Below are 65075 nucleotides of genomic sequence, written 5' to 3' on the forward strand. Positions count from 1 at the left end.
GGAAGAGATGGCACTGGGATCCACCATGCGAAAAAGGCAAGCCAGCAGAGGCAGTAGTATGATCTGGGCAATGTTCTGCAGGGAAATCAGTGCATTGATATTCATATGGACATTACTTGGACATGTACCACTTACATAAAAATCGCACAGACCGAGTACACACTTTGTGGTCGCCGCATTCCCTAATAGCAGTGATCTCTTTCAACTGGGTAATGTGCCCTACCACATTGCAAAGGTTCTTCAGTTATAAAGTGTTCAAGGTAATGACTTGGCCTTAGTTTAGGCTCAACTTGTGAGGCGAATCCACTAAGCCCCAGGTCCAGGTGGAACACGGACCACCGACATTGGTGCAGATTGCAGGAAGGCATGTGGGGAGTGAGGACTTGGCACTTGCAGGAACCTCAGAACCTGTAGTATAGTTGAATTGGAACAAAGCCAAGATGATTGCATGATCAGAACTTTGGAGCACAAAGGGTAGAGCACACTAAACACAGGACACTAGAGTCTTTATCCTTTGGCACAGGTGTGTGTTCAAATGGGCCAGAAGTAGGATTAGAGAGGACATCACTGAGCCACGCCGCACAACCTGCAAAACCTAACATGGAGCCCAACAGAGGACAGTGGACCAAGATAAAGGCCCAGTCAAAGTCCAGACCTAAATCCCATTGAGATGCTGTGGCAAGACTTGAAAATTGCTGTTCACAGACACCTCAATCCAATCTCACTGAGCTAGAGTGAGTGTGCAAAGGAGAATGGGTAAAAATTTCAGCCTCTAGATGTGCAAAGCTGGTAGAGACAGACTCCAAAAGACTTGCAGGAGTAATTACAGTGGTAGGTAGTCCTACAAAGTCTTGAATAGGGGGGTCTGAATACAAATGCACGTCACAATTTCCATATTTATATTTTTAAAATTACTATATAACCATTGTGGTAGAGCGGCTCACTCGGTTGCACACGGAGGTAGACACAGGTACACTGTGTCTTTAAGAACTTTCTTTGGCTTATTGTAGTCAGCAAAAACCAAAATGTGGTAAGGAAAATACAACCCTCTGGGCAAAACAGGAAAACAAAACAAAATGGTGGCAAAACAAATGCAGCGTCCTGGTCGTTGTAGTAATGTTGCTCTGCCACCAGGGGGAGTGATATTACATCTGATGGTACTAAAGGAGTTCACCTGATCAGGTATCACAAGTCACACACTACACTTCACACTCCAGTCCACCAGGGGGAGCCTTGCTTATATCTATTAGGGCAGTCCTCACACACGGGTAAAACTGGTGGGTTGGATAGGAAGTTAGGGAGAAGCTACCTGGGTTCGACCCAGAGAGGACCTGTCAGGCAGACAGGGGGAGAAGGAGGAACATCTGAGCTGCAGACAGAAGGTCCCTGTCAGGGGTGGGATCCTGACAGAGGCCAAGCACGAGATAGAACGTTACGGAGCTGCGCCTGCACCCATTGCGGCAGCATCCTAAGAAAGGACATGAAGCGAAGTATATTGTGGAGAGTGAGAAACGAAGTCACGGCACAAGAAGATAACACCGGGAGGAGTCCTGCCCCAAGATCGGCAGCCTCCTTCTGAGGCGCGTAGCCGGTGGCCGGAACACCGAGGGAGTAATTGACTCTACGTATTACTTCAGAAATCGGCAGGACAGTCAATTCCAAGTTGGCTGCCCAATCTTAATACCTAAGAAGACACGGAGGCTAATTGTGGGAGAGGGGCGACGCTAGGGTCCCTATAAAATAGCTCCAGGCCTACTCCGTCATACGGGTTGTCCTATCCATACCATCTGGGGGACAGAGAGAGAGAAAAGATCAGAAACATCCACGAAAGTTGTGAGGACTATCCCGTGGTGCCCAGCAAGGAGGTACTACAACACAGAGGCGCTAGTAGGAAGGCTACTGATTTCCACCTGAGTAATGGAACTCTGGATGCGCATTCGGACCGGCCGGATTCCGCCTGCCCTGTGAACGGTACTCAGGGCTGTGGACGCCGAAGTCTTCAGTAAAAGGTAAAGAGACTGAAACCTTTGTGTCCTCGTTATTCACTGTGTTGTGAATTCCGCTCTTGGGCTCCCTCCGGTGGTTTTAAGTGGTACTGCTGCTCCTTGGATTTAGTAGTCAGCAGCTGCTTCCACTGATTGTCTTTCTGGCTCGGCTATTTAGCCTGGTTCTATCCTTCAGCCTGTGCCAGTTGTCAATGGTTCCTGGTTGGATTCACATCTCTGCTTGGATTTCCCTGATATTCTGACCAGTTCAGCAAAGATAAGTCCTTGCTTTGTTCTTTTGCAGTCCACTTGTTGTGGACTTAATCTTTCTGCACTTTCTATGTTTTTTCTAGTCCAGCTTGTCAGTATGGATTTATTCAGTTAAGCTGGAAGCTCTGGGAAGCAGATTTACCCTCCACACCTTTAGTCAGGTGTGGAGATTTTTGTAAACTCTGTGGTGGATTTTTCTAGTTTTTAATACTGACCGCACAGTATTCTGTCCTGTTCTATCTATCTAGCTAGACTGGCCTCCTTTGCTACATCCTGGTTTCATTCTGCGTATGTTATTTCCCTCTCCACTCACAGTCAATATTTGTGGGGGGCTGTCCTATCCTTTGGGGATTTTCTCTGAGGCAAGATAGCTTTCCTGTTTCTATCTTTAGGGGTAGTTAGTCCTCCGGCTGTGACGATGTGTCTAGGAGTGACAGGAACATCCCACGGCTACTTCTAGTGTTGTGTTAAGCTCAGGAACTGCGGTCAGTACAGGTACCACCTCCTCCAGAGCACGTCCCATGTTGCTCCTAAACCACCAGTTCATAACATCACTGTGCCTTACATCATCCACCATCACCACCTACACATCTGGGAAGCCCTGGGGCCCTACTTCGTCTGTGGGAAGGTACACCATCTAGCTGCCATTCCATCACCCCAGCGGACCCCTAAGAAGCGTCGGTCACCCTGACCGAGTACCACAGGTGGCATCACGAACACCAGACAAACTACACCTTTAATTGGGCGCCCCTCAAAGGGCCACGGACCGGGTCGGGCCACCGTGACATCCCCAGAATCGAGAGAGAGATTGACCCGGTACCGAGTACCCCATTGCCCTTGACTTGGGGACGCTCCACAAACATAGTCCTTCTGTGAGCAGGGTTCTTCCCGCTCATGGCTGGCAGAACGCACACTGTTCAGCTTCAGCTTCTTCTCTAGGCGCACCCACTGAACACTGAAAGTTCTTTCCTTCAGCCATTTAAGCCCAGACCATGTGACTCCTCAACCACGTGACTGATCACATGACTGTAACATCACCAAAGTCCTGTCAGCACACAGTGGTGCTCGCTCTGTAGATGGAGGTATGGGGGGACACTCTCCCACCCGCTATATGAGTGTCTCCCTAAAAACCAGCCCATAACAAACGTTAACTTAACCCTTGCAACACTTACAGTGCTGGAAGAAATAAAACTCTGGATTTTATATCACATAAAATACATCTCTCCCCTCTAATCCTCATAGATTGTAAGCTTGCGAGCAGGGCCCTCATTCCTCTTGGTATCTGTTTTGATCTATGTGCTTATTGTTATGCTGTAATGTCTATTGTGTGTACAAGTCCCCTCTAAAATGTAAAGTGCTGCGAAATACGCTGGCGCTATATAAATAAAATTATTCTTATTATTACATTACTAGTGACTCTGTCACACCATATATCATTTCCTTTATACTTGACAAATACTTGGTACTTTGTGTTGGTATATCACGTAAAATCCCAATAAAATGAATGTAACTTTATGGGTGAAATGTGAAAAAATGTGGAAATTAATATTTTGTATGTGGTATGAATATTTCTTGAAGGCACTGTATGTACCCCAAAATAGAAGCATTGAAAAAGCCAGTCTTGCTGCACAAGTCAAGTCCCCATTTTGCACTGTTGACGTACAACTAGTAAAAAAGTCATAGTTCTCAATAAGTGCGGCTCAAAAAAGAAAAAAAAAATCACTTCATCCTAAAGGCAGAGGTGCTCCAGGACATGGAACATTTTGTAATATGAAATGAAGAACGGCAGCTGTGAGTAACTGAGATAACCTATTATCTGTGCTACTGATGACACGCAATGAACCTGACCCCCTGACCGCTCCCCGGCTGATATCTCTACAACTGCAGTCCAGAGAAAATACTGGCATACTATTTGAGAAGTGGAAATTTTCAGGATTTTTTTTAATCTGCTGCACTTTGCACAGTACAGTAACTTTATCACCTTAGTTCTTTTACTAACCGTACCGTTAATGTGTCTAGGGCAGTAAAGCCCTAAACACATCAACGTCATTATTCATGTTTATGGAGAGTGGTGTTCAAAGCAGTGACCTTAGATAAGGTGAGGGTAGCTGTATAGTATGCTGAGCCGTCTACAGTATGTTGGGCATGTGGAGATGATGGCGGGAGCTGGTAAGATTGTGACAATATCCACAGTGAAACGAGTACTGTATCAATATGGGCTGAAAGGCCACTCTGCCAGGAAGAGCCATTACTCCAAAAGAAACATAAAAAAGCCAGATCAATGTTTGCAAATGTGCACAGGAACAAATACCTTAATTTTTGTAGATGTGTTGTGGTCTGATTAAACTAAAATTGAACTTTTTGAGCATAATGACCATCGTTACGTTTGGAGGAAAAAGGGAGAAGCTTGGAAGCCTAAGAACACCATCCTAACTGTCAAACATGGTGGTGGCAGCATCATGTTGTGGGGTTGTTTTGCTGCAGGAGTGACTGATGCACTTCACAAAATAGATGGCATCATGAGAAAAGAAGATTATGTGGCAATACTGAAGCAACATCTCAAGATATCAGCCAGGAAGTTAAAGCTGGGGTGAAAATGAGTCTTCCAAATGGACAATGACCCAAAGCATACTGCCAAAATGGTAACAAAGGGGCTTATAGATAATAGAGTCAGTGTTTTGGAGAGGCCATCACAAAGTCCTGATCTCAATCCTATTGAAAATTTATGGGTATAGCTGAAAAGGCTGGTGCGAGCAAGGCGACCTACAAACCTTCATCAATTACACCAGTTTCGTCAGGAGGAATGGGCCCAAATTCAGACAAACTATTGGAAGAAGTTTGTGGAAGGATATTCCAAACGTTTCACTAAAGTCATTCAGTTTAACCCCTTAGTGACAGAGCCAATTTTTATAATTCTGACCACTGTCACTTTATGAAGTTATAGCTCTGGAACGCTTCAACGTATCCCACTGATTCTGAGACTGTTTTTTCGTGACATATTGTACTTCATGCTAGTGGTAAAATTTCTTCAATATAACTTGTGTTCATTTTTTTTAAAAATGGAAATTTGGCAAAAATTTTGAAAATTTAGCAATTTTCAAACTTTTAATTTTTGCGCCCTTAAATCAGAGAGCGGTGTCACACAAATAGTTAATAAATAACATTCCCTACATATCAACTTTACATCAGCACAATTTTGGAAACATTTTTTTTCTTTTTTGTTAGGACGTTATAAGGGTTAAAAGTTGACCAGTGATTTCTAATTTTTCCAACAAAATTTACAAAACCATTTTTTTAGGGACCACCTCACATTTGAAGTTAGTTTGGGGGGTCAATACAACAGAAAATACCCAAAAGTGACACCATTCTAAAAACTGCACCCCTCAAGGTGCGCAAAACCACATCCAAGAAGTTTATTAACCCTTCAGGTGCTTCACGAGAACTAAAGCAATGTGGTAGGACAAAATTAACATTTTACTTTTTTCACAAAAATTTACTTTGGAACCAATTTTTTTTATTTTGATAAGTGTATCAGGAGAAAATGGACAACAAAATTTGTTGTGCAATTTCTCCTGAGTATACTGATACCCCGTATGTGGGGGAATGCCACTGTTTGGGTGCATGGCAGGGCTAAGAACGGAGGGAACACAGTTTGACTTTTTGAACACAAAATTGGCTGGAATGAATGGTGGGCGCCATGTCGCGTTTGGAGAGCCCCTGATGTACCTAAACAGTAGAACCCCCCAATTCTAACTCTAACCCTAACCCTATCACACCCCTAACCCTAATCCCAACCCTAACCATAATCCCACCCATAACCACAACCCTAACCAACCCTAACCCCCAACACAAACCTTGCCCTAACCTTAACCCTAGCCCCAATACTAATCGTAGCCCTAGCCCAACCCTAACCCTTATGGAAATAAATACATTTTTTTATTTTATTATTTTTACCTAAGGGGGTGATAAAGGGGGGTTTGTTTTACTACTTTTTTATTTTGATCCCAGTCATAAGGTCTATCACAGTGATCAAAATGAACCAATAAGAAACATTTCCTATTGTTGCCGGGTGTCGGCTGGCAGATCACAGCGGGAGCACTCTCTTTCCGGAAGATGCCCGCGGCCGGGGGACAGGACCGGGGGATGCAGGAGGGTCCAGGGACACCAGAGGTATCGGGGGGCTCGGGGGACCCCATTTTTCTTTTCTCTGATGTGCTGGATCATATCAGAGGAGAGAGAAATTAAATGGGAAATCTGACTTTTTTTTTGCAGTGGCCGTTATTACGTGAATAACGGTGATAGTAACACTGGGGTTGGTAGAAACCGACTCGAATCATGATCTCTTTGGTCTCAGCTACCCCCCGTAGCTGAGACCCTGGAGAATTTCCAACGATGGGGGGCGCTATAACCTTATTTCTCAGCGCTGTTAAAAAGCGTCGCCACGGAATAAGTAGCCTTAACTGCCGCGTGTTGGCGGTCGTTAAGGGGTTAAATGTATATAATCAAGTGCAGTAGTAGCACAGGCATACACAGGAGAATGTTAGAGAAAGTGTAAATTGTAAAGTGCAGAGTGCATTAGTAAATCTGGGGATTTATATAATAAAAATCGTTCTAGTCTTATGATGTAAGTAGTGCTGCATTCATGCATGTGACCGAGAAAAACAACATGAGCCCTGTAGGTATTAGTAATTAAGGAATCCTGGTGTCTTTCCCATGTTCCTAAGTGTGCTTCAGCATACCACAATGCACGTTTTGCAAGGGCTTCTTCGGCGGGTAAACACACTTTATTTCTTTGTCCCAGAAATGGAAATGGGACAGCTGATGCCAATTATTATTATTTTTTTAAAGTACTAGAAAACACACACCGGTTCATAAAAATAATTTCTTTGGCATACAAATGCCAATGAGACAGCTGATGCCAATTATTTATTTCCCAGACTACTAGAAAACACACACCAGTCCAGAATTTTTTTTTCTTTGACCTACTAATGGCAATGAGATGGCTGATGGCAATTATCTACTAGACTAGAAAAAACACACCGGTTTTGAAAAATTATTTATTTGGCCTAGAAATGGCAATGAGACAGCTGCTGCCAATTATTTATTGCCCAAACTACTAGAAAGCACACAGTGGCTTAAAGGCACAGTACACCCACGGGGGGGAGCAGAGTACAGACAGCTGCTTTTTTGCAGTCAGAATGTGTCCTTCACTCCAGCTGCATTCTACCCCTACCCTAATAAGAGCAAAATGGCGGTGGCACTCATGATCCGGCTTTTATGCATGCCGGGTCATGTGGTGTGCTGGCCAAAGACAGCCATGTCAATACTTGGTATGACTGTGATGGCTCCAGAAGTGCCCATAGTCTAAAAGCTTGTTGATTAGCTGAGCTGCAGCCTTTCAACAAGCTTTGACTGGTGAACCCAAACAAGAAACCGGACGTACATTAAAAGGTCAAATGAAGGCCATATTTGTGCAGATATCTCTGAACAGTAGAACAACGTACTAGAACTCCAAAGTGTGCTAAATCTTTCTGAAGGTCTTTTGAAGTCAAGCGGTGGTTCTGATTGGTCTCTATAGCAATCCTACGAGGAGCGCTCATTGAAATTTTGCTTGGTTTTCCAGACCTTATCTTGACCTCCACTGTTCCTGTTAACTGCCTTTTCTCAATTACATTTTGAACTGAGGAAACTGCAACCTGAAAACGCTTTGCTATCTTCTAATGGTCTTCTGCTTTGTGGGCCTCCACCATTTCCATTTTCAGATTGCTAGGCAGCTGCCTAGAAGAACCCATGGCTGCTGTTTCTATGGCACAAGGATAGAGGCTGGGTTTTTATAAAGCTGGGAGATTTGTATAACCTAGTCTTTTCCAACGATGATAGTGAACAAGCCAAAACCCTAAGGCTGCCGTCACACTAGCAGTATTTGGTCAGTATTTTACATCAGTATTTGTAAGCCAAAACCAGGAGTGGAACAATTAGAGGAAAAGTATAATAGAAACATATGCACCACTTCTGCATTTCTCCCCCACTCCTGGTTTTGGCTTACAAATACTGATGTAAAATACTGACCAAATACTGCTAGTGTGACTGCAGCCTAACAGTCTAAGGTCTGGAACCTTGGTCAAAGTTATCGAAGTGGAGAAATTTCCAAGGGTTCCAAAACTTTTGCATCAGCTCATTTTCCTTTTTGTATTTTTTAAAATGTAAAAAATGACAACATGTATTTTTTTTTCTCTAAAATACAAAGGAAATGTGTCATCTTTAAGCTTAGGACTTTTAGAGATTATTTCACCTTCAACTTGCTTAACTGTTCACAATAACAGTAATTTTGACCAAGGGTGCCCAAACTTTTATATGTCACTGTATTCAGAAGCACAACAAAATGGGGGACATTATACAGCAGTACTGAACAGTGCTGTGGCTGTGAATCCAGCTCAGAACAGATATCAGTCTTGCTGTCTGTTTCACTCTGACGCTTCACTTCTCTCCAAAAACTTCAATAGGCATCTGAAATCTGACACCTCAATGGCCTTGGAATAATTATTGTCTTGAACAATATGCAAATTGCCTCTTCTGAGAAAAAGAGGACTTAAACTCTATAGCGCCACCTGTTGGAAGTAGCGATCCTACAAGTCACAATCAACCCTTTAACGAGTCATACAATATGACTTAGGATAAAAGCCAAATCAGTATCTCAATTCGCAGACACGGTGTTTTGGGCTGTTGGCCCTCGTCAGTGCGAAGCATGAGAACTGATTTGGCTAGGTTAGAGGCTCTGGACTGGGGTCTAAGGGGTATCGTTTCTCCTTATGGAGAGTGACATCCAAGCTGGCTTGTCAAGGTAAGGAGGCTTATTCGCCGTGCAATGCTCCTCTGGGAAATATGATATGCAAATTGGCTCTTCTGAGAAAAAGAAGACTTAAACTCTATAGCGCCACCTGTTGGAAGTAGCGATCCTACAAGTCACAATCAACCCTTTAACGAGTCATTCAATCTGACTTAGTTAGGATAAAAGCCAAATCAGTATCTCAATTCGCAGACACGGTGTCTTGAACAAGACAGATTTAAGCAAGTTTTCAGAGTGAATTGTGAGTTCAGGAAGCAAAGAGAGAGAAAGTGGCTAATTAGTGGAGAAAAAAAAAAGAATTTGCTGATGAATATACACTGCTCAAAAAAATAAAAGGAACAGAATATAACTCCAAGTAAATCAAACTTCTGTGAAATCAAACTGTCCACTTAGGAAGCAACACTGATTGGCAATCAATTTCACATGCTGTTGTGCAAATGGAAGACAACAGATGGAAATTATTGGCAAGACACCCTCAATAAAGAAGTGGTTCTGCAGGTGGGGACCACAGACCATATCTCAGAACCAATGCTTTCTGGCTGATGTTTTGGTCACTTTTGAATGTTGGCTGTGCTTTTACACTCGTGGTAGCATGAGATGGACTCTACAACCCACACAAGTGGCTCAGGTAGTGCAGCTCATCCAGGATGGCACATCAATGCGAGCTGTGGCACGGTTTGCTGTGTCTGTCAGCGTAGTGTCCAGAGGCTGGAGGCGCTACCAGGAGACAGGCCAGTACACCAGGAGACGTGGGGGGGGCCCAGGAGGGCAACAACCCAGCAGCAGGACCGCTACTTTCGCCTTTGTGCAAGGAGGAACAGGAGGAGCACTGCCAGAGCCCTGCAAAATGACCTCAAGCAGACCACAAATGTGCATGTGTCTGCACAAACGGTTAGAAACCTACTCCATGAGGATGGTCTGAGTGCCCGACAACCACAGATGGGGTTGTGCTCACAGCCAAACATCGTGCAGGACGCTTGGCATTTGCAACAGAACACCAGGATTAGCAAATTCGCCACTGGCGCCCTGTGCTCTTCACAGATGAAAGCAGGTTCACACTGAGCACATGTGACAGACGTGACAGAGTCTGGAGACGCCGTGGAGAGCGATCTGCTGCCTGCAACATCCTTCAGCATGACCGGTTTGGCAGTAGGTCAGTAATGGTGTGGGGTGGCATTTCTTTGGAGGGCCGCACAGCCCTCCATGTGCTCGCCAGAGGTAGCCTGACTGTCATTAGGTTCCGAGATGAGATCCTCAGACCCCTTGTGAGGCCATATGCTGGTGCGGTTGGCCCTGGGTTCCTCCTAATGCAGGACAAAGACAGACCTCGTGTGGCTGGAGTGTGTCAGCAGTTCCTTCAAGATGAAGGCATTGAAGCTATGGACTGGCCCGCCCATTCCCCAGACCTGAATCCGATTGAACACATCTGGGACATCATGTCTCGCTCCATCCACCAATGTCACGTTGCACCACAGACTGTCCAGGAGTTGGTGGATGCTTTAGTCCAGGTCTGGGAGGAAATCCCTCAGGAGACCATCCGCCGCCTCATCAGGAGCATGCCCAGGCGCTGTACAGTAGGGAGGTCATACAGGCACGTGGAGGCCACACACAATACTGAGAATCTTTTCCTTATCATGAGGCATTTCCACTGAAGTTGGATCAGTCTGTAATTTGATTTTCCACTTTGATTTTGAGTATCATTCCAAATCCAGACCTCCATGGGATATTCATTTTGATTTACATTGATAATTGTTATGTTTTATTGTTCTGAACACATTCCACTATGCAATGAATAAAGATTTACAACTGGAATATTTAATTCCGAGATATCTAGGATGTGGTACTTCAGTGTTCCTTTTTTTTTTTGAGCAGTGTATATTACAAAGTTTCTTATATTCGCTTGTTCTATTCCTTTATGGTAGATTGGTTGAAACAACATTGACCATTTATTGTGTCTTTAGGGAATTCTAACCACATTGCTACAAGGTATAAAGATGAGGCACTGTCATCTGAACCCTGATGTGTGAGGAGACCCAAAGGCCATCTACCACAAAAGAGGGTACCAGTATTATAAATGGTATTTTATGTAAAAGATACAATTTTTTTATTTATAGTCTTCATGTACATGGTCAATACATGTGCAAGAAGATGTATAGCTGCACCGAACCTCTCCTGCGGCTCCATACTACTAAGCTCAAGGCCTCACAATGCCACTGCATGAAGTTCATTTGGCAGAAAAGCTTGTTGAACATGGCTTTGTACCAAATCCACTGAAGACAGTATACATTGGGACAGTAATATCTGATATAATTCTTTGCTGTGAAATGACTATGTTCTCACTGCTTTGGCACATAGACACGAGAACCATTCATGGTTCCAGTCTCTAGGACATTCATAAGACCTTACAGCAGATATGGAAAGGGCTTGTCCAGATGGCTCAACTTCTGTAGGGCAAAATATTGACCCGATCTTGAGTCATATGAAGCCAAGTGCACTATCTGATGACTGGGATGCAAATCTCTTTGAAGCCATTTAGTTTTCAGCCCAGGACAGAACTACGGACATTACCTTCACACCAATGTGGGAGACCCAGTATGAGTATACTGTTGGCCACAATGATGACTTTATGCAGCTTTCTCACTTGTCCCTTTTACTTCCCCACTCTATAACATGGCCACTGTAATTCTCATTTTTATTGTATACGTAAGATTTAGCACCCCACTTTTTCACCATGCAAAGATATTTAATATATTTTGAAATGTTTCAGTGTTTGCTACATCGGGATAACTAATACGGAATAACACTGTGTAATACTTTTATAACTATGTATGGCCATTTTTCTAAAATGCCCCAGGAGAATGACGTCATGCTGCATATCGCTTGTTCTTCTGAGAGCAGCCTGCATGGGTGAAACATGCTACCATGGACTGCAGAGTCTCCGGACTTGTCTCCCTTTGAGCAAATCTGATTTTATTGGTCGACAATTGCACAAGGGGGCTGCCAGCAGTGGTTTTGCATAAATGGAGTGCCCAAGTGCATTCTGCGAGGCAGAACATTCCTCAGAAAACCATTAATGATGTCATTGATAGTAGACATGGTAAGTTCTCTGCATGTGGCACTGACTTGATACTGAATAAATCAAGATGTCTTGAATATTGTTTCCATTTTTTCATCATTTCCATGTTTAACATGTCTATCCATGCTGTGATTTTCATAATATGGTGCTGCAAGTTCAATGTTGAGGGGCGTATGAACCAAGGTGGACCAAGCCCTTAAGCATTTAGTGTAATCTTCACAAAGTTTAATCCCCATCACTGTGTAATCTTCCTGAAGTTGTATCCCCATCATCTTTGCCATCTTTGTGCTGTTTAATTCTCTAGGCTAAAGGTTAAGATCATGCAATGTTTTCTTTAGGAACATTTTCAAGATGTGTATGCCAACTTTTGGTCTTTTTATTGCAGTTATTGAAGTTACATCAAATAAGATGGTGAAAACAGATTAGATAAAGGGCATTTATCACTTTATTACCAAACCTGACCACAGATAACTTCTAAATGATGATGTTACAAGCTCCGTTTATATCTGCATTGAAGCCTCAGAGGTAGAAGTTATCGTCTTTACCGTAAGAAATAGCGCAGCGTGTGACGTGAGGGACAGCATGACAAAAATCTGATAAACACCATTGTAACAGAATCGAAAACCACAAATCTTAAACATAGATGTCAAGCAAGTATCCATACAATGTTAACTAGACTATTAACCTTACTATTATGCAAGAGGACAGACCCTAACCAATGTTTTCCTCTTTAAGAACTCAGGGTAGTTTTCGATTCACCGATTACTGAGACACATCGTGCATAAAAGTTGCCAATGCTCTACTGACTCAGTAACTTCAGGGTTTGAAAGCTTCTGGGATCAACATCAGCACAAAACTTGATCGAAAGAGTTTACATGGCCGAGCAGCTGCATGTACATCACCAAACACAATGCCAAGTGTTGGATGGAATGGCGTAAAGCAACAGCCACTGGACTCTGGAGTAGTGGAAATATGTTCTGTGGAGTGATGGATCACACATGAGGTCTGCCTAAATGCATTGTGCCAACTGTATAGTTTGGTGGAGGAGGAATAATGCAATACAATTGTTTATTTTTTTCGGCCTAGATCCGAGACCTATTGAATAATTTTATACTTCCATCTTTGAGGGAACAGTTTGAGGAAGGTCCTTTTTTGTTCTCCATTATACTGTCCCATTGCACAAAGCAACGTTCATAGAGTCATGGTTGGTGGTGGTTTGTTGTGTAAGAACATGACCGGCCGCACAGAGGCGCAACATCAACCACATCCAACACCTATGGGATGAACAAGAACAAAGATTGTGAGCCTTGTCATCACCTCCAACATCAGTGTCTGACGTCACAAATGCTCTTTCAGACGAATGGGCAAAAATTACCACAGACAGCTTCAAAATTTAACAGAAAGCCTTGTTAGAAGAGGGGAGGCTAAGAAGGTGGAACAGACTCCTCATTAATAATCTACAATGTCCTACAGATGTGAAGTGTAGGTGTCACAATACATTTGCGCATCAATGAGCATTAGACTTACAGTACAGGCCAAAAGTTTGGACACACCTTCTCATTTAAAGATTTTTCTGTATTTTCATGCCTACGAAAAATGTACATTCACACTGAAGGCATCAAAACTATGAATTAACACATGTGGAATTATATACTTAACAAAAAAGAGTGAAACTGAAAATGTCATATTCTAGGTTCTTCAAAGTAGCCACCTTTTGCTTTGATAACTGCTTTGCACACTCTTGGCATTCTCTTGATGAGCTTCAAGAGGTAGTCACTGGGAATGATCTTCCAACAATCTTGACGGAGTGCCCAGAGATGCTTAGCACTTGTTGGCCCTTTTGCCTTCACTCTGCGGTCCAGCTCATCCCAAACCATCTCGATTGGGTTCAGGTCTGGTTACTGTGGAGGCCAGGTCATCTGGCGTAGCACCCCATCACTCTCCTTCTTGGTCAAATAGCCTTTACACAGCCTGGAGGTGTGTTTGGGGTCGTTGTCCTGTTGAAAAATAAATGATGGTCCAACTAAACGCAAACCGGATGGAATAGCATGCCGCTGCAAGATGCTGTGGTAGCCATGCTGGTTCAGTATGCCTTCAATTTTGAATAAATCCCCAACAGTGTCACCAGCAAAGCACCCCCACACCATCACACCTCCTCCTCCATGCTTCACGGTGGGAACCAGGCATGTAGAGTCCATCCGTTCACCTTTCTGCGTAGCACAAAGACACAGTGGTTGGAACCAAAGATCTCAAATTTGGACCTATCAGACCAAAGCACAGATTTCCACTGGTCTAATGTCCATTCCTTGTGTTCTTTAGCCCAAACAAGTCTCTTCTGCTTGTTGCCTGTCTGTAGTAGTGGTTTCCTAGCAGCTATTTTCCCATGAAGGCCTGCTGCACAAAGTCTCCTCTTAAAGGGAACCTGTCACCCCCAAAATCGAAGGTGAGCTAAGCCCACCAGCATCAGGGGCTTATCTACAGCATTCTGTAATGCTGTAGATAAGCCCCCGATGTATCCTCAAAGATGAGAAAAGAAAAAGAGGTTAGTTTATACTCACCCAGGGGTGGTCCGGTCCGGGGCCTCCCCATCTTCTTACGATGACGTCCTGTTCACGCTGTGGCTCCGGCGAACTTTATCTGCCCTGTTGAGGGCAGAGCAAAGTACTGCAGTGCGCAGGTGCCGGGAAAGGTCAGAGAGGCCCGGCGCTTGCGCACTGCAGTACTTTGCTCTGCCCTCAACAGGGCAGACAAAGTAGGCCGGAGCCACAGTGTGAATACAAGAAGAGGACGTCATCGTAAGAAGATGGGAGGCCCCGGAAAGGACCGCGACGCCCATCGTACCGGGACCGCCCCTGGGTGAGTATAATCTAACCTCTTTTTCTCATCTTTCAGGATACATCTTGGGCTTATCTACAGCATTCCATAATGCTGTAGATAAGCCCCTGATGCTGGTGGGCTTAGCTCACCTTTGATTTTGTGGGTGACAGGTTCCCTTTAACAGTTGTTGTAGAGATGTGTCTGCTGCTAGAACTCTGTGTGGCATTGACCTGGTCTCTAATATGAGCTGCTGTTTACCTGCGATTTCTGAGGCTGGTGACTCGGACACTTTCAAAGTTTTCCCAATTTTTCGGACTGACTGACCTTCATTTCTTAAAGTAATGATGGCCACTCGTTTTTCTTTACTTAGAATTTGTATTATGGCAAGAAAAAAGCAACTAACAGTCTATTCAGTAGGACTATCAGCTGTGTATCCACCAGACTTCTGCACAACACAACTGATGGTCCCAACCCCATTTATAAGGCAAGAAATCCCACTTATTAAACCTGACAGGGCACAACTGTGAAGTGAAAACCAATTCCGGTGACTACCTCTTGAAGCTCATCAAGAGAATGCCAAGAGTGTGCAAAGCAGTCATCAAAGCAAAAGTTGGCTACTTTGAAGAACCTAGAATATAAGACATATTTTCAGTTGTTTCACACTTTTTTGTTAAGTATATAATTCCACATGTTAATTCATAGTTTTGATGCCTTCAGTGTGAATGTACAATTTTCGTAGTCATGAAAATACAGAAAAATCTTTAAATGAGAAGGTGTGTCCAAACTTTTGGTCTGTACTGTACATGACCGGGTTACCCGTTCATCAGTTGTCCCTCCTCGGCAGGTACAACCAATACATAACAGGAACATCACACAAGATCTGATGCTATGGAGGATTTCTGACCCAGTCATTTAGGCTTCTTTTACACATACCGTTGTTTTGCGGCCCCCAATAGATTTCTATGAGGCCCCAAAAACAAACCTAAATTTCACAGTGCGCCGTATGGCCGTGAAAAAAGATCGAACTTTTTCACGGCTTATGGACACGGCCCCCATTGAAAATCAATGGGGCCGCAAAAACAACAGAAGTTTGTTTTTTGCGGTGCACCGTGATCTCCGGTTTTGCGGAACACCGTTTTTTTTTCCCAATACTATTTCCATAGTATTGGAAACCTAAAAAACAGCGATCTGCAAGTTTTTTGCGGTCCGGTATTGCGGCGGGCTATGAAAATTGCGGTGATACGGCCCGCAAAAAACACGGCAAGTGTAAAAGTAGCCTTAGTTGTCACAATTTAGTCTTTGTCAAAGTTGCTCATATCCTAAGGCACACAGATTATTCCTGCTTCTAATGACTGTTCCCTCGCAGAGTACTATCTGGCATTTCTTCACATGAACCAGTCATGGTCCGTAGAGCTTCTTCTCACATGTTGGCAGAATAGGACCACACTCAGCTGAATATGTGACTTCACTACTTGTCATTAAGCAGTACCCTGTCAGAGCTGTGCTAAACCCATGTGCATAAAGTCATACACGTTTCACGTTCTGAGTCACAGGACAGAAGAGCGGGGAGAGGGTTTATTAGTTACAAAATCAGAAGTAAAAATGTGCAAACACAAAAGGAACAAAAGGAACAGAAAGTCCTAAATAAGGACAGACTGGGACTGATGTTAAGTAAGAGAACATATTGCACTCAGGACGCAGGTTTCTTCTTCTTCTTCTTTTGTCTCTTTTTATTCTTCCAGCTTGCAGGAGTTTGTGACGCTTTCTTTCCTTTTATTTTTAGATTTCTTTTGCTCTGATTTTGCTGTCTGATAGAAAATGACAGAATTTTATTAGAATTTTTGTATATCCAACACTGTGAGGACACACACAATGCTCTCTACTGAGCAGCCATAACATTAAGGGCACAGTCAGACGGCCGTATAACACAGACGACGATCACCCCGCAGTGCTCAGACTGGCCGGCGGCTCTCCTGACACGAGAGTGACAGCATGTACAAGTGCTTCTCACTAAATTAGAATATCGTCAAAAAGTTAATTTATTTCAGTTCTTCAATACAAAAAGTGAAAACTCATTATAGAGAGTCATTACAAACAGAGTGATCTATTTCAAGTGTTTATTTCTGTTAATGTTGATGATTATGGCTTACAGCCAATGAAAAGCCATGTCATTATCTCCGTAAATTAGATTAACAAAGAACACCTGCAAAGGCTTCCTAAATATTTAAAATGGTCCCTTAAGGCCCCGTCTCACATAGCGAGATCGCTAGCGAGATCGCTGCTGAGTCACAAGTTTTGTGACGCAACAGCGACCTCAGTAGCGATCTCGCTATGTGTGACACGTACCAGCGATCAGGCCCCTGCTGCGAGATCGCTGGTCGTGTCGGAATGGCCTGGACCTTTTTTTGGTCGTTGAGGCCCCGCTGACATCGCTGAATCGGTGTGTGTGACACCGATCCAGCGATGTCTTCACTGGTAACCAGGGTAAACATCGGGTTACTAAGCGCAGGGCCGCGCTTAGTAACCCGATGTTTACCCTGGTTACCAGCGTAAATGTAAAAAAAAAAAAAACAGTACATACTCACCATCTGATGTCCGTCAGGTCCCTTGCCGTCTGCTTCCTGCTCTGACTGCCGCCGTAAAGTGAGAGCACAGCAGTGACGTCACCGCTGCACTCTGCTCTCACTGTACGGCGGCTCAGTCAGAGCAGGAAGCAGACGGCAAGGGACCTGATGGACATCAGATGGTGAGTATGTACTGTTTTTTTTTTTTTACATTTACGCTGGTAACCAGGGTAAACATCGGGTTACTAAGCGCGGCCCTGCGCTTAGTAACCCGATGTTTACCCTGGTTACCCGGGTGCTGCAGGGGGACTTCGGCATCGTTGAAGACAGTTTAAACGATGCCGAAGTCGTTCCCCTGATCGTTGGTCGCTGGAGAGAGCTGTCTGTGTGACAGCTCCCCAGCGACCACACAGCGACTTACCAACGATCACGGCCAGGTCGTATCGCTGGTCGTGATCGTTGGTAAATCGCTATGTGAGACGGGGCCTTTAGTCTGTTTCAGTAGGCTCCACAATAATAGGGAAGACTGCTGACCGTTCACAAATTTGGGGGAGATTCACAAGGAGTGGACTGCTGCTGGAGTCATTGCCGCAAGAGCCACTACACACACACAGACGTATCCAGGACATGGGCTACAAGTGTCACACTCCTTGTGTGAAGCCACTCATGACCAACAGACAACGCCAGAAGCGTCTTACTTGGGCCAAGGAGAAAAAGAACTGGACTGTTGCTCAGTGGTCCAAGGTGTTATCAGATGAAAGTAAATTTTGCGTTTTATTTGGAAATCAAGGTCCCAGAGTCTGGAGGAAGAGTGGAGAGGTCACAATCCAAACTCTAGTGTGAAGGTCTAGTGTGAAGTCTCCACAATCAGTGATGGTTTGGGGAGCCATGTCATCTGCTGGTGCAGGTCCACTGTGTTTGATCAAGACCAAAGTCAGCACAGCCGTCTACCAGGAAATTTTAGAGCACTTCATGCTTCCCTCTGCCGACAAGCTTTTTGGAGATGGAAATTTCATTCCCCAGCAGGACATGTCACCTGTCCACACTGCCAAAAGTACCAATACCTGGTTTATAAACAACAGTATCACTGTGCTTGATTGGCCAGCAAACTGGCCTGACCTTAACCCCATAGAGAATCTATAAAGTATTGTCAAGAGGAAGATGAGAGACACCTGACCAAACAGTGCAGACGAGCTGGAAACTGCTATCAAAGCAACCTGGGCTTCCATAACACCTCAGCAGTGCCACAGGCTGATCACCTCCATGCCACGCCGCATTGATGCAGTAATTGATGCAAAAGGAGTCCCGACCAAGTATTGAGTGCATTTACGGAACATACATATCAGTAGGCCAACATTTCAGATTTTAAAATTATTTTTCAAGCTGGTGTTATAAAGTATTCTAATTTACTGAGATAATGACTTTTGGCTTTTCATTGGCTGTAAGCCATAATCATCAACATTAACAGAAATAAACACTTGAAATAGATCACTCTGTTTGTAATGACTCCATATAATAAATGATTTCCAATTTTTGTATTGAAGAACTGAAATAAATTAACTTTTTGATGATATTCTAATTTTGTGAGAAGCACCTGTATTTCTATGCAGCTGTCACGCTCAGGTCAGGTGAGCCGCCGACCAGTCTGTACACTGTGATTTGATTGTCGTCCATTATCCGGCCGTCTGACTGCGCCCTACAACTATCTGCCTAATACTGGGTAGGTCCCTCTTGCCTCCTCTGTTATCTGGCATGAAGATGGAAGATTCTCTAAGCCCTGTAAAGTTACAAGCTGGGGTCTGCATGGATTCGACATCTATAACTGTCACAGGGTCACCGGCTGTCCTTCTTTAGACCACTTGTGGTAGGTACTAAACAGTGCAGTGCCTGCTTTTGGAGACGGATTGAGCAAGTCCTTCAACCATCACTTGGCCCTTGACAAAATCCCTCCCATGTTTAATCTTGCCCATTAATCCTGCTTACAACACATCAGCCTAAAGAAGTGATTGCTCACTTGCCGGCTAACATATCACAGCCCCCGACAAGTGGTTTTACTATTTACGTAATATACCGTAAAATATAGACAACATTTTTAAAGAGTAACCACCGGTAATATATATATATATTTTTTCCATATTTCAATAGTACATGAGAAAATGAGAAGCTTTGTAATATATCTTAGAGTTTTCTGCTTCTTTCTCCTCCTTGACTGAACTTTCTTTTATTCTCAAAATTCTCAATTAAAGGGTAAAATCTCTATTCAGATTTTTTCAATACAAAGATAGGAGGTGGCAGTTGGTGCTTATAAACTTCTATGGAGAACTGTAATGGTCTCAGAACCTGCAGCAGAATGTCTGTGTCGGCCTCCAGCTCCTCCTTCCAGAGAATTGTCCTACCCTATCTCCGTAATGAGAAAATCTGCTGAATTCAATATTTTACCCATGAATTAAGAATGAATACTTAGTCCAGGAGGAGGAAGAAGCAGATTTCTCTGATAAGATATATTACAAAGTTTCTTATTTTCATTTTATTTTAAAACCAATATCCTCAATAATCGAAAACTCCCACTTCTGCCTCCAAGACTTTTCTCGTGCTGCGCCAGTTTTCTGGAATGCACTACCCCCAGAAGCTCTGATTAATACCTAGCCCCCACATTTTTAAAAACTCATCTCATCTTATCACCTCACTTCACTAATCAACTCTCCCAAGTTCCCACTTCTACTATTTCCTCAGAATCTGATGAGAGCAACCACCCACTCGCCCAAATATTAGAGGGGTTGGCTGCCTAGTAGCAAAAATGCACACAGGCCAAACCTGGACAACCCCTTTTATTTATTGGTATTATAACTCACTTTTTGTGGACCCCAGTGACATGACGGCGAGGACAGCTGTTGCGTTTGTGGCCTTTGTCTCCACACTGAAAGCAGCCTTCCACAGCACGGCCGCAGGAATGGTTTTCAAGAGCACAACGGTCACAAGAAGAACAATGAATCCAAGCTGTGAAATAAAGCCATCAGCAAATTATAGATGCTCTGATTTATTTACATATAGTGGCAAGTAAAAGTTTTGGCACCCCTGATTAAAATTACTCTTGCAGTGAACAATTAAGCAAGTTGAAGATGAAATATCCTTTAAGGTTTCAAGCTATAAATGACATCTCTTTTGTATATATATATATATATATATATATATATATATATATATATATATATATATATATATATATATATATATATATATATATATATATACATACATACATACATACATCCTGCATGGTTAGTACCTAGCAGCATCACTTTAGAAAGTATCACAGCTTGTAGTCACTTTTGCAGCCAGACAAATTCTTCTTCAAGCCTTTAATTCTTGTTTGAGAGATTTTAATAGTGATGAGTGAATATACTCGTTACTCGAGATTTCTCTAGCACGCTCGGGGTCTTCCGAGTTTTTTTTAGTGCTCGGAGATTTCGTTTTTTTCGCCGCAGCTGAATGATTTACAGCTATTAGACAGCTTGATTACATGTGGGGATTCCCTAGCAACCAGGCAACCCCCACATGTACTTATGCTGGCTAAAAGCTGTAAATCATTCAGCTGAGGCGATGAAAACTAAATCTCCAAGCACTAAAAAATACTCGGAGGACCCCCGAGCGTGCTCGGGAATTTTCGAGTAACGAGTATATTCGCTCATCACTAATTTTAATCCACTCTTTTTTGGAAAAATCCTCCAGTTCTGTGAGATTCCTCGGTGGTATTGCATGCACTGCTATTTTGAGGTCTAGCCAGATTTTCAATGATGTTCTGATCAAGGGACTGTGAGGGTCATTGTAAACCCTTCAGATTGCACCTTTTGAGGTAGTCTATTGTGGATTTTGACGTGTTTAGGATCATTATCCATTTGTAGAAGCCATCCTCTTTTCAACTTCAGCTTTTTTACAGATGGTGTTATGTTTGCATCAAGAATTTGTTGAAATGTCATTGAATCCATTCTTCCCTCTACCTGTGAAATGTTCCCCGTGTCATTGGCTGCAACACAACCCCAAAGTAGGATTGATCCACCCCCATGCTTACTGGTTGGCAGAATGTTCCTTTTTTGACATTCTCTGACCTTTTTTTTCCAAACATACATGCTCATTGTGGCCAAAGAGTTCTATTTTAACTTCCCCTGTCCACATTACTTGTTTCCAAAATGCATCCGGCTTGTTTAGATGTTCTTTTGTATACGTCTGATGTTCAATTTTATGGTGAGGGCGCAGAATAGGTTTTCTTCTGATGACTCTTCTATGAAGGCCATATTTGTACAGATGCTTCTAAACAGTAGAACTATGTAACCAATTCCAGTCTGCCAAATCTTTCTGAAGGTCCTTTACAGTCAAGCAGGGATTCAGATTTGCCTCTCTAGTAATCCTATGAGCAGCTCTCTGCTGTTTTTTGGCACAAGGTTAGAGGCGGCTGGGTTTTATAAAGCTGGGAAATGTGCATCACCTGGCCTTTCCTAATGATGATAGTGAACACGCCATAACCCTAAAATGGCTAAAGAAGGTCCGAAGCCTTGTTCAAAGTTATCCGAGCACAGAAATCAACAAGGGTGCCCAAACTTTTGCATTGGCACATTTTCCTTTTTAAAATGTAAAAGATGAAAAATATATATATTGTATACAAAAACAGTAAATATATATATTTTTTTTTGCCTAAAATATGAAGGAAGTGTGTCATCTTTAACTTTAGGTTTTTTGGAGATCATTTAATCTTCAACTTGCTTAACTGTTCACAACAACAGGAATTTTGACCAGGAGTGCCCAAACTTACATACACAGACATGATTTCAAAAGAACAGTTTTCATGCTCCAAATTAAACCCTTGTACAGTTTTGGTGAAAAGTTCTCAAATATTTGCAAACTTGAATAAATGACAATCACGATGAAGTGCTCTCAAACACATACAAGCCGTCTGCATTCTGATGGAACGCATATTTGTATGGAAATTCCTTGTGAACCAATAAATGGAGATCGGACAGGTCTGGGAGACAAAAGCGGGTAATGTACAGTACAGTAATGCTATAGAGCCGGGGTCCCAACCAGTGGATCGTGGCTGTCTGCTCAGGTGAATATCACTCTCCATGATACCAGCATACATAGGGGACATTTTTACTATATAAGGGGGCACTCAGGGTATTATTACTTCATGAGGGGGGGCTTTGGTCACTATTACCTTACAAGAGGGCGCTATTACTTTTTAAGGAGGCAAATCGAGCTATCATTAATTTATAAGAGGGCACATGGGACTTTATAACCTTCAGAGGGGCACAACATATGGCTCATAGCCACCTGTGAGAGCTGAATGGGGAGCACAAGGTAAGAAAGTTTGTGAACCCTTGCTATGCAGACAAATGCATGGAAGACACACACGTCTTACTATCCTTCGACTCCTTCATTTAGCTACTGATTTATAGCATGGAAACAAATCGCTTAATGGTGGGTGTTAGCATATAGTCTTCAATATAAAAAAAAACGAAGGGAAGACACACACTTTGTCCTCCCAGCATCTGACTGCTTTACAGTATGGAGGCCTATTTTTCTTCAGTAACGGGTGAATAGTATACACTATTCTAAAGATATGAAAGTGCAGGGAAGACACACACTGTGTTCCTAACATCCAACTGCTTTCTTTTTACCCAGGATTCATGCCATGGAGGCAAATCCTTAATGGTGATGATAGTGTACAGTATTTTATGCAGTGAAATGCAGGTACGACGAACATTACTATCTTACTGGATCCTTATTGCCAACAATTTACAACATACAAAAAAATCATTTAGTAGCAGGAGTGATAGTATACAGTATCCGGTGTAACAAGCTTTTCCAAAGCTTTTGATACGGTGCCACACAAAAGGTTGTTACATAAAATGAGAGTAATGGGGATAGGGGAAAATATGTGTAAGTGGGTTGAGAGCTGGCTCAGGGATAGGAAACAAAGGGTGGTTATTAATGGAGCACACTCGGACTGGGTCACGGTTAGCAGTGGGGTACCACAGGGGTCAGTATTGGGCCCTCTTCTTTTTAACATATTTATTAATGACCTTGTAGGGGGCATTCAGAGTAGAATTTCAATATTTGCAGATGACACTAAACTCTGCAGGGTAATCAATACAGGGGAGGACAATTTTATATTACAGGATGATTTATGTAAACTAGAAGCTTGGGCTGATAAATGGCAAATGAGCTTTAATGGGGATAAATGTAAGGTCATGCACTTGGGTAGAAGTAATAAGATGTATAACTATGTGCTTAATTCTAAAACTCTGGGCAAAACCGTCAATGAAAAAGACCTGGGTGTATGGGTGGATGACAAACTCATATTCAGTGGCCAGTGTCAGGCAGCTGCTACAAAGGCAAATAAAATAATGGGATGTATTAAAAGAGGCATAGATGCTCATGAGGAGAACATAATTCTACCTCTATACAAGTCACTAGTTCGACCACACTTAGAATACTGTGCACAGTTCTGGTCTCCGGTGTATAAGAAAGACATAGCTGAACTGGAGCGGGTGCAGAGAAGAGCGACCAAGGTTATTAGAGGACTGGGGGGTCTGCAATACCAAGATAAGTTATTACACTTGGGGCTATTTAGTTTGGAAAAACGAAGACTAAGGGGTGATCTTATTTTAATGTATAAATATATGAGGGGACAGTACAAAGACCTTTCTGATGATCTTTTTAATCATAGACCTGAGACAGGGACAAGGGGGCATCCTCTACGTCTGGAGGAAAGAAGGTTTAAGCATAATAACAGACGCGGATTCTTTACTGTAAGAGCAGTGAGACTATGGAACTCTCTGCCGTATGATGTTGTAATGAGTGACTCATTGCTTCAATTTAAGAGGGGACTGGATACCTTTCTGTAAAAGTATAATATTACAGGGTATATATATTAGATTCCTTGATAAGGCGTTCATCCAGGGAACTAGTCTGATTGCCGTATGTGGGGTCGGGAAGGAATTTTTTTCCCCATGGTGGAGTTACTCTTTGCCACATGGGTTTTTTTTGCCTTCCCCTGGATCAACATGTTAGGGCATGTTAGGTTAGGCTATGGGTTGAACTAGATGGACTTACAGTCTTCCTTCAACCTTAATAACTATGTAACTATGTAAAACGCAGGGAAGACACACACTTTGTCTTCCTAGCACCCGACTGCTTTCTTTAAGATCAGGGATTACAGCATGGAGGCAAATCCTTAGTGGATGGAAGGGGAAGAGAGCACAAATAAAACACTTTGTGACTTTCATTTTTAGCTACAGGGATCTTCTTGATGGGTCGCCCTACTCCTGGGACGCCCTACTCCTGGGGCGCCCTACTCCTGGGGCGCCCTACTCCTGGGACGCCCTACTCCTGGGACGCCCTACTCCTGGGGCGCCCTACTCCTGGGGCGCCCTACTCCTGGGGCGCCCTACTCCTGGGGCGCCCTACTCCTGGGGCGCCCTACTCCTGGGGCGCCCTACTCCTGGGGCGCCCTACTCCTGGGGCGCCCTACTCCTGGGGCGCCCTACTCCTGGGGCGCCCTACTCCTGGGACGCCCTACTCCTGGGACGCCCTACTCCTGGGACGCCCTACTCCTGGGGCGCCTTACTCCTGGGGCGCCTTACTCCTGGGACGCCCTTCTCCTGGGATGCCCTACTCCTGGGCCCTTATTAATATCAGGAACCATCCCGATGTCTGGCGAGCTATAACACGCTGTAGAAGCACGGTTTGCTGACAAAGTAATATAACCACAGAATAGTGAATCCGACTGGAGGCCACTCTATTTATATGTGTAAGGGCTGTGCCCATGTATGTTAATAAGCTGTGCCATCTCATGAAAATTATTTATAGGTTTTGTATCTGACGGGATATATTTGCATATGGTTCCTTGGGCCTAATTCCAGGTTGCACCCAATCCCTCTATCTAGATGACAACATATATGAAGGATTATAAGAAAGCAATTAATAAATAAAAAATAGTGTAAACCAGAACATAAAGTTCAATTACTTCTTACTTTTCTTTTTGCAAATGAACAGAAGGAAATGCTACTTGGTACTTACATGGCTTCACACATTTACTACACAGGAGACAGTGTTTCCACGCTCGGCCATCCTATAAGGAAATAATTACATTTACATGGGGACGCGTATAATTTTCTTGCTATAAGCTGGAGGGAAGAATTTAATTCAGTTTTTTTATGTAAAGTGCACAAATCCTGGATAGGGATTAACCTCTTAACCCCCGGAGCTTTTTTCGGTTTTGCAATTTCGTTTTTCGCTCCCCTCTTTCCCAGAGCCATAACTTTTTTATTTTTCTGTGAATATGGCCGGGTGAGGGCTTACTTTTTGCGGGACGAGATGTACTTTTGAACGGCACCATTGGTTTTACCATGTCTTGTAACAGAAAACGGGAAAAAAATGTCAAGTGCGGTGAAACTGCAAAAAAAGTGCAATCCCACACTTGTTTTTTGTTTGGCTTTTTTGCCAGGTTCACTAAATACTAAAACTGACCTGTCATTATGATTCTCCAGGACATTACGAGTTCATAGACACCAAACATGTCTAGGTTCTTTTTTATCTCAGTGGTGAAAAGATAAATTCCAAAGTTTGCTTTAAAAAAAAAAAAAAAAAATGGCGCCATTTTCCAATACCTGTAGCATGTCCATTTTTTGCGATCTTGGGTTGGGGGAGGGCTTTTTTTTTTTTGCATGCCGAGCTGACGTTTTTAATGATACAATTTTTGTGCAGATACGTTCTTTTGATCGCCCGTTATTGCACTTTAAAGCAATGTCGCAGTGACCAAAAATACGTAATTCTGGCGTTTTGATTTTTGTTCCTCGCTACGCCGTTTAGCGATCAGGTTAATCCTTTTTTTTATTGATAGATCGGGCGACTCTGAACGCGCTGATACCAAATACGTGTAGGTTTGATTTTATTTTTATTATTCTATTTTGAATGGAGCGAAAGGGGGGTGGGTAATCTGAACTATATTTTTTTAAATAATTATAAAAATATATATATATTTTTTTTACTTTTGGCTTGCTTCAATAGCCTCCAAGGGAGACTAGAAGCTGCCACAACTTGATCGCCTCTGCTACATAGAGGTGATGCTCAGATCGCCTCTATGTAGCTGAATTGCAGCATTGCTATGAGCGCCGACCACAGGGTGGTGCTCACAGCAATCCGGCATCACCAACCATAGAGGTTGTCAACCCGATGCACCGATGACCCCCGATCATGTGACGGGGGGGGGGGGGGTCACCGGTGCGTGTATTTCCAGCCTGATGGCCGGAAGCACTTGTTAAATGCCACTGTCAGAGTTTGACAGTGGCATTTAACCAGTTAATAGGCGCGGGTGGATCGCGATTCCACCCGCGCCTATTGCAGGCACATGTCAGCTGTTCAAAACAGCTGACATGTTCCGGCTTTGAGATGGGCTCACCACTGGAGCCCACATCAAAGCGGGTGATACTGACATCGGCGTAATAGTACATCCGATGGCAGTAAGGGGTTAAGGCTCCCAATCAATTTAAGACTAATGTTGGCTGCACCTGCTGATATCAACGGGTTACAGAACGCTGAGGGTCCAACTGATGATAGCACCACCAATCCTGGAGATCGGGGCTCTGCACAGCTCCATCTTGAATATACCAGAAGTGTGCATGCTCGACTCTCGCTCCATTTACTCATTCATCTATATGTGGACTTGCAGAAATCCACGTGCTTGCACCAAAACAATCCCGTTCAGAGTAATGGAACTGATTTACAGAGGATTGCTCACTCTGCCGAGTGCTCCTGTGTTCTCTACGAGACAGACACTGCCAGACATCCTATCTCTTAGAGCACAAAGGTTCAGCAGTCAGGAATAGGATACGTCGGATCCTGAGCACCCTGAAATCGCCTGTCGGAGAAGAGTTGTGGGGCCCCATACACACTAGAATGTGGCCCCTACCCGTTCAAACATTGGCGGGTTTGTGTATGTAGAAAAATGCAAGTTCTGGTAAGGTTAGAAGAGCTTTACCCCTGTGTGATAACCACCACAAAACCAGGAGAGCTTTTCACCAGCAAGCGCTGAACCTTCTATTCCAGAACTGCAAGAAGAGTTCTGCAAACGTTTTCATTACTGGATCTACACCATCTTCAGACATGACACGAGGTCACAACCTTTAAACACGGGAGAACCTCTCCAGATGCCTGCGCACCTCTAGATCCGAAAATAAAGACCATTACCTTTGAGGGGCACGAATTGCAGATTTCACAATGTTTATTATCAGAAGACACGTATCTCCTGCAGACTGCGCAGAACCTAGATTGTCAAACAACGCGAGAAAAAAATATATATTTACAATTAAGTTGGTTTTGTCAATAGATTTATGAAAAAATAAATAAATATATATTATATAGTATCAAATGAAAATGTATGACAAAGAGCAGAAAGAGTGGAAGAAGTCCTGACTGCAAAAACCGACTACACTCAGGGGTCGCAGTCGGCAATTATGGAGACAAGAGGAAACGCAAGTTCTTAACAGGAGCTGCAGACACCAAGCAGGAAACAGAAAACCTTTTTTTTGGGTTATAAATAATTTTGTTGTAAAATATTAAAGTGAAGACTGTTTCATTTATAATTTGAATGAATTGGTCCCACATAAATGGTTGCAAAAATCTACATATCCTTTAGAGCTGCATCAAACATGTAAATTTTTTTTCCGCATTTTCTCAACAGAGCTTCTAAATGTTGTTTCACATATTTTTTCCAAAACATCACATTTTTGCATGCATTTTTCAAATGCTGTAAAGAAACACAAAAAAGCCACATCCAAAGCATAATACACTTTGAAAAAAACAAACAAACAGAAAAAACACAGAAAATGCACAAAAAAAATAACGCAATGTGCCTTAACTATAAACTTGAATATAAAGCAATATGACAATGAGGCAGGCAGCACAAATAAATAAGAGCTGCACGTCATGGGCTAGGAGTGATTTGAAGAGGTTGACAACTACTTAAAAAAAACATTTTAAGTGGGCCGGGTGAATAAAAAAGCAAACAAAACAGGATATTCATAGCGTGGACCGCACTGTTCCTCCATAGTCCACACTGTGCCCCCCACCAGTCTCCTGGCTTCTTCCTCCAGTAGCAGACACTACTTGATTGGCTGCAGCAAACAGCAGCCTGATTAGCTGCAGCCTTTACATTCCATCTGAGCAGAAAGAAACAGTTTCTCCTCCGGCTCATACAGAATGTGATGACTGCAGCCAATCAGTGGCTTATGTGATACCCCCAGCTATAAAAAGAAGCCAGTAAACCAGCCGGGGTACACATGCTGGAGTATGTAGGAGCAGTGTTGGATCGGTAGGAGGGTATTATTTGTGTTTTAAAGTATTGAACCCCTTTAAGCCCCAAATAGTTCTAGACATGTAAAGCAAGTGAGCAAGTATTAGAAAAAAGCTAATATGATCTCCTGAGACTGAACGAGTCCTCCAAGACCAGTTTGCCTCATACATACTATACATCGATCTTTACCTGTAGCCCTCACTGGCTGGAAGGACAATACTTTCCGGGGAAATATTGGTAAAAATGCGGACAGGCGATTGCTTCCTCCCAGTCTTCCCGTATTTGTACTGCATGTGGTTGTCATAATCCACCTGAAGTGACACAGAGAAGATTCATTTACCGTAATCTGCAGTATTTTGGTGAATTTACACCCTGCTGCTGCAGAACGCTCTTTAATTGTCCCATAAAACCATTCCGCTTCACAGAAGCAGCGTGAGAATCCATCCTAAGCCCCCAATCAGAGGTTTCTGCTTCACGTTGTATCTACACTTCTCCCACAGAGAACACAAACCCATTATGGACAATGGGGCTGATCACATGCCCGTGTTCTTTGTGGATTAAAGGGGTTGTCCAGTCTTGGGTTTCTACTGTTTGAATACTGAGACACGCAGTCAAATAGTCTGTCTGTAGTACAAAAGGCTAATAAGCATAATGATCATTATGGTGAGATTCTCATTCCTGCATATTTGTGTGTTTAGACATTCCCTTTAAAGACACATTTAACTACTAATCAACTGTCACGGGGTTAACGCAATAGTGTGGAGCCAGAAGACCGTAGCGTCTGATTGCTCCTACCCTTTCTCTTCTTTCTGGCAGAACGGGTTAATCGGCCATGTTGGAAATCTCTGTGCTCGTAGCTGAGCTTAGTTAGCCACTCCTTTCCTCTTTATAATCTGGGCTCTGTTGCAAATCCTTGTCAGAGCTAGCATTTGCTGCATGGTTAATGGTGGGAGAGGAGTACATATGAGAAGGAGTGTTGGAGGAGTTAACTGTGACTGTTGCTTGGTTTGTATGTGTGGTAATTCCCTAACCTTCTCTGTTTTGGTTTATTCCCTACCTCCACGCCCCGCTGCATACCTCTGTTCTATGGGAGTGACTATTTTGTGTGCCTGGGGTTTTCTGTTTACCCTTGTTTGTGTTGCCTTGCTTGTCAGGTTAGTGCACTATGGTGCACAGTATCGCCCCTCATCCCTGGGTGGGGGAAGAACACAGACGGAGGGCTGACTCAGGAGATAAGGCTGGGTGGAGGCCCCAGCATCTTCACTGTCAGAAGTAACCCGGGGAATATAGCGAGCTAGGGCATCCCCTAGTGTTAGGGAGGCAGGGAAGGAGCCCCTGGTCCCGGGTCACCCAACAGCTGTGTCATGACATCATCCCAGGAGTTATTCTTACCCATGTAGATCCCTGTGTGACTGTGTGTAGATCCCTGGCTTCCTCGGGGCCCCCTGGGTTGATTGTCTTTATACTGATAATTATTATGGCCTATGTTAAAAAAAAATATGTTTTATGATGCAATAAAAATTCTTGTACTTTCTACAGACAGACTATTTGACTCTGTTTCTCAGTATTGAATCTCTTATATAGGAGTGTACTGTTGGCTATCTATATACAGATGAAACCAGAAATTGACATACACTATATAAAAAGACACATAGGCATGTTTTTCTCAATATGAAATCAGAATAAACCTTTCCCGTTTTAGGTCCATTAGAATTACCATAATTATTAATATTTGCCAAATGCCAGAATAATGAGAGAGAGAATGTTTTAAGGCATTTTTATTTCTTACGGCAAAGTCAAAAGTTTACATTAATTTCATTAGTATTAGGCACCGTTTCCATTAAACTGAATGACTTGGGTCAAACGTTTGGGATATCCTGCCACAAGCTTCTCACAATAGTTGGTCGGAATAAGGGCCCATTCCTCCTGACAAAACTGGTGTAACTGATCCAGGTTTGTAGGTCGCCTTAGGCTACTTTCACATTTCCGTCTTTTGCAAGACGCCGCAATGTGTCGTTCTGTGCAAAAAACGCATCCTGCAAAGTTGCCCGCAGGATGCGTTTTTTGCACATAGACTTGTATTACCGAAGCATCGCGACGTATGGACACACGTTCTATACGTCGTGCACTGAATGCGTCAGTATTTGGCGGACCATCGTAGCGAAAAAACGTTCAAGGGAACTCTGCCCCCTCCCCCTGGGACTATACAGTGGGCAGCGGACGCGTTGAAACACTGCGTCCGCTGCCCACGTAGTACAGAATTTTCACAACATCCGTCGGTACATCGCACCGACGTTTAGTGACGGCCGCGTACCGAAGGAAATGTGAAAGAAGCCTTAGAATCATAGAATGGTAGAGTTAGAAGGAAGCTCCTGGGTCATTTGGTCCAACCCCCTGCTCAAAGCAGGATTCACTAAATCATCCCAGACAGATGTCGGTCCAGCCTCTGTTTGAAGACTTCCATGGAAGGATAACTCACTACCTCTCGTGGCAGCCTAGTTCACACCTGCCTTTTCAGCTTTGCCCATAAACTTTCAATAGGATTGCGATCAGGGCTTTGTGATGGCCACTCCAAAACATTGACTTTGTTATCCTTAAGCCACTTTATTACCATTTTGGCAGTATGCTTTGTGCTTCGGGTCACTGTCCATTTGGAAGACCCATTTGTGCCCAAGATTTAACTTCCTGTCTGATGTGTTGAGATATTGCTTCAGTGTTGCCACATAATCTTCTTTTCTCATGGTGACATCTATTTTGTGAAGTGCACCAGTCCCTCCTGCAGCAAAACAACCCCACAACATGATGCTGCCTCCCCCATGTTACACAGTTGGGATGGTGTTCGCAGGCTTCCAAGATTCTCCCTTTTTCCTCCAAACGTAACGATGGTCATTCTGCCCAAGAAGTTAAATTTTAGTTTCATCAGACCACAACACATCTCCAAAAATTAAGGTCTTTGTTTCTATGTGCATTTACAAACAGTAATCTGGCTTTTTTGTGTTTCATTTGGAGTAATGGCTTCTTCCTGGCAGAGTGGCTTTCAGCCCATGTTGATACAGTTCTCGTTTCACTGTGGATTTTGACACATTCTTACCAGCTTCCTCCATCATCTTCACAAGGTCGTTTGCTTTGGTCCTTGGGTTGATATGCACATGTCGGACCAAAGCACGTTCATCTCTGGGACACAGAACCCGTCTCCTTCCTGAGCGGTATGATGGCTGGACATTTCCATCTTGTTTGTACTTGCATATAATTGTTTGTACAGATGAACGAGGCACCTTCAGGTATCTTGAAATTGTACCAAAGGATGAGCCAGACTTGTGCAAGTCTACAATTCTATTCCTGATATCTTGGCTGATTTCTTGAGACTTTCCTATGCTGCTACACAAAGAAGCAGTGTGTTTCAGGTGTGTATTAAAATACATCCACAGGTGTGTCTCTAATTAACTCAGATGTTGCCAAACAACCTATCAGAAGCTTCCAAACACAAGACACCATCATATGGGCAGTCCAGAATTGTTTAAAGGCATAGTAATCTTAGTGTATGTAAACTTTTGACTTTGCAGTAAGTAATAAAAATGCCTTAAAACATTCTCTCTCTCATTATTTTGGCATTTGGCAAATATTAATAATTATGGTAATCCCAATTGACCTAAATACATAGCCAGACTCACCACAGAGAAAGAAAAAATGATTTATTATCACTTTTGCCTTCCTGATCACTGTGTGCACAGATTAGGAAAGCACTTTCTTCTCTGCACCCAGTAGTCATGTGATCTCTGGGTATAAGGAGGGTGCAGGAGCTGCTGGGTCCCAGGAAACCCAGTCAGCTCTGCTATACAGGCAGGAGTCTGAAATTCCTTTATAAATGGGGTCAATATACTGGTCCCCAGTGTATTCACATAGGGGCAGTAAAACAATTACAGTAGATTTCATTTTTTCTTGGAAATCATTTGTGGTAAAAATAAAAAAAAATAAAAAAGAATGAAAAATAAGCAAGCATTTCCCTTTACATTTTCCCCTAATATATAAGAAAAAAAGAATAAAAGTGACAAAAAAGTGAAAAAAAACTAAAATGATTTGAATATTGGGCAGAGAGTCGTTAGTGCCTGGTGAAAAACGGCTTAAAATGTCTCAGCCCTGAACTGGTTAATACTGTACTGACATATACATAAGTATTATAAAGATCTTGTTACTGTGCTATATAAATGATATGAATCATGTTGGGGGGAGATCGCTGCACTTGATGCTTTTATTAATTACCAGTTTTGATATCATGTCTGCACTTGGCCATTTCCACGCAAAACCAGATTACTGCTGTAAAAAAGCTGCGGGTGGAGCAGAAATGCTGCGACTGTCATTTCAAGGATTAATTAAGGAGTATCTATAATATGGACAGCATGAAAATACCAGATGTAAAAGGGATTGTTCAGGTGATCGCATTGCACGTCCTTACGCCGTCTATATGCCAAGCCGACAGCATGCGGACAGTGCGCGGGAAGAGGAGCGTTTTTACGTGCTGTGCTTTGCTCTGCAAGTAAAGAACCGCAGCCTGCACTACTGTGATCAGGGTCCTGGATCAGACTGTCCATTATAAGGCAGTGGGTGCATAAAAGACGGACCACACACAGGTCACCATCCTCATACCATGTGTTCTGCACTGATTCGTTATAATTATTAAGATAGGAAATTGTATCTGACCTTTATCATTACATTGTAAACAATGGACGCCATACGGATGTAAGAAACGGACAGAGGGATGGCATACAGATCACAATAAAAGGGAAAAATAAATCATTTTTTCTGGACGTAAAATGGATGATTTTCCATGAACCCGGCCTAAAGACGATGGCGTTGGCAGCAGATCCTCCATCAAAGCCTCAAATCCGTAGCCTTAGCGGAGCCGCCATAATGCAGTGTGACAATGACAGTTCCTTCCATCACATAGCTGTACAGTAATAGTAGAAAGTTTCCAAAAAGGAAAACACCGGAGCATTTTCTGTAGAGCAACTTCAGCTGTGCAGTGAGCAGAATTGTGAATGCAGCTCTGCACTGTAATTCTGCACTGACAGATAATGGTGAATCAGACGTATTAATAACAGACGTTCTGCAATTATTTTGCCGTGTAATATACACGTGTTGGCAGAGAGCGGCTGCCATGACCCCTCCCGGCACAAGTCACTTACCTGATAGTCCAACATGCTGAAATCCGGGAAACACTGAACAATGCGCGCCTCAAAGAAGTAGGGGAAGATCCAAAACATGGGCAGCTCCTTACAAACCGCTGAAATAAAGACACATTACTACTCAGCAGCCCTATACACCATGGCCCCGATTTATTACCATGTTTCCATCTTTTTTACTTTTTTTTTTTATAGGTTTTGGGGTCTTTTGGCTGTCTTCCATTTGCGGCTTAGGCTTTAAAAAAAGGTTCAAATTAAAAGTCTATTACCGTATATAGTCGAGTATAAGCCGAGAATTTCAGCCCATTATTTTAAGCTGAAATTGCCCCTCTCGGCTTATACTCGAGTCATTCCCAGGGGTCGGCAGGGGAGGGGGAGCGGAGCGGTCTAATAATACTCACCTATTCCTGACGCGGTCCCTGCCGTCCCTGGTTCTCCGGGCGCTGACAACTTCTTCCTGTGTTGAGCGGTCACATGGTACTGCTCATTACAGTAAGGAATATGGACGCAACTCCACTCCCATAGGGGTGGAGCCGCATATTCATTACTGTAATGAGCGGTACCGGTGACCGCTCAACACAGGAAGAAGCTGTCAGCGCCCGGAGAACCAGGGATGTGCAGGGACCGCGCTAGGAGTAGGTGAGTATAATGCAGTGCTCAATATTCACCTGCTCCCCGTTGCACCGTTGGCCGCCGCTCCGTCTTCCGCGTCCTCTGCAGTGACACTCAGGTCAGAGGGCACGATGATGCAATTAGTGTGCGCGCCGCCCTCTGCCTGAACAGTCAGTGCAGAGGACGAGGAAGACACAGCGGCGCCGACGGTGGAACGGGGAGCAGGTGAATATCGCAAGTGCCGGAGGCCTGAGAGGTGAGTATGTGATTTTTTATTTTTTTTTAAATCGCAGCAACAGCATATGAGGCAATAGTCTATGGAGCATCTTATGGGGCCATAATCTCCATTCATGCAGCATTATATGGGGCAAATGTCTGTATGGAGCATCTTATGGGGTCATAATCAGCATTTGTACAGCATTATATGGGCAAATATCTGTATGGAGCATCTAATGGGGCCATAATCAACATTTGTGCAGCATTATATGGGGCAAATATCTCTATGGAGCATCTAATGGGGCCATAATCAACATTTGTGCAGCATTATATGGGGCGTATTTTGTATGGAGCATCTTATGGGGCCCATCATGAACTGTATGGAGCATTATATGGGGCTCCTGATTCAATATGGATATTCAAAAACACTTAACCTACTGATGTCTCAATCAATTTTACTTTTATTGGTATCTATTTTTACTTTTTACATTTACCGGTAGCTGCTGCATTTCCCACCCTAGGCTTACACTCGAGTCATTAAGTTTTCCCAGTTTTTTGTGGCAAAATTATGGGGGTCGGCTTATACTCGAGTATATATGGTATATAAGCATTTACCCGATTAGTTTGGCTTTTATGATGTTCACCATCATGAGCGCAGTTTGGGGTTTCCAGATAATGGCGCCCGAATCATTTTTGTGCACATATCCTCCATTGCCCCCACTTCACTCCTGGAATTTTTGCACTCATTTTAGCAGACTGGGCGACTTTATGAGCTAAGATGTCACATAAAAGGTTGAAAACCAACAATAAAAAAGCATTATTGATTGGCGCTAAAAACGTGAGCGAAAATCCAGCACTGATGATTGGAGGAATAGTGGCAGCATGCAGGGATTGGCAGGGTCACTATCTGATGGTGGCACCGATCGCGTGTTAAACTGTTTAGTGAGTAAATCCTTTATTGAAATAACAATTTTAATTACTAATATTTTTAACATAAGTATATTTTATGTACAAAAACAGCAAAAAGCGTCTCGCATAATCCGAGAAAAAAAAAACTTTTTCAAATTTATGATCTCACACCCTCATGAGGCATGAAAGAGAACTAAAGTCTACCTGCAGACTGAGCCCTCGCAGGCAGGGTCCTGTCTCCTTCTGTACCTGTTAGTGCCTTGTTTTTGCTCATGTTTATTGTATTTGTCTATATTTGCCCCCTTTTAACATGTAAAGCTCCATGGAATAAATAGCACTTAAAAAAATGTATAATAATAATAATAATAATAATAATAATAAAATGTCACCTACTCCAATATTGTGCACTGCGGAGGGTTAGTGGTTCTCACACAATATAAGCCCCCATAAAGGAACAAGCTGAATGATATCAGTGACGGAGCGCTAAAGACAGACACAGTGTGCCCTCTAGTGGACAAGTGTGTGCACTGCATGAATATCCATCAAGTGTAAAGCTGGCCATACAAAGACTAATTTTGGCTGAGCCCGCCGATGTCGATGGGTTCGGCCAACTGTCTTGTGTGTATGGGGGCCGGACCAAAAAAAAAAAAAATGTAAAAAAAAAATGGATTGTATTGCAGGGGGTCTGGTAGTAGAAGACTCCCTCTGTAACCCATGAGGGTCCTGTGATTATATTGCAGGGGTCTGGTAGCGGGAGAAGACTCCCTCTGTAACCCATGAGCGTCCTGTGACTGTATGGCAGGGGGTCTGGTAGTAGGAGAAGACTCCCTCTGTAACACATGAGCGCCGTGTGATTGTATCCGAGGGGGTCTGGCAGTAGGAGAAGACTCCCTCTGTAACCCATGAGCGCCCTGTGACTGTATCCGAGGGGGTCTGGTAGTAGGAGAAGACTCCCTCTGTAACCCATGAGCGTCCTGTGACTGTATCCCAGGGGGTCTGATAGCGGGAGAAGACTCCCTCTGTAACCCATGAGCGCCCTGTGATTGTATGGCAGGGGGTCTGGTAGCAGGAGAAGACTCCCTCTGTAACCCATGAGCGCCCTGTGATTGTATCCCAGGGGGTCTGGTAGTAGGAGAAGACTCCCTCTGTAACCCATGAGCGTTCTGTGACTGTATTGCAGGGGGTCTGGTAGTAGGAGAAGACTCCCTCTGTAACCCATGAGCGTCCTGTGACTGTATCCCAGGGGGTCTGATAGCGGGAGAAGACTCCCTCTGTAACCCATGAGCGCCCTGTGATTGTATCCCAGGGGGTCTGATAGCGGGAGAAGACTCCCTCTGTAACCCATGAGCGCCCTGTGATTGTATGGCAGGGGGTCTGGTAGCAGGAGAAGACTCCCTCTGTAACCCATGAGCGTCCTGTGACTGTATCCCAGGGGGTCTGATAGCGGGAGAAGACTCCCTCTGTAACCCATGAGCGCCCTGTGATTGTATGGCAGGGGGTCTGATAGCGGGAGAAGACTCCCTCTGTAACCCATGAGCGCCCTGTGATTGTATGGCAGGGGGTCTGGTAGCAGGAGAAGACTCCCTCTGTAACCCATGAGCGCCCTGTGATTGTATCCCAGGGGGTCTGGTAGTAGGAGAAGACTCCCTCTGTAACCCATGAGCGTTCTGTGACTGTATTGCAGGGGGTCTGGTAGTAGGAGAAGACTCCCTCTGTAACCCATGAGCGTCCTGTGACTGTATTGCAGGGGTCTGGTAGTAGGAGAAGACTCCCTCTGTAACCCATGAGCGTTCTGTGACTGTATTGCAGGGGGTCTGGTAGTAGGAGAAGACTCCCTCTGTAACCCATGAGCGTCCTGTGACTGTATTGCAGGGGGTCTGGTAGTAGGAGAAGACTCCCTCTGTAACACATGAGCGCCGTGTGATTGTATCCGAGGGGGTCTGGCAGTAGGAGAAGACTCCCTCTGTAACCCATGAGCGCCCTGTGACTGTATCCGAGGGGGTCTGGTAGTAGGAGAAGACTCCCTCTGTAACCCATGAGCGTCCTGTGACTGTATCCCAGGGGGTCTGATAGCAGGAGAAGACTCCCTCTGTAACCCATGAGCGCCCTGTGATTGTATGGCAGGGGGTCTGGTAGCAGGAGAAGACTCCCTCTGTAACCCATGAGCGCCCTGTGATTGTATCCCAGGGGGTCTGGTAGTAGGAGAAGACTCCCTCTGTAACCCATGAGCGTTCTGTGACTGTATTGCAGGGGGTCTGGTAGTAGGAGAAGACTCCCTCTGTAACCCATGAGCGTCCTGTGACTGTATCCCAGGGGGTCTGATAGCGGGAGAAGACTCCCTCTGTAACCCATGAGCGCCCTGTGATTGTATGGCAGGGGGTCTGATAGCGGGAGAAGACTCCCTCTGTAACCCATGAGCGCCCTGTGATTGTATGGCAGGGGGTCTGGTAGCAGGAGAAGACTCCCTCTGTAACCCATGAGCGCCCTGTGATTGTATCCCAGGGGGTCTGGTAGTAGGAGAAGACTCCCTCTGTAACCCATGAGCGTTCTGTGACTGTATTGCAGGGGGTCTGGTAGTAGGAGAAGACTCCCTCTGTAACCCATGAGCGTCCTGTGACTGTATTGCAGGGGTCTGGTAGTAGGAGAAGACTCCCTCTGTAACCCATGAGCGTTCTGTGACTGTATTGCAGGGGGTCTGGTAGTAGGAGAAGACTCCCTCTGTAACCCATGAGCGTCCTGTGACTGTATTGCAGGGGTCTGGTAGTAGGAGAAGACTCCCTCTGTAACCCATGAGCGCCCTGTGACTGTATTACAGGGGGTCTGGTAGTAGGAGAAGACTCCCTCTGTAACCCATGAGCGCCCTGTGATTGTATCCCAGGGGGTCTGGTAGTAGGAGAAGACTCCCTCTGTAACCCATGAGCGTCCTGTGACTGTATTGCAGGGGGTCTGGTAGTAGGAGAAGACTCCCTCTGTAACCCATGAGCGTCCTGTGACTGTATTGCAGGGGGTCTGGTAGTAGGAGAAGACTCCCTCTGTAACCCATGAGCGCTCTGTTATTGTGTTACGGGGGATGATGGGCTGACAGAGGGACCCTCCTCACCCTGCCAAGCACTTGACTTGCTGTGGTCACTATTAACTTCAATGTTATCTCCAAGATACATATAACAGAGTTATATATTTACTTTTGACAAAAAATTGTTACCCTTAAAATTACAATAATAATTTCATTAAAAAACATTTTCACTGCACACGGCAAAAAATGAAAAAGAAAAAGGTGAATTTTATAAAAATATACCTATCAGTTACAAATAGGGGAACAATATCCCTACTGAACCCCTAAAACTTGTCCCCTACCTAACCGCGGAGGTTGGCTCCCTAATAAATGCGAAATGGGGCCCCCGCTCACTAATGACTGACCCGTCATTTCCCCTATATGACCTAATCACTATCTAAGTTTGCCTATTTGATTGGGGATAGCGCTCCATGGAAATGCATGAACTATAGGGTCTTATAGGGGAATGAAGGGTCAGTCATTGGTGAGCGGGGGCTCCACTTTGCATTTATTAGTGAGCCAACCTCCACGGTTAGGTAGGGAAGAAGTTTTAGGGGTTCAATAGAGATATTATTTCCCTATTTGTAACTGATAGGTAACCGCTATTTTTATAAAAATCAACTTTTTTTTTTTTTCATTTTTTGCAGTGTTTTTAATAAAATAAATAAAGTTATAATTTTATCGGTCGCTGTTAACTGCAGCATTTAAAAGGTTAAACTTCCTGCATCGGATTTAACTCCAGTGGGTTTGGGAAAGGGCTCACTTTTGGCATTATTAGGTGCAGTGGAAATTAAACATTACATGATGTAAAGAATGGGCAGGTGGTCGGTGAAATGCACAGACACGCCAGGTCCTGGTCTTTGTTGAAGTACGGGGGGTATAACGAAATCCCTTTATAACAGGCCATGGTCACACCTGCTCACTGGGAATGTGAAGATCCCGGGGTAATAGGCACAGAAGACATAGTTCATGCATTGTCGTCTGAATCTCACCTTTGTCTGCCGCCGACCTCCACATATCACCGATTCTTTTAAAGCTGAAAGCTAAAGGTTCAACGAGACCACCAAACGGAGGATCCGTCACCATGATGACCCCTTGTCCGTCATCTTCTTGTAGAAACGTCTGACAGATGTTCTCTGCGGCCTGAAATATATGAGCAGCGACCATTAGCATCCTTCTCACAGATGTGCGGTTTGCAGCATTTTCCTAATACACTTGTGCTCCGATCCCCAATACCGAGCACCAGTCACACACATAAGAAATCTCGTCCAGCTCCTGCTCCTCCAATGGGGACATCTCTATCTGGTGCCAAATCCGGCCCATACACCGCTGTACACAGATGTCCAGGGGATCAGTCCCAGGAGGGGAAAACGTTCCAACCTCACACCCTGGTGTCGTCTTGTACCCGCCAAAATGAATTGATCAGTTCAGCCAGTTGTCTTTCACCAAGATCAATACAAGATGCAATCCCGGCATGTGTTGTGGCTGTCCAACAGCCGTGAGTCATGCAGCCGCGGGGACCAGAACACATTATTCGGGCACGCCGAAGACTCTCGGTTAGCACTTAATTATGCTTGGATAACTCCTTATCCCAGCATGTTTGCTCGTCACTACTCGTCATTCAATTAATTAATTTTTGCTTTTTTTCATGGTATGTGCTGTGCAAATTCTTTTTTTTTTTTTTTGTTTGCCAATATCAAGTGATATTCGTGGGAAAATAAATGTCTGTTTTACACATTTCTCTATAGTCATAAAGGACCTCAAATATATTTAAAAATTTGTTCCCCTTTCTGTAACATTTTTATATGTCAAATTTTTTATATATATATATATATATATATATATATATATATATATATATATATATATATATATATATATATATATATATATATATATATTCGTCTAAGGGGCACTTCTGTCTGTCTGTCTGTTATGGAAATCCCGCGTCGCTGATTGGTCGCGGCCAATCAGCGACGGGCAGAGTCCGGCCGCGAATTCACCTTTTCCTACTCTCCGTCAGCGCCCCCTCCATACTCCCCTCCAGTCAGCGCTCACACAGGGTTAATCGCTGCATTACACCGCGTTATGCTGCGGTGTAACGCAGTCCGTTAACGCTGCTATTAATCCTGTGCGACCAACTTTTTACTATTGATGCTGCCTATGCAGCATCAATAGTAGAAAGATCTAATGTTAAAAATAATAATAAAAAAAAAAATGAATCATTATATACTCACCTTCCGGCGCCTTTCCCGCTTATCGCGACGCTCCGCTCCATGCATTGCGGTCTCGTGAGATGATGACGTAGCGGTCTCGCGAGACCGCTAAGTCATCTGGGTAATTTTGCAATGCATCGCTGGGAACGGAAGCTGGCGGCTGCTTCACACGCATAGGGATGCCGGAGGGTGAGTATATAACTATTTTTTATTTTCATTCTTTTTTTAACAGGGATATGGTGGCCACAGTGCTATATAGTACTTGGGCTGTGTTATATACTGCGAAGCTGCTATATACTACGTGGGCATTGTTATATACTACATGGGCTGTGTTATATACTACATGGGCTGTGTTATATACTACATGGCACCTATATACTACATGGCTGCACTATATACTACGTGGCTGTCTGTGTTACGTGGCCTCTGCTATGTGGCTGCTATATATATATATATATATATATATATATATATATATATATATATATATATATATATATATATATATATACATATACATACACACATATATACATACACACATATACATACATATTCTAGAATACCCGTTGCGTTAGAATCGGGCCACCATCTAGTGTATATATATAATTTCTTCTGTAACTGGAGCTGGCATATTAGTTATAGTGGAAATTCAGTCTCCTGTCCTGCCTGCATAGCAAAGCTGACTGGGTAACCAGGACCCATCAGCCCCGCTTCCTCCATACTCAGCTATGACATGACTGCTGAATCTGGAGGAGAAAGTGCCATTAGCGCTTCCTATTACTGCATACACAGTGCTTTATTAATGTAGACAGGGACAATAGACGGACGACAGACACGATAAGAAACCATCTCTGCCTTCTCTATGGAAAGTCTGGCTGTGTCTGACATCCAGCTCCCCCAACTGCAGGATTGCTTACTGCTGCACTACTATGTAGTGGTGGTTTATAACACCATTGCAGTGCAGAATACCATCCAGACCCTGCCCGTAAAAAATATGGACGTGTGAACAGCTCTGTAACAATGGTACAGCTTCTACCGGTGAAAATCAGAAATACAACCTATATGTGAAAAGACAGATGTGTGAATGAGGCCTTAGATTGTAGATATACATAATACAAAACATTACCTCTCCGCCAAAAAAATGATGATTAAACATGTTGTAATGACAAAATTCATCCTTCCCATAAAACTGAGAATACCTGGAATAAGAAAAAAAAGGAAATATTAAAATTAACATAGAGTGAGTGTCAATCACTTCTATGTCTGGGTTTAACCCCTTAAGCCCCGAGGGTGGTTTGCACGTTAATGACCGGACCAATTTTTACAATTCTGACCACTGTCCCTTTATGAGGTTATAAGTCTGGAACGCTTCAACGGATCTTGGCGATTTTGACATTGTTTTCTCGTGACATATTGTACTTCATGATAGTGGTAAAATTTCTTCGACATAACTTGCGTTTATTTGTGAAAATAAAATTTCGCAATTTTCCAACTTTGAATTTTTATGCCCTTAAATCACAGAGATATGTCACGCAAAATACTTAATAAGTAACATTTCCCCCATGTCTACTTTACATCAGCACAATTTTGGAAACAAAATTTTTTTTTTGTTTTGGAGTTATAAGGCCATGTGCACACGTTCAGGATTTTTCGTGTTTTTTTCGCGTTTTTTCGCTATAAAAACGTGATAAAAACGCGAAAAAAACGCTAACCTATGCCTCCTATTATTTACAGTGTATTCCGCATTTTTTGTGCAAATGTTGAGATTTTTTCCGCGAAAAAAATCGCATCGCGGAAAAAAAAGCAACATGTTCATTAAAAATGCGGAATTGCGGGGATTCCGCACACCTAGGAATGCATTGATCTGCTTACTTCCCGCACGGGGCTGTGCACACCATGCGGGAAGTAAGCAGATTATGTGCGGTTGGTACCCAGGGTGGAGGAGAGGAGACTCCTCCACGGACTGGGCACCATATAATTGGTCAAAAAAAAAAGAATTAAAATAAAAAATAGTCATATACTCACCTTTGATGTCCCCGGAGTGTTCCCGCCTCTCACTGCTGCATGCTGCCGCTTCTGTTTCTATAGATGGTGTGGTTCAGGACCTGCGATGACGTCACTGTCTTGTGATTGGTCATGTGACCGCTCGCGACCAATCACAAGCTGTGACGTCACCGAAGGTCCTGAACCACACCGGCATCTATAGGAACGGAGGCTGCAGAGGGTGAGTATAACCATTTTTTTATTTTTTTTATTATTTTTAAACATTCTATCTTTTACTATAGATGCCGCATAAGCAGCATCTATAGTAAAAAGTTGGTCACACTTGTCAAACACTATGTTTGACAAGTGTGACCAACCTGTCAGTCAGTTTTCCAAGCGATGCTACCCATCGCTTGGAAAACTTTAGCATTCTGCAAGCTAATTACACTTGCAAAATGCTAAAAAAAACGGAAAAATGCGGATTTCTTGCAGAAAATTTCCGGTTTTCTTCAGGAAATTTCTGCAAGAAATCCGGACGTGTGCACATACCCTAAGGGTTAAAAGTTGACCACAAATTTCTCATTTTTACAACACCATTTTTTTTTAGGGACCACATCTCATTTGAAGTCATTTTGAGGGGTCTATGATAGAAAATACCCAAAAATGACACCATTCTAAAAACTGCACCCTCAAGGTGCTCAAACCCACATTCAAGAAGTTTATTAACCCTTCAGGTGTTTCACAGGAATTTTTGGAATGTTTAAATAAAAATGAACATTTAACTTTTTTTCCACACAAAATTTATTTCAGCTCCAATTTGTTTTATTATACCAAGGGTAACAGGAGAAAATGGACCCCAAAAGTTGTTGTACAATTTGTCCTGAGTACGCTGATACCCCATATGTGGGGGTAAACCACTGTTTGGGCGCATGGCAGAGCTTGGAAGGAAAGGAGCGCCATTTTACTTTTCAATGCAAAATTGACTGGAATTGAGATGGGACGCCATGTTGCGTTTGGAGAGCCCCTGATGTGCATAAACATTGAAACCCCCCACAAGTGACCCCATTTTGGAAAGTAGACCCCCTAAGGAACTTATCTAGATGTGTGGTGAGCACTTTGACCCACCAAGTGCTTCACAGAAGTTTATAATGCAGATATAATGTAAAAATAAAAAATCATATTTTTTCACAAAAATGATCTTTTCGCCCCCAATTTTTTATTTTCCCAAGGGTAAGAGAAGAAATTGGACCCCAAAAATTATTGTGCAATTTGTCCTGAGTATGCTGATACCCTATATGTGGGGGTAAACCACTGTTTGGGCGCCTGGCAGAGCTCGGAAGGGAAGGAGCGCCGATTGGCTTTTCAATGTAAAATTGACTGGAATTGAGATGGGACACCATGTCGGGTTTGGAGAGCCCCTGATGTGCCTAAACATTAAACCCCCCCACAAGTGACACCATTTTGGAAAGTAGACCCCCTAAGGAACTTATCTAGATGTGTTTTGAGAGCTTTGAACCCCCAAGTGTTTCACTACAGTTTATAACTCAGAGCCGTGAAAATAATTTTTTTTTTTTTCCACAAAAATGATTTTTTTAGCCTCCAGTTTTGTATTTTCACAAGGGTAACAGGAGAAATTGGACCCCAAAAGTTGTTGTCCAATTTGTCCTGAGTACGCCGATACCCCGTATGTGGGGGGGAACCACTGTTTGGGTGCATGACAGAGCTCGGAAGGGAAGGAGCGCCATTTGGAATGCAGACTTAGATGGATTGGTCTGCAGGTGTCATGCTGCATTTGCAGAGCCCCTGATGTACCCAAACAGTAGAAACTCCCCACAAGTGACCCCATATTGGAAACTAGACCTCCCAAGGAACTTATCTAGATGTGTTGTGAGAACTTTGAACTCCCAATTGTTTCACTACAGTTTACAAAGCAGAGCCGTGAAAATAAAAAATCTTTTTTTTTCCCACAAAAATGATTTTTAGCCCCCCAAATTTTTATTTTCCCAAGGATAACAAGAGAACTTGGACCCCAAATATTGTTGTCCAATTTGTCCCGAGTACGCTGATACCCCATATGTTGGGGTAAACCCCTGTTTGGGCGCACGGGAGAGCTCGGAAGGGAAGGAGCACTGTTTTACTTTTTCAACGCAGAATTGGCTGGAATTGAGATCGGACGCCATGTCGCGTTTGGAGAGCCCCTGATGTGCCTGAACAGTGGAAACTCCCCAATTCTACCTGAAACCCTAATCCAAACACACCCCTAACCCTAATCTCAACGGTAACCCTAACCATACCCCTAACCCTGACACACCCCTAACTCTAATCCCAACCGTAAATGTAATCCAAACCCTAACCCTAACTTTAGCCCCAACCCTAACCCTAACTTTAGCTCCAACCCTAGCCCCAACCCTAACCCTAGCCCTTACCCTAATGGGAAAATGGAAATAAATACATTTTTTTAATCTTTTGCTAACTAAGGGGGTGATGAAGGGGGGTTTGATTTACTTTTATAGCGGGTTTTTTAGCGGATTTTTATGATTGGCAGCTGTCACACACTGAAAGAATTTTTTTTTTTTTACACTATAACATTGCCCGGGGGGGGGGGGGCATGATGTTATAGTGTAAGATCGCCGATCTGACACTTTGCTGTGCACTGTGTCAGATCGGCGATCTGACGTGCACAGCTCCTGGAGGCTTCCCGGCGCCTGCTCTGAGCAGGCGCAGTGAAGCCACCTCCCTGCAGGACCCGGATGCCGCAGCCATCTTGGATCCGGGCCTGCTGCAGGTAGGAGGAGGTAAGAGACCCTCGGAGCAACGCGATCACATCGCCTTGCTCCGGGGGTCTCAGGGAAGCCCGCAGGGAGCCCCCTCCCTGCGCGATGCTTCCCTATACCGCCGGAACACTGCGATCATGTTTGATCGCAGTGTGCCGGGGGTTAATGTGCCGGGGGCGGTCCTTGACCGCTCCTGGCACATAGTGCCGGATGTCATCTGCGATAGTCAGCTGACACCCGGCCGCGCTCCCCCCGTGAGAGCGGCCGATCGCATATGATGTACTATCCCGTCACTGGGAATTAAGTCCCAGGTCACCTTGACGGGATAGTACGTCATATGGGATTAAGGAGTTAAAGTGGACCTCTCTTATTTTTCAAGTAAATTCTCCTAAACAGATTGCTACTACAGATGCTTCTCACAAAATTAGAAATCATCAAATAGTTAATTTATTTCAGTTCTTCAAAACATAAATGAGACTCATTATACAGAGTCATTACAAACAGTGATCTATTTCAAGTGTTTATTTCTGTTAATGTTGATGATTATGGCTTACAGCCAATAAAAACCCAAAAGTCATTAGATGAGTAAATTAGAATAATTAACAAAAAACACCAAAGGCTTCCTAAGCGTTTAAAAAGGTCCCTTGGTCTATTTCAGTAGGCTCCACACCCATGGGGAAGATTGCTGACTTGACAGATGTCCATAAGGCAGTCAGTGACACACTCCACAAGGAGGGTCAGCCACAAAAGGTCATTGCTAATGAAGCTGGCTGTTCACAGAGTGCTGTATCCGAGGATATTAATGGAGAGTTGAGTGGAAGGAAAAAGTGTGGTAGAAATAGGTGGACAAGCAACCGGGATAACAGCAGCCATGAAAGGATTGTTAAGCAAAGGCCATTCAAATATTTGGGGGAGATTCAGAAGGAGTGGACTGCTGCTGCAGTCATTGCTTCAAGAGCCACCACACACAGATATATCCTGGACATGGGCTACAAGTGTCACATTCCCTGTGTCAAGCCACTCACGACCAATAGTCAACGCCAGAAGCGTCTTACCTGGGTCAAGGAGAAAAAGAACTGGACTGTTGCTCAGTGGTCCAAGGTGTTGTTTTCAGATGAAGGTAAATTTTGCATTTCATTAGGAAATCAAAGTCCCAGAGGTCTAGTGTGAAGTTTCCACAATCAGTGATGGTTTGGGGAGCCATGTCATCTGCTGGTGTAGGTCCACTGTGTTTTATCAAGACCAAAGTCTGCGCAGATGGCTACCAGGAAAGTTTAGAGCACTTCATGATTCCCTCTGCCGACAAGCTTTTTGGAGATGGAAATTTCATTCTCCAGCAGGACTTGGCCCCTGTTCACACTGCCAAAAGTACCAATACCTGGTTTATAAACAACAGTATCACTGTGCTTGATTGGCCAGCAAACTCACCTGACCTTAACCCTATAGAGAATCTATGGGGTATTGTCAAGAGGAAAATGAGAGACACCAGACCCAACAATGCAGACAAGCTGAAGGCTGCTATCAAAGCAACCTGGGCTTCCATAACACCTCAGCAGTGCCACAGGCGGATCACCTCTATGCCACGCCGCATTGATGCAATCATTGATGCAGAAGAAGCCCCGACCAAGTATTGAGTGCATTTGCTGAACATACATTTCAGTAAGCCAACATTTTGGATGTTAAAATCATTTTTCAAGCTGGAGTTATAAAGTATTCTAATTTACTTGGATAATGACTTTTGGGTTTTCATTGGCTGTAAGCCATAATCATCAATATTAACAGAAATATACACTTGAAATACAATGCTCAAAAAAAATAGAGGGAACACTAAAATCCCACATTCTAGGTATCACTGAATGAAATATTCCAGTTGTAAATCTTTATTCATTACATAGCTGAATGTGTTGAGAACAATAAAACCTGAAAATGATCAGCGTAAATCACAACTAATATCCCACGGAGGTCTGGAGTTGGAATGATGCTCAAAATCAAGTGGAAAATGAAGTTACAGGCTGAACCAACTTCAGTGGAAATGCCTCAAGACAAAGAAATGATGCTCAGTAGTGTGTGACCTCCATGTGCCTGTATGACCTCCCTACTGTACAACGTCTGGGCATGCTCCTGACGAGGCGGCGGATGGTCTCCTGAAGGATCTCCTCCCAGACCTGGACTAAAGCATCCGCCAACTCCTGGACAGTCTGTGATGCAACATGAAGTTGGTGGATGGTGTGAGACATGATGTCCCAGATGTGTTCAATCGGATTCAGGTCTGGGGAATGTGCGGGCCAGTCCATAGCTTCAATGCCTTCATCTTGCAGGAACTACTGACACACTCCAGCCACGAGGTCTGGCATGGTCCTGCATTAGGAGGAACCCAGGGCCAACCGCACCAGCATATGGTTTCACAAGGGGTCTGAGGATCTCATCTCGGTACCTAATGGCTGTCAGGCTACCTCTGGCGAGCACATGGAGGGCTGTGCGGCCCTCCAAAGAAATGCCACCCCACACCATTACTGACCTACTGCCAAACCGGTCATGCTGAAGGATGTTGCAGGCAGCAGATCGCTCTCCATGGCGTCTCCAGACTCTGTCACGTCTGTCACATGTGCTCATTGTGAACCTGCTTTCATCTGTGCAGAGCACAGGGCGCCAGTGGCGAATTTGCCAATCCTGGTGTTCTGTGGCAAATGCCAAGCGTCCTGCACGGTGTTGGGCTGTGAGCACAACCCTCATCTGTGGACGTCAGGCACTCAGACCATCCTCATGGAGTCGGTTTGTAAGCGTTTGTGCAGACACATGCACATTTGTGGCCTGCTGGCTCTGTCAGTGCTCCTCTTGTTCCTCCTTGCACAAAGGCTGAGGTAGCGGTCCTGCTGCTGGATTGTTGCCCTCCTACGGCCCCTTCCACGTCTCCTGGTGTACTGGCCTGTCTCCTCCAGCCTCTAGACACTATGCTGACAGACACAGCAAACCTTCTTGCCACAGCTCACATTGATGTGCCATCCTGGATGAGCTGAACTACCTGAGCCACTCGTTTGGGTTGTAGAGTCCGTCTCATGCTATCACGAGTGTGAAACCAACATTCAAAAGTGACCAAAACATCAGCCAGAAAGCATTGGTACTGAGATGTGGTCTGTCGTCCCCACCTGCAGAACCACTCCTTTATTGAGTGTGTCTTGATAATTGCCAATAATTTCCATCTGTTGTCTATTCCATTTGCACAACAGCATGTGAAATTGATTGTCAAACAGTGTTGCTTCCTAAGTGGACAGTTTGATTTCACAGAAGTTTGATTTACTTGGGGTTATACTCTGTTGTTTAAGTGTTCCCTTTTTTGTTTGAGCAGTACAGATCACTCTGTGTGTAATGACTCTATATATGACTTTCACTTTTTGTATTGAAGAACTGAAATAAATTAACTTTTTGTTGATATTCTAATTTTGTGAGAAGCACCTGTAGCAGATTTATATTTTTTTATGCTTTGTTCTTTTTACAGATTATAAACAATAATTTCCAAAAAATTAATTTGCTTTTGCATCGTCATATTGAGAGCAGTATTTTTTTAATTCTTTTGCTGAATGAGACAAATTAGGGCTTCATTTTTTTTGCAGGACAGTTTGTCATTTTCATTTATACTATTTTTTTCTACCTATGACTTTTTGATCGCTTTTTATTAATTCTTTTGTATGTCCTTATGATGAAAAAGTGACTTTTTGATGTGGTTTTTCCTTTTTTTTTTTTTACTGTGTTCACTGTACTGAATAAATAACATGACAGCTTCATAGGGGGGGGGGGGGGGGGGTCGTTCCGGACACAGAGATACCAATTATATGCACTTTTTTTCAGTTTATTTTGTATTTGATCACAAATGCTGCATTTTTTAGTGGCGAAACGGATGTTCATTATTTTTTTTTTTTTAGTGTTTCTCTAAATCCCACTGTGGGACATATATAATCTTCACTTTAATCGCTGGTCTTGTACACTGCAATACTCGTGCTCTGCAGTACCGGAGACTTGTCAATAACTCACTGACAGAGACAGGGAGACCCGGCTTATAGCTGGATCTCAAGGACCACCGTACCCTGGGGTAGTCAGATGACCTCAGGGTACAATGGCAATGATCGCCCCTTGCCATTACGATCACGAAGGGTGGTTGAATCCTGCCATAGGGGGTCTTTTAACCCCCCCATATAACCACTTAGATTATGCTATCGCGATTGACAGCAGTATTTAAGGGATGAATCAGCCCTAATCTGTTTCGAAACTGTCCGGGACCAACACAGTAGGGTGTCAGCTGTCATCAGCAGGAATTTCAGCCACAGGGCGGCACTATTCACTTATTCCTCAGTGCTGTTAAAAACCGGCACTGAGTAATAAGGCCCCTTAATGGCCGCCATTAAAAGTCGTATTGGCGGTCATTAAGGGGTTAATCTATGGCTACATCGAAGAGGGCATGAGAATTCTCCTTACCTGAAGTCAATATCTAACAGGACACTCTTCACCTTTGGTTTGGAGTCTTCCGAGGACTTCAATCTTATCCACTCGTGTAATCTGGAAGATAACACATTGTGCTCAACACAAAAGACGGGTTATGGCTGATCGCTAGGCCAACGATTCCTGGATATGGGATCTGGCCATATATGTAGCTATATATAGTGGGAACCAATTTATTTTACTTAATTGAATATATTTGGGGCTAAAGATCATTTTTGCAATTGAGTTTCACTAAAAGTTTTGCACCATTTGGCTTTTACAGACTTTGCACATTCAACTTTGATGTGGTCTGTGTCCCTAAATCAGCTGAGAGGCGCTCAGAAAAGACATAGCTCCAAAATATCACTGAATGAGCTCCCTGATGGACTCTCCGTTAACTCATTCTGCAGCCAGCGGTACACTGTGCAGGGGAGGCTATAGAATGATGTTTAGCCCAAAATGTATGCATTTAAGGGGGAAAAGTAACCCAAAATGTGGGCGACCCCTTGTACTGTCCGACATACCTGGGTGTTCCCACGCACAGCACCCGGTTACAGCCCAGGCCGGTGATGGCGTCCAGGATAAATGAGCAGCTTCTGTCTGTGAACAGGTACTGGGCATTGCTCTTCTTGTTCTCCAGCGGATGCAGCAGCTGACTGGGCCTCTTCATTTGCGAAACGGAGACATCGCCAAGAAGATGATGGCCACGGTGCTGCTGCCAGTCACTCTCCAGTAACAGCTGCTGGCAGTCCCTGCAAAACTTCCTTTTGGCTAATGGGAGAGCAATGAACTCTTGAAACCTGCAGTGGATGCGATGAAATATATGAAATAAGACAACAGATTAGGAATCCATATCTGCACGCGGCACTCAGCATGATTAGGTACCTGGCCATGTACTGTGGATGGGTCATGGGGGGCTGACAGCCGCGGTTATACTCCGCTCTTGCTTGTAGTCTGGCTTCTGAGACCTGCCAACATTGTCATTACATACCGTGTTATTAAAGCCGCGCTAATGCTGCATCTGTATCTAAATAATCTCCGGAAATGGTCACCTGTCCAATACAGAGGTGACAATTGTGAGATCAGTGAGGGCACCACTGACAGCACCACCATCTATCTCCTCTTTCTTCACTGAGCCCAAGAAGAAGTGCTTAGCTGGCGCGAAACAGCTGTTGTCCACATGTATCCATGTGCTCCACGCTGTGTTATAAACCATATGGAATAACGGTTTATATTTTACCAACAGGTGAGTGCCGCCATATTTCTGCCTTGTGGCGAGTGTCACTGGTTAGCAACCACTGACTGACTGCAGCGGTCATGTCTTGTCCAAGCTGGAAGCAAGAGCTCAGACAGAACATCTCTACACCAGCAAATCCAGGGACGATGATTGTGTGCAGCGTTAACATGTCTGCTGCCATAGGACGGGGACAGAGGCAGCTCTGCGGAGGAATAGCAGGGGTCTGCTTGGTGGGTCACCATCTGTTTTTTTTTTTTTTAAATCAATTTTATTACAAAACTAGATGGTGGCCCGATTCTAACGCATCGGGTATTCTAGAATATATATGTATGTATGTATGTATGTATGTATGTATGTATGTATGTATGTATGTATATATAGCAGCCACATAGTATATAGCACAGGCCACGTAGTATATAGCAAATATTATGTGGCCTGTGCTACTGTATATACTATGTGGCTGCTATATACATACATACATACATATTGTAGAATACCAGATGCGTTAATACAGGCCACGCAGTATATAACACAGCCCAAACAGTATATAACACAGGCCACGCGGTATATAGCAGCCACGAAGTATATCACACAGCCCACGCAGTATATCACACAGCCCACGCAGTATATCACACAGCCCACGGAGTATATAACACAGCCCACGCAGTATATAACAGCCCACGCAGTATATAACAGCCCACGCAGTATATAACAGCCCATGCAGTATATCGCACAGCCCACGTAGTATATAGCACAGCCCACGTACTATATAGCACAGCCCATGTACTATATAACACAGCCCACGCAGTATATAACACAGCCCACGCAGTATATAACAGCCCATGTAGTATATAGCACAGCCCACGTACTATATAGCACAGCCCACGTACTATATAACACTGCCCATGTACTATATAACACAGCCCACGCAGTATATAACACAGCCCACGCAGTATATCGCACAGCCCATGTAGTATATAGCACAGCCCACGTACTATATAGCACAGCCCACGTACTATATAACACTGCCCACGTACTATATAACACTGCCCACGCAGTATATAACACTGCCCACGCAGTATATAACACAGCCCACGTACTATATAACACAGCCCACGCAGTATATAGCAGCCACGCAGTATATAACACAGGCCACGCAGTATATAACACAGGGCACGGAGTATATAACACTGCCCATGTAGTATATAGCAGCCAAGCGGTGTATAACACAGCCCACGCAGTATTTTGCAGTGTGGGCACCATATCCCTGTTAAAAAAAAAAAAATTAAAATAACAAATAGTTATATACTCACCCCCTGAGATCCAGCGAAGCTGTGCCGAGAAGCGCGGCTGCCGCCATCTTCCGTTCCCTGGATGCATTACGAAATTACCCAGATGACTTAGCGGTCTCGCGAGACCGCTAAGTCTTCTGGGTAATTTCGCAATGCATCTCTGGGAACGGCAGATGGCAGCCGGCGCGAGCGCATCGTCGGACTACGGAAGGTGAGAATAGCAGGTTTTTTGTTTTTTTATTACTTTTAACATTACATCTGTTTACTATTGAGGCTGCATAGGCAGCCTCAATAGTAAAAAGTCCCGCGGCAATGTCGCTGATTAGTCGCGTCGGCTGGGCGCGACCAATCAGGGAAGCGGGATTTAAATCCCGCGGCAATGTCGCTGATTGGGTGCGCGGTGTATTGCGGTCTCGTGAGACCGCCACGTCATCATCTCGCGAGACTGCAATGCATGGAGCGGTCACCAGAGCGTCGTGAGGAGCAGTAAAGGCCGGTTCTGGATGCGGGGGCCGACGGACGGTGAGTATATAACGATTTTTTTTTTTTATTATTATTTTTAACATTAGATCTTTTTACTATTGATGCTGCATAGGCAGCCTTAATAATAAAAAGTTGGTCACACAGGGTTAATAGCAGTGTTAAGGGAGTGCGTTACACCGCGGCATAATGCGGTGTAATGCAGCCATTAACCCTGTGTGAGCGCTGACTGGAGGGGATTATGGAGCGGGCGCTGACTGCGGGGAGGAAGAAGCGGACATTTTTCCGTCGGACTGTGCCCGTCGCTGATTGGTCGTGGCTGTTTTGCCGCGACCAATCAGCGACTTGGATTTCCATCACAGAGGCCGCGACCAATGAATATCCGTGACAGACAGACAGAAGGACAGACAGACAGAAAGATGGAAGTGACCCTTAGACAATTATATAGTAGATGTACTCAGCTTGGTACTTACTTTCCATTACTACAGAGCAATGATCCAGAGTAACAGCCTGGATTATATGTATTATTGTCCAGTGCTGAATTCACAATTCCGCTGCTCACTACTGGAAACAGTTAACAACATGGGATTCTATAATTCAACTGGAAAAATTTAAAGGGGTAGTCCTGGGCTTAAAGGGAGCCTGTCATCTGAATCATACTGCCCAAACCACGGGAAGCAAAAGTCAGAGCCTGGCTGTAATACCACAGGCAGCTCTATATTCCTCTGGATCTTTACATTTCACAGAAAATATACTGTAAAGATCTGATTGGGACCATAACCGGAGACGAGACTAGTCCGGCACTGCCCCCTGCTGGCTCTACCCAGTGCTGCTCCAGGTGATTCACAGGTCTCTGGGCAGATCGCTGCGGGGGCAGGGCAGGACACACTGGGGGGGCAGGGCAGGACACACTGGGGGGGGCAGGGCAGGACACACTGGGGGGGGCAGGGCAGGACACTGCGGGGGGGCAGGGCAGGACACTGTGGGGGGGGGGCAGGACACTGTGGGGGGGGGGGGGGGCAGGGCATTGCTTTCTGGTCCTGCAGACCAGCTCCTATTCACCTACATGGGAGATGAACAGCAATAATCAGCAATGCCCAGCACCGCAGTGTTCTGCCCTGTACATCTCTTATATCCAGCCACTGCCAGAGCAGAGTTCAGCTGATCTGGGGGAGTGCTGGGTGTCAGACCCCTATCCATTACATGCTACACATTGCTAAGTCCCAGACACCCCCTTTAAGATAGTTAAACATAATAGATATTGGCCAGAGATGCTGACTTCATCGGGGCCATGGGAAAACACTATACGCATGGAGGCCACACAACTCTCCAACGATGGCAGATTAAGGCTATGTTCACACTTTGCATTTTTGCTCCGTCTTTTAATGCAATTTGCAAGCAATGTTTTACAGGACCAGCAAAAGCTACAAGCTCTCAGGACTCTCAGGCACACACTTGTCTTTTTTCCTGACTGAATTGGAATACAGGGACGTTTTTGAGAATTGCAGCATGTCCCTTCTTTCAGCGCTTATTTCACCCATAGAAACAAGTGCAAAAAATGCAGCCATCAGTTTTTGCTGCGTTTTTAGTGAAAAAAGAAAGTACAGCAGTATGTGAAACCCATTTATTTGTGATTTTCCCGAGTTTAAACAATAATGTCTCGGTCTCCTCACCGGAGATGGTGGTTAGGGTTAGTAGAGTTTAATTAATGCTGTGTGTAAGGTAAACATTGGCTGACCAAGGTGTGAGATCAACAAGGCCAACCAAAGTGCGAAAGTAAACAGTGTCCTACAAACGCAATGCTCTGTCCATGTCTTAGGGTACTGTCACACAGTGCAATTACGATCGCTACGACGGTACGATTCGTGACGTTCTAGCGATATCGTTACGATATCGCAGTGTCTGACACGCAGCAGCGATCAGGGATCCTGCTGAGAATCGTACGTCGTAGCAGATCGTTTGAAACTTTCTTTCGTCGCTGGATCTCCCGCTGTCATCGCTGGATCGTTGTGTGTGACAGCGATCCAGCGATGCGTTCGCTGGTAACCAGGGTAAACATCGGGTTACTAAGCGCAGGGCCGCGCTTAGTAACCCGATGTTTACCGTGGTTACCAGCGTAAAAGTAAAAAAAAACAAACCGTACATACTCACCATCTGATGTCCGTCAGGTCCCTTGCAGTCTGCTTCCCGCTCTGACTGTGAGCGCCGGCCGGAAAGTGAGAGCAGATCACAGCGGTGACGTCACCGCTGCGCTCTGCTCTCAGTGTACGGCCGGCACTGTCAGAGCAGGAAGCAGACTGCAAGGGACCTGACGGACATCAGATGGTGAGTATGTACGTTTTTTTTTTTTTTACTTTTACGCTGGTAACCACGGTAAACATCGGGTTACTAAGCGCGGCCCTGCGCTTAGTAACCCGGTGTTTACCCTGGTTACCAGCGAACCTCGGCATCGCTCCAGCGCCGTGATTGCAAAGTGTGACCGCAGTCTACGACGCTGGAGCGATACTCATACGACGCTGCAACGTCACGGATCGTGCCGTCGTAGCGACGAAAATTGCACGGTGTGACGGTACCCTTAGGTAAACTATCCCCGACCAATTCACCTCCCCCCCACTGTTACATTTGTAATTGTGTAGTACTTTTCATGAACTCTTGTGAACTTTTTTTTCAGAAATAAACATCTTTTTCCACTAAATAATTTGATCAAATTGCCCTTTTTTCCTAAATGGTTTTATGGCTTCACATTCACCTTTTCATCCGCCCACTGGAAAAAGCGGCAATCCTTCCGGTCCCGGCAGGCGGAGCAGGCATAGAATCTCCTCCCCTGCTCCTTCCCTTCAGACGTTCTTACAAATAATAGTGTGGGACCTGCGGGCACATGGGAATACAGCGAGATAATGGCATCATGTGACATTCATTAATAAAGGGGGCGCCCACCTTTGGGGACTTTTTTGCAATTGGGTTTCATTCCAAGGTTGCACTGTGTGGCATCTGCAGGCTTGGCCTCACCCTGAACATTGGTGTGTTCTGCAGTTATAAATCAGCTGAGAGGGTGCACAGAATTAGGCCGGCGTCACACTCAGCGTATGAAAATACGGCCGTAATACGCAGAAATGTTCCCAAAATAGTGATCCGTATCTCATCCGTAGGCAGGGTGTGGCAGCGTATTTTGCGCATGGCATCCTCCGTATGTAATCTGTATGGCATCCGTACTGTGATATTTTCTTGCAGGCTTGCAAAACGGACATACAATGGATCCATGGGCTCAAATATTCGTTAAAACATATATACAGTCATATATATATATGTGTCAGTGAGACACACACACACATATATATATATATATATATATATATATATATATATATATAATATATACTGTATTTATATTTAATTCAGCGCTAGATAACAGAAAAGCCGGTAATTCAATTGCCGGTTTTACACCCAGGAGCTCTGCTAATACAGCTGTGCTCCTGACTGTAAAACTTGGTGAATGAATGGAATGCAGGGGAATGTACTGTAGTTACCTCGAGTCGCGGTGATGCGCCCTCTGCTGAATGAACTCATATGAACTCGAGCATGGGGAAATATTCTGAAAAGTTCCCACGCTTGAGTTCATTCACCAAGTTTTACAGGCAGGGGCGTCTGCATTAGCAGAGCTCCTGGGTGTAAAATGATTTAACCCCTTCAGATGGATTTACAGCGTGGGACAAGACTGAACGACGGAAGGTATGGAATATTGTTGTTTGTTTTGTTTAACTTTATTTCAGATGACAAGGGTCTTCAGGTGGATTAAGAGTATAATAAAATATTAAAACACCCTGTGTCTTTATTTCATTAAAGGACTTTGTAATTATGTGTGTGTGTTTTATTAACCATTTCGTACTACTGGATTAATAATGGATAGGTGTCATAATTGACGCCTCTCCATTATTAACCTGGCTTAATGTCACCTTACAATAGCAAGGTGGCATTAACCCTTCATTACCCCATATCCCACCGCTACACGGGAGTGGGAAGAGAGAGGCTAAGTGCCAGAATAGGCGCATCTTACAGATGTTTGTAGCCGGGGGGGCCAATATCCATGGACTCTCTCTAGGTTATTAATATCTGCCCTCAGTCACTGGCTTTACCACTCTGGCGGAAAAATTGCGCGGGAGCCCACGCCAATTTTTTCCGGGATTTAACCCTTTTATTTAATAGCTAGAGACCCAAAATTTTACACAGACACTTGTTACATTAGTAAAGAGGAATATGTAATAAAAGAAGGGATATGAGATGGTTTACTGTATGTAATCCATGTCTCATATCATGTCGGGTTTGTGAAGGAGAAATGAAAAGCCGGCAATTCAATTGCCGGCTTTTCTTATCTAGCGCTGAATTATATATATATATATATATATATAATGTGTAGACATTTACTCTACCTATTCTATTCTATTCTGTCAGTGTGATTTTACTGTACACTGCACTGAATTGCCGGCTTTTCTATAGAACACCGCTGCGTATTTCTCGCAAGTCACACTGCTGGTCCGTGTGTAATCTGTAATTTTCTCGCCCCCATAGACTTTCATTGGTGATTTTTTTTTGGCGCAATACGCTGACAAACGCAGCATGCTGCGATTTTCTATGGCCATACAAGACCGTATAATACGGATCCATAAAATACGGCTGATAGGAGCTGGGCCATAGAGAATCATTGTACCGTGTGCAATCCGTATTTTCTGCACCTCTCATACGTCCGTAAAACTCGCTAGTGTGACGCCGGCCTAAGACAGACTGAAAGAAAACCCCTCACCATCAAGACCTTCAGAACGAGCTCACTGATGGATCCACAGTCAACTCATTCTGCAGCCAGCAATAGACAGAGTGTAACAGAGGCTGCAGAAGACAAGACAGGGAAACATTTTAAAATGAAACCAAATTGCAAAAATAATTGTAACATCTTCAGTGTAAAGACCCTAAATAGACATAAGTCCCGCTGTACGGCCATAAATCCCAAGGAAATAAGCAGCGCTACACGTCACATGCAGCTGTATGAGGTCATACTGTCAGACACTGCTCGCCTCTGATGCACAGGTGTCCGATCGCCCCTTTAAGCATAGTAGACCATGGCAGGACCCCTTTAAGGCTTTCCCACACACAGCAGTAACATTACACCCTAATCTGCTGGCTGACCTCCCACCAGGGGGCACTCATGAGGCCACTGTGCACTATATATAAGGGGAGGGGGTCACTGACCTCACCCCAGCTACTGCACAGTACAGGAAGAGCTAGTGCTCTGTGTTATCAGCCTGTGAAGAGCCCCGGGCTCCTCTGCCCCTGCGTCACCTCCTGGAACAAGACACAAGTACATTTCTGCCCCGTTATCTGAGCGCTCCTCCTGGCGGGGTCACACACAGACACAGGGCTGCTGATTCCTGCTCTTACCATGTGGGCAGTGGGGGGCGCTCTCGGCGCTCAGCAGCACCTGGATGCCCTCAGCCTGCACGGCTTCCCCTGCCTCGTCCATGCTGCAATAGGGATGACGTCAGTGTCATAGCACTGCTTCTGCGTCATGTGATCAGGCCGGCAGTGGGCGAGAGACTGCGCGCAGAGTGGAGATACATGCCGCGCATGCGTGGAGAGGTGTGTGCGGTCCCACGTGCCGTGTGTGTGTGTGATGCCACACTGACAGATCGCAGCGCAAAGTATGAGCAATTCCAAGACTCACACTCACCCGCGCTCACACTCAGCAACGCTCACACCAGCACTCACCAACGCTCACATACACCAGCTTTCACACTCACCTGCGCTCACACTCACCAGCTTTCACACTCACCCGCACTCACACTCACCAGCGCTCACACCAGCACTCACTCACCAACGCTCACATACACCAGCGCTCACACTCACCAGCTTTCACACTCACCCGCGCTCACACTCAGCAACGCTCACACCAGCACTCACCAACGCTCACATACACCAGCTTTCACACTCACCTGCGCTCACACTCACCAGCTTTCACACTCACCCGCACTCACACTCACCAGCGCTCACACCAGCACTCACTCACCAACGCTCACATACACCAGCGCTCACACTCACCAGCTTTCACACTCACCCGCGCTCACACTCACCAGCGCTCACACCAGCACTCACCAACGCTCACATACACCAGCGCTCACACTCACCAGCTTTCACACACACCCACGCTCACACTCACCAGCTTTCACACTCACCCGCACTCACACTCAGCAACGCTCACACCAGCACTCACCAACGGTCACATACACCAGCGCTCACACTCACCAGCTTTCACACTCACCTGCGCTCACACTCACCAGCTTTCACACTCACCCGCGCTCACACTCACCAGCGCTCACACCAGCACTCACTCACCAACGCTCACATACACCAGCGCTCACACTCACCAGCGCTCACACTCACCAGCTTTCACACTCACCCGCGCTCACACTCACCAGCGCTCACACCAGCACTCACTCACCAACGCTCACATACACCAGCGCTCACACCCGCTTTCACACACACCAGCGCTCACACCCACCCGCGCTCACACTCACCAGCTTTCACACTCACCCGCGCTCACACTCATCAGCACTCACACACACTAGCGCTCACACCAGCGCTCACACTCAGCAACGCTCACACACCAGCTTTCACACTCACCCACGCCAGCTTTCACACTCGCCCACGCCAGCTTTCACACTCGCCCACGCTCACACCAGCGCTCACACACACCAGATTTCACACCAGCGCTCACACACACCAGCTTTCACACTCACCCACGCTCACACCAGCGCTCACACACACCAGATTTCACACTCACCAGTGCTTACAGACACTAGCTTTCACACACACCCGCGCTCACACTCACCAGCTTTCACACACACCCGCGCTCACACTCACCAGCTTTCACACTCACCCGCGCTCACACTCAGCAACGCTCACAGCAGCACTCACCAACGCTCACATACACCAGCGCTCACACTCACCAGCTTTCACACTCACCTGCGCTCACACTCAGCTTTCACACTCACCCGCGCTCACACCAGCACTCACTCACCAACGCTCACATACACCAGCGCTCACACCCGCTTTCACACACACCAGCGCTCACACCCACCCTCGCTCACACTCACCAGCTTTCACACTCACCCACGCTCACACTCATCAGCACTCACACACACTAGCGCTCACACCAGCGCTCACACTCAGCAACGCTCACACACCAGCTTTCACACTCACCCACGCCAGCTTTCACACTTGCCCACGCCAGCTTTCACACTCGCCCACGCTCACACCAGCGCTCACACACACCAGATTTCACACCAGCGCTCACACACACCAGCTTTCACACTCACCCGCACTCACACACTAGCTTTCACACACACCCGCCCTCACACTCACCAGCGCTCACACCCACCAGCTTTCACACTCACCCGCGCTCACACTCACCAGCTTTCACACTCACCAGCACTCACACTCACCCGCGCTCACACTCACCAGCTTTCACACTCACCCACGCTCACACTCACCCGCGCTCACACTCACCAGCGCTCACACTCACCAGCACTCACACACACTAGCGCTCACACTCAGCAACGCTCACACACACCAGCTTTCACACTCACCCGCGCTCACACACACCAGATTTCACACTCACTAGCATTTGCACACACCAGCTTTTACACTCACCCGCACTCACACACCACCTTTCACACACACCCGCGCTCACACTCACCAGCGCTCACACACACCAGATTTCACACTCACCAGTGCTTACAGACACCAGCTTTCACACACACCCGCGCTCACACTCACCAGCTTTCACACACCCGCGCTCACACTCAGCAGCTTTCACACACACCCGCGCTCACACTCACCAGCTTTCACACTCACCCGCGCTCACACTCACCAGCGCTCACACCAGCACTCACTCACCAACGCTCACATACACCAGCGCTCACACTCACCTGCGCTCACACTCACCCGCGCTCACACTCACCAGCGCTCACACCAGCACTCACTCACCAACGCTCACATACACCAGCGCTCACACTCACCAGCGCTCACACTCACCAGCTTTCACACTCACCCGCGCTCACACTCACCAGCGCTCACACCAGCACTCACCAACGCTCACATACACCAGCGCTCACACTCACCAGCTTTCACACACACCCGCGCTCACACTCACCAGCTTTCACACTCACCCGCGCTCACACTCAGCAACGCTCACAGCAGCACTCACCAACGCTCACATACACCAGCGCTCACACTCACCAGCTTTCACACTCACCTGCGCTCACACTCACCAGCTTTCACACTCACCCGCGCTCACACCAGCACTCACTCACCAACGCTCACATACACCAGCGCTCACACCCGCTTTCACATACACCAGCGCTCACACTCACCAGCTTTCACACTCACCCACGCTCACACTCATCAGCACTCACACACACTAGCACTCACACTCAGCAACGCTCACACACCAGCTTTCACACTCACCCACGCCAGCTTTCACACTTGCCCACGCCAGCTTTCACACTCGCCCACGCTCACACCAGCGCTCACACACACCAGCGCTCACACACACCAGCTTTCACACTCACCCGCACTCACACACTAGCTTTCACACACACCCGCCCTCACACTCACCAGCGCTCACACCCACCAGCTTTCACACTCACCCGCGCTCACACTCACCAGCTTTCACACTCACCAGCGCTCACACTCACCCACGCTCACACTCACCCGCGCTCACACTCACCAGCGCTCACACTCACCAGCACTCACACACACTAGCGCTCACACTCAGCAACGCTCACACACACCAGCTTTCACACTCACCCGCGCTCACACACACCAGATTTCACACTCACTAGCATTTGCACACACCAGCTTTTACACTCACCCGCACTCACACACCACCTTTCACACACACCCGCGCTCACACACACCAGATTTCACACTCACCAGTGCTTACAGACACCAGCTTTCACACACACCCGCGCTCACACTCACCAGCTTTCACACACACCCGCGCTCACACTCACCAGCTTTCACACACACCCGCGCTCACACTCACCAGCTTTCACACTCACCCGCGCTCACACTCACCAGCGCTCACACCAGCACTCACTCACCAACGCTCACATACACCAGCGCTCACACTCACCAGCGCTCACACTCACCCGCGCTCACACTCACCAGCGCTCACACCAGCACTCACTCACCAACGCTCACATACACCAGCGCTCACACTCACCAGCGCTCACACTCACCAGCTTTCACACTCACCCGCGCTCACACTCACCAGCGCTCACACCAGCACTCACCAACGCTCACATACACCAGCGCTCACACACACCCACGCTCACACTCACCAGCTTTCACACTCACCCGCGCTCACACTCAGCAACGCTCACACCAGCACTCACCAACGCTCACATACACCAGCGCTCACACTCACCAGCTTTCACACTCACCTGCGCTCACACTCACCAGCTTTCACTCACCCGCGCTCACACTCACCAGCGCTCACACCAGCACTCACTCACCAACGCTCACATACACCAGCGCTCACACTCACCAGCGCTCACACTCACCAGCTTTCACACTCACCCGCGCTCACACTCACCAGCGCTCACACCAGCACTCACTCACCAACGCTCACATACACCAGCGCTCACACCCGCTTTCACACACACCAGCGCTCACACCCACCCGCGCTCACACTCACCAGCTTTCACACTCACCCGCGCTCACACTCATCAGCACTCACACACACTAGCGCTCACACCAGCGCTCACACTCAGCAACGCTCACACACCAGCTTTCACACTCACCCACGCCAGCTTTCACACTCGCCCACGCCAGCTTTCACACTCGCCCACGCTCACACCAGCGCTCACACACACCAGATTTCACACCAGCGCTCACACACACCAGCTTTCACACTCACCCACGCTCACACCAGCGCTCACACACACCAGATTTCACACTCACCAGTGCTTACAGACACTAGCTTTCACACACACCCGCGCTCACACTCACCAGCTTTCACACACAGCCGCGCTCACACTCACCAGCTTTCACACTCACCCGCGCTCACACTCAGCAACGCTCACAGCAGCACTCACCAACGCTCACATACACCAGCGCTCACACTCACCAGCTTTCACTCACCTGCGCTCACACTCACCAGCTTTCACACTCACCCGCGCTCACACTCACCAGCGCTCACACCAGCACTCACTCACCAACGCTCACATACACCAGCGCTCACACCCGCTTTCACACACACCAGCGCTCACACCCACCTGCGCTCACACTCACCAGCTTTCACACTCACCCACGCTCACACTCATCAGCACTCACACACACTAGCGCTCACACCAGCGCTCACACTCAGCAACGCTCACACACCAGCTTTCACACTCACCCACGCCAGCTTTCACACTTGCCCACGCCAGCTTTCACACTCGCCCACGCTCACACCAGCGCTCACACACACCAGATTTCACACCAGCGCTCACACACACCAGCTTTCACACTCACCCGCACTCACACACTAGCTTTCACACACACCCGCCCTCACACTCACCAGCGCTCACACCCACCAGCTTTCACACTCACCCGCGCTCACACTCACCAGCTTTCACACTCACCAGCGCTCACACTCACCCGCGCTCACACTCACCAGCGCTCACACTCACCAGCACTCACACACACTAGCGCTCACACTCAGCAACGCTCACACACAGCAGCTTTCACACTCACCCGCGCTCACACACACCAGATTTCACACGCACTAGCATTTGCACACACCAGCTTTTACACTCACCCGCACTCACACACCACCTTTCACACACACCCGCGCTCACACTCACCAGCGCTCACACACACCAGATTTCACACTCACCAGTGCTTACAGACACCAGCTTTCACACACACCCGCGCTCACACTCACCAGCTTTCACACACACCCGCGCTCACCCTCACCAGCTTTCACACACACCCGCGCTCACACTCACCAGCTTTCACACTCACCCACGCTCACACTCACCAGCGCTCACACCAGCACTCACTCACCAACGCTCACACTCACCTGCGCTCACACTCACCAGCTTTCACACTCACCCACGCTCACACTCACCAGCGCTCACACCAGCACTCACTCACCAACGCTCACATACACCAGCGCTCACACTCACCAGCGCTCACACTCACCAGCTTTCACACTCACCCGCGCTCACACTCACCAGCGCTCACACCAGCACTCACCAACGCTCACATACACCAGCGCTCACACTCACCAGCTTTCACACACACCCACGCTCACACTCACCAGCTTTCACACTCACCCGCGCTCACACTCAGCAACGCTCACACCAGCACTCACCAACGCTCACATACACCAGCGCTCACACTCACCAGCTTTCACATTCACCTGCGCTCACACTCACCAGCTTTCACACTCACCCGCGCTCACACTCACCAGCGCTCACACCAGCACTCACTCACCATCGCTCACATACACCAGCGCTCACACTCACCAGCACTCACACTCACCAGCTTTCACACTCACCCGCGCTCACACTCACCAGCGCTCACACCAGCACTCACTCACCAACGCTCACATACACCAGCGCTCACACCCGCTTTCACACACACCAGCGCTCACACCCACCCGCGCTCACACTCACCAGCTTTCACACTCACCCGCGCTCA

At 45.5% G+C, this 65075-nt stretch overlaps 1 protein-coding gene across 3 annotated transcripts; it reads right to left on the reverse strand.

Annotated features, from left to right (window-relative positions):
* Nucleotides 1–16556: 16556 nt before the first annotated feature.
* On the reverse strand, nt 16557–58985 carry ZCCHC4 (zinc finger CCHC-type containing 4). Of its 3 annotated transcripts, none has more exons than XM_077279949.1 (13): nt 58767–58985; nt 56086–56204; nt 51213–51295; nt 50852–51127; nt 50325–50405; nt 42224–42296; nt 39871–40021; nt 34093–34190; nt 29099–29220; nt 27805–27880; nt 25636–25687; nt 20412–20556; nt 16557–16803 (listed from the first exon to the last, which is right to left on the reverse strand). In XM_077279949.1, the coding sequence occupies exons 1-13, from the start codon at nt 58846–58848 to the stop codon at nt 16686–16688; spliced, it is 1476 nt and encodes a 491-aa protein (XP_077136064.1). In that variant the 5' UTR covers nt 58849–58985; the 3' UTR covers nt 16557–16685. The 3 variants fall into 3 exon arrangements, with proteins under 3 accessions (XP_077136064.1, XP_077136066.1, XP_077136065.1); XM_077279951.1 differs by lacking the exon at nt 58767–58985 and adding an exon at nt 58578–58665; XM_077279950.1 differs by lacking the exon at nt 56086–56204 and having other exon boundaries at nt 58767–58903.
* Nucleotides 58986–65075: the final 6090 nt, after the last annotated feature.

This window comes from Ranitomeya variabilis, chromosome 1 (assembly GCF_051348905.1).
Source record: "Ranitomeya variabilis isolate aRanVar5 chromosome 1, aRanVar5.hap1, whole genome shotgun sequence".
NCBI lineage: Eukaryota > Metazoa > Chordata > Amphibia > Anura > Dendrobatidae > Ranitomeya > Ranitomeya variabilis.

Bases quoted from the DNA above. Each gene is read 5' to 3' on its own strand.
- ZCCHC4 (XM_077279949.1), bottom strand. From the start codon at position 58,848: ATGGACGAGGCAGGGGAAGCCGTGCAGGCTGAGGGCATCCAGGTGCTG. The intron at 50,406-50,851 runs GTATGTCGGACA...GTTATCTTCCAG, and splicing joins CTGTGCGTGGGAACACCCAG to ATTACACGAGTGGATAAGAT. The intron at 25,688-27,804 runs GTAATGGTCTTT...ATTTCCTTATAG, and splicing joins GCAATTCGTGCCCCTCAAAG to GATGGCCGAGCGTGGAAACA.